At 43.4% G+C, this 50,768-nt stretch overlaps 1 protein-coding gene across 1 annotated transcript; it reads left to right on the top strand.

Annotated features, from left to right (window-relative positions):
• Positions 1 to 3,952: 3,952 nt before the first annotated feature.
• On the top strand, positions 3,953 to 45,601 carry LOC140895933 (uncharacterized). Its single transcript, XM_073306885.1, has 3 exons — positions 3,953 to 4,614; positions 5,202 to 5,289; positions 45,412 to 45,601. Exons 1-3 carry the CDS (start codon positions 4,032 to 4,034, stop codon positions 45,599 to 45,601), a joined length of 861 nt encoding a protein of 286 aa, XP_073162986.1. The 5' UTR covers positions 3,953 to 4,031.
• The last annotated feature ends 5,167 nt before the right edge of the window (positions 45,602 to 50,768 follow it).

Raw genomic sequence — 50,768 nt, 5'->3', positions numbered from 1 at the left:
ACATCAAAATAGTTAAACTAAATTTGTCAAGTTGTCGGTGAGGAGCTGGAGATTTTTGGAATCATCATCACAGTGTGACAACTCAAAAGAGTGGGCAAGCAGCAAACTGTTACAGGCTCAAATCCACCAACTACTTGTTCGTTCTTCTGTCTCTCTGGCACATTTATTGCAACGAGCTGAAAAACTGTAAGCTTAGCTGAAATATTCACACTTCCTTCCTGAGACCCAAGCCGCCTTAACTCCAAAACTAGAGAAAAAGATTGATGAGTAAAAGGGAAAATGGAATTTAAAATACTTAAAGCCCTTAGGATACTGGATAGTTTAGAAATATCTTATACGATTAAGACTGGCCATTTTCCTGAGCTGTATGTGTGCTTGAGTATTCGCTGTGCTAGGAGAAGAGGGAAAATTTATGACCAATTTGAGGAGGGTCCAGGTTAGGACCCCTGAAAGGAGAAAAAGCCCTGCCCCATTTCGCCCTATTTGTACATTTTTCTTCCTATCTGACCTGCTCTTGCTCTCTGGCCTGCTTCCCCCTGCTGCAAAATCCAGCCAGAGTCTCAGAAATAAAAGAATCACAGCAGGATGTGGGGGCTTACTGCCATGCAGCCTAAAGGTGGAGATTAGACAAGGAGATAATGTGGGTTTTCCACATGCCTGGAGGGGGGTGGATTTCAAATACATCTTGGAGGGCAGGCTAGAGAGAGGGAGGAGGTTTCATTCTACAAAGGGAGGGAGAGGCACAGAGCAAAACCTGAGTGGGAGATAGTGCTAAGGCAGGGAATAGAGGGAAAGAGAGAGGAGAAAAGTTAACTCATCCTGATATTCGAATCCCTCACCATAATGATGATCCTGAGGATGAATAAGTCTCTCTCTCTCTCTCTTCTTCTGCATTTTTACTGTGCGCAGCACCTTCAGGTAGAGTCCTCAGGGTTCTGAGCTTAATACAAATCACGACAAGACCTTTGCTAGGTGTCACAGACCTAAACCTGGGTGAAGCTCAGGCTGACACTTCCTGCCATGGTTAATGCTTTCGTTTCAGGTAAAATCATTTTATCGCAGCAAACTGGAAAACTGAATGTTGACTCATCCTTTGTTCTGCCTCTCCTGGGCTTTCCCAGTCACATACATGCCCCAACATGCAATACAAAGAAGATGGCACTTATTAGGGAGAAAGATAAACAAATTCCATTTTGATCAGAGCAATATTAGCGGATCTGCTGGTTAGCAACTCCATTATTATACAGACAACTTTATTATAGGATTTTCACATAAGCAAACATGTCTAATGCAAGTGCCTCATCTCTACTATGCAGTATAGAAAAACACTCAGTCCAATACTCAGTAACACTGATTAATTAGATCCCAGAGCCACTCTTCTTCATGTCCAGCTTCCAAGTGAAGACAATCACTCTTAAATATTAAAAAAATTCCTCTCACTCTTCCATCCTTCCCTATGTTCTCTCTTAATTGCCACCTTCCTTGTATATTTTAACCATTATTGGTATCATACCTTCTTCCATTCTTCTCCAACACCCAGCTCTGCCTCCAACTTCTCACGATCTGAACAATCTTCCTTTTCCACTTAAAATCCCATCATAAAACTCTTTTCCAGAGAGCTTTTCAGCTGCTCAGTTTGCACTATTCAGTGTTTCAACTGCCTTCTGGTGTAGCCTAGTATCTGAGCTAGACTGTGAGCTCCTCCGGCAACAGACCATGCCTTCTACATATTTTTAACAGTATTAGCCATCATTGGGGCTTCATAAATTTATGAAGAATGAGAAATATGACATCAAATACTATGGACAGTTCCAAAGGTTCTGTCTGGTTTGGTCTGAACGTTCCTACAGGTAAAGATACATTTTTGTTAAAAATGCTAAAACAAAAACATTCTGAACGTATAGACAGGTGTTTTAAAAGTCATTGGGGTTGCACGTGCTTTGCCAAGACTTAATTTGGTCCAGAGAAAGAGGTCTCCTGACTGGCAACCATCTAGAGCTAATCAAGTTTATTGCTTGCAAGCTACTACTCTCCCTACTATTCTTCCTGCCTTACCTGCCAGAAGTTTGTGGTATCAGTACAACAGATCACAGGGCTATAAGGTAATATGAGCTATGCACTACACATCTCAGGAGTGTGCTATAGTTTAATTGATTTTTGTTTACACATCCTTTTATGCACAAAATCTATCTTGTGGCCATTTGGTGCTGTCATGGTGAAGTGACTTGCATATGACTGATAAGCCAAAAAGGTGTGAGCAGCAGAACATTAGGTATGGCTAATGAACAAATTAGCTAAACTATATGATACCCATTGAAAATTCCAGATCAGAGAGAGAATGATAGCATCCAAATAATGGGTGTTCATAGCAAGCAATAATTTGTCATATTTCTCTGCACTAGTGTGAAATACCAACATTCACTTGTCACTGCTTTGATAGTACAATCTTTTCATTGAAAAAATCAACACAATACACAGAAAAGCACATGTGTAGGGGTACAGTGTGCAGAAGTACATTGACCCGCTATCTTGTCTGCTTTGATTTTAAGCATGGTCTGATATTACATTAATTGAGATATGCTACCAGCATGAAGTCTTAACAGTCTATAATAAATCTGATTCACATTCACACTGGGGATTATGAACATCAGACAAGCTAACCTGCACAAACATACATGTGAGCATGTGGCCAGTATAAATTGCATTAGCCATTTCTGGCTTGGCATTGCTTTGAGCATATGTTTATACAATATTTGAGACACTCCTTTGACATCTGCAATTAATAAGATGCAACATAAAATATGTATTGGAGTCATATGTGAGAGATGACTGTTTCATATGTACTTATAGAGATTCTTTCCATGTGGCAGGCATTATAGGAGTGGGAACACAATGCAGTGGTAATGCTGTGTTTCTCTGACAGCTGTGCATGGCAGGAGTTGGAAATGGCTAGCTTTTGTGAGACGGGACAGAATGAATACTTTGGAATTCTGTGTGTTTTCCGGCTGAGTATCTGAGCTACACTTAGCACTGATGTAAATACATTTTTTCTCACTTATGAAGCCACAGCTACACAGAGATCCACATATGCACTTTCATATATTTGCAAAGGCATTGATTGAAGTTACACTTTACCATTTTGGTGCAACATTTTGCTCAGCATTGTAATTCGATTTTTTCAGCACAAGGGCAGGCTATTGAACTTAGTCTTTCAGCGAAGGAGGAGATGATATTGTGCTACTATTCAAGAGATATTTTGTCATCTGAAGAATTCCAAAATGAACTTTCATACTGAAAGACTCAACAAAATCCTGCCTCATAAACAAAGTTTAGATCAGAGAATGCAGAGCTTTCGGGGCACAAGACTCAGGACAAAGTCTGTGGCCATTAACCTTAACCAGATTATTTTGTCCATATGCAGTCCCCGCTTCAAAGTTTGGTGGTTATGATGAAAAGGAACCTGGATATTACTACCTCTTTTAATTTTGACAAACCAAAATGGAAACATGACCTCTTAGGCCAAGCTCTAATGATTGTACCATCTTTATTCTTCTGCTTCAGACTTACCTGAGCGCTCTCTCAGACTGGGAGTTTTTGAAAGAAGGTTCAGAAAATAGGAGGAGTAGAATCAAGTGATACACAAGTTTCAAAGACAGACAGTGAGAGTAAGACTGAGCCCTGGTCTACACTAGGACTTTAGGTTGAATTTAGCAACGTTAAATCGATTTAAACCTGCACCCGTCCACACAGTGAAGCCCTTTATTTCGACTTAAAGGGCTCTTAAAATCGATTTCCTTACTCCACCCCTGACAAGTGGATTAGCGCTTAAATCGACGTTCCCGGCTCGAATTTGGGGTACTGTGGACACAATTCGATGGTATTGGCCTCCGGGAGCTATCCCAGAGTGCTTCATTCTGACCGCTCTGGACAGCACTCTCAACTCAGATGCACTGGCCAGGTAGACAGGAAAAGAACCGCAAACTTTTGAATCTCATTTCCTGTTTGGCCAGCGTGGCAAGCTGCAGGTGACCATGCAGAGCTCATCAGCACAGGTGACCATGATGGAGTCCCAGAATCGCAAAAGAGCTCCAGCATGGACCGAACGGGAGGTACGGGATCTGATCGCTGTTTGGGGAGAGGAATCCGTGCTGTCAGAACTCCGTTCCAGTTTTCGAAATGCCAAAACCTTTGTCAAAATCTCCCAGGGCATGAAGGACAGAGGCCATAACAGGGACCCGAAGCAGTGCCGCGTGAAACTGAAGGAGCTGAGGCAAGCCTACCAGAAAACCAGAGAGGCGAACAGCCGCTCTGGGTCAGAGCCCCAAACATGCCGCTTCTATGATGAGCTGCATGCCATTTTAGGGGGTTCAGCCACCACTACCCCAGCCGTGTTGTTTGACTCCTTCAATGGAGATGGAGGCAATACGGAAGCAGGTTTTGGGGACGAAGAAGATGATGATGAGGAGGAGGTTGTAGATAGCTCACAGCAAGCAAGCGGAGAAACCGGTTTTCCCGACAGCCAGGAACTGTTTCTCACCCTAGACCTGGAGCCAGTACCCCCCGAACCCACCCAAGGCTGCCTCCTGGACCCAGCAGGCAGAGAAGGGACCTCTGGTGAGTGTACCTTTTAAAATTCTATACATGGTTTAAAAGCAAGCATGTGAAAGGATTACTTTGCCCTGGCATTTGCGGTTCTCCTAGATGTAGTCCTAAAGCCTTTGCAAAAGGTTTCTGGGGAGGGCAGCCTTATTTCGTCCTTCATGGTAGGACACTTTACCACTCCAGGCCAGTAACACGTACTCGGGAATCACTGTAGAACAAAGCATTGCAGTGTATGTTTGCTGGCATTCAACCAAAATCTGTTCTTTATCTCTCTGTGTTATCCTCAGGAGAGTGAGATATAATTCATGGTCACCTGGTTGAAATAGAGTGCTTTTCTTCAGGGACACTCAGAGGTGCCCGTTCCTGCTGGGCTGTTTGCCTGTGGCTGAACAGAAATGTTCCCCGCTGTTAGCCACAGGGAGGGGGGAAGGTTGAGGGGGTAGTCACGCGGTGGGAGGAGGCAAAATGCGACCTTGTAACGAAAGCACATGTGCTATGTATGTAATGTTAACAGCAAGGTTTACCCTGAAAGAGTGTAGTGACTGTTTTATAAAATGTGTCTTTTTAAATACCGCTGTCCCTTTTTTTTTCTCCACCAGCTGCATGTGTTTCAATGATCACAGGATCTTCTCCTTCCCAGACGCTAGTGAAGCTTAGAAAGAAAAAAAAACGCACTTGCGATGAAATGTTCTCCGAGCTCATGCTGTCCTCCCACACTGACAGAGCACAGACGAATGCGTGGAGGCAAATAATGTCAGAGTGCAGGAAAGCACAAAATGACCGGGAGGAGAGGTGGAGGGCTGAAGAGAGTAAGTGGCGGGCTGAAGAGAGTAAGTGGCGGGCTGAAGACAGGGCTGAAGCTCAAATGTGGCGGCAGCGTGATGAGAGGAGGCAGGATTCAATGCTGAGGCTGCTGCAGGACCAAACCAGAATGCTCCAGTGTATGGTTGAGCTGCAGCAAAGGCAGCTGGAGCACAGACTGCCACTGCTGCCCCTCTGTAACCAACCGCCCTCCTCCCCAAGTTCCATAGCCTCCACACCCAGACGCCCAAGAACGCGGTGGGGGGGCCTCCGGCCAACCAGCCACTCCACCACAGAGGATTGCCCTAAAAAAAGAAGGCTGCCATTCAATAAATTTTAAAGTTGTAAACTTTTAAAGTGCTGTGCTTAAAGTGCTGTGTGGCATTTTCCTTCCCTCCTCCACCACCCCTCCTGGGATACCTTGGTAGTCATCTCCCTATTTGTGTGATGAATGAATAACGAATGCATGACTGTGAAGCAGCAATGACTTTATTGCCTCTGCAAGTGGTGATTAAAGGGAGGAGGGGAGGGTGGTTAGCTTACAGGGAAGTAGAGTGAACCAAGGGGTGGGGGGTTTCATCAAGGAGAAACAAACAGAACTTTCACACCGTAGCCTGGCCAGTCATGAAACTGGTTTTCAAAGCTTCTCTGATGCGTACCGCACCCTCCTGTGCTCTTCTAACCGCCCTGGTGTCTGGCTGCGCGTAACCAGCAGCTAGGCGATTTGCCTCAGCCTCCCACCCCGCCATAAACGTCTCCCCCTTACTCTCACAGATATTGTGGAGCACACAGCAAGCAGTAATAACAGTGGGAATATTGGTTTCGCTGAGGTCTAAGCGAGTCAGTAAACTGCGCCAGCGCGCCTTTAAACGTCCAAATGCACATTCTACCACCATTCTGCACTTGCTCAGCCTGTAGTTGAACAGCTCCTGACTACTGTCCAGGCTGCCTGTGTACGGCTTCATGAGCCATGGCATTAAGGGGTAGGCTGGGTCCCCAAGGATACATATAGGCATTTCAACATCCCCAACAGTTATTTTCTGGTCTGGGAATAAAGTCCCTTCCTGCAGCTTTTGAAACAGACCAGAGTTCCTGAAGATGCGAGCGTCATGCACCTTTCCCGGCCATCCCACGTTGATGTTGGTGAAACGTCCCTTGTGATCCACCAGAGCTTGCAGCACTATCGAAAAGTACCCCTTGCGGTTTATGTACTCGGCGGCTTGGTGCTCCGGTGCCAAGATAGGGATATGGGTTCCGTCTATAGCTCCACCACAGTTAGGGAATCCCATTGCAGCAAAGCCATCCACTATGACCTGCACATTTCCCAGGGTCACTACCCTTGATATCAGCAGATCTTTGATTGCGTGAGCTACTTGCATCACAGCAGCCCCCACAGTAGATTTGCCCACTCCAAATTGATTCCCAACTGACCGGTAGCTGTCTGGCGTTGCAAGCTTCCACAGGGCTATTGCCACTCGCTTCTCAACTGTGAGGGCTGCTCTCATCCTGGTATTCATGCGCTTCAGGGCAGGAGAAAGCAAGTCACAAAGTTCCATGAAAGTGCCCTTACGCATGCGAAAGTTTCGCAGCCACTGGGAATCGTCCCAGACCTGCAACACTATGCGGTCCCACCAGTCTGTGCTTGTTTCCCGAGCCCAGAATCGGCGTTCCACAGCATGAACCTGCCCCATTAGCACCATGATGCATGCATTGTCAGGGGCCATGCTTTCAGAGAAATCTGTGTCCATGTCCTGATCACTCACGGGACCGCGCTGACGTCGCCTCCTCGCCCGGTATCGCGTTGCCATGTTCTGGTGCTGCATATACTGCTGGATAATGCGTGTGGTGGTTGATGTGCTCCTAATTGCCAAAATGAGCTCAGCGGCCTCCATGCTTGCCTTGGTATGGCGTCCGCACAGAAAAAAGGCGCGGAACGATTGTCTGCCGTTGCTCTGACGGAGGGAGGGGCGACTGACGACACGGCTTACAGGGTTGGCTTCAGGGAGCTAAAATCAACAAAGGGTGTGCCTGTACATCAAGGAGTATTTCAGGCAGGACTGCACGGAGGGTTCCAATAAGAAATGGTGCACCTAAGTTATCGTTGTTATTGGAACAAGGAGGTTAGCCTGGCCTCTGATTGATACATGGCTAGATTTACCTCGCTGCACCTTCTCTGTGAGTGACTGCAGTGTGATCTAGACAGGGGAGGAGGAAAATGAGTACAAAACAAATCTGGTCTATTTCTTGTTCTGACCCACTCCATCTATCTTTTACATCTTTGGCTGGCAGCAGACGGTGCAGAAGGACTGCATGCCATCCACATCTCATGGCTGCTTGGCAGAAGATGGTACAGTACGACTGCTAGCCATCTTCATCTCTTGCCTGCTTGGCATAAGATGGTACAATACGACTGCTAGCAATCCTCATCTCTTGCCTGCCTGGCAGAAGATGGTACAGTACGACTGCTAGCAGTCCGTATCGCCTGCCCGCTCACCCTAAGACGGTTCAATAGGACTGACTGCAGGACTAAAGAGAATGACCTGCTCAAGTCACTCCAAATTTAGTCCCTGCGCCCATGTCTGCCCAGGCGCTCCTGATCGACCTCACAGAGGCGACCAGGAGCACCTCAGACATGACGATGACGGCTACCAGTCGTACTGTACCGTCTGCTGCCACAAGGCAAGGGGTTGCTGCTCCTGTGTAGCAATGCCGTACCGCGTCTGCCAGCACCCAGGAGACATAGGGTGACGGTTACCTGAGCGGGTTCCATGCTTGCCGTGGTATGGCGTCTGCACAGGTAACTCAGGAAAAAAGGCGCGAAATGATTGTCTGCCCTTGCTTTCACGGGGGGAGGGAGGGAACGGGGGCCTGACGATATGTACCCAGAACCACCCACGACAATGTTTTAGCCCCATCAGGCATTGGGATATCAACCCAGAATTCCAATGGGCAGCGGAGACTGCGGGAACTGTGGGATAGCTACCCATAGTGCAACGCTCCGGAAGTCGACGCTTGCCTCGGTACTGTGGAAGCGCTCCGCCGAGTTAATGCACTTAATGCACTTAGAGCATTTTCTGTGGGGACACACACACTCGAATATATAAAAGCGATTTCTAAAAAACTGACTTCTATAATTTCGACCTAATTTCGTAGTGTAGACATACCCTAAGGTTAGAGGACCACTGGAAATCACTGCTTCAGGATGTGAGATCTAGTATGAACTATAATGAATATACTGTGATCTGAGAGGTGCCAGATACTGAATAATATTCCAAAATACATTTCCAGATGAAACAAATGAACTTAAAAGTAATGTTTTATCCTGCACTTCCTCCCCTACAAAATGTTCCCCCTTGCCTGCCTGGCAACAGATAAATATTAACTAGCAGTTAATTTTACCCTTTCTGCTTCCCCTTCTCTATTCTACTTCCCCTTTTCCATTCTTCACTTGTGACACTAATGTCTTGAATCATCCACTAAAAAAGAATAAGAATTTAAAAATAATCTTCTCTAGAGTTTGTTGAAATTTTCACTGTAAATACATTATCAGATTACGTCAACCCTTTATTCTATTTGGGATTAATACACAAACTGATCTAGATTACTGTAAAAGTCTTTGTTATTCAAGTAATAATTTGGGGTGTGCAGAAACTGTTCAGCTCAACTATTTGCTCTTTGTGGTGTGTGATTGGTCACCTAATTTACATGGTATTTTCTGCCCCCTGATTGGATAACTAAACATTTTTTAAGGTATAACAAATAACATATATAAAATATTATTCTAAATGCTGGTGAATTGCTCTTTGGAAGTCTAGTAAAAACATGTTCTTATAGTATATGATGCCCCAAGAAAGACTAGTTTGTAGGCCCTATTGGGTCCAAGATAGGAGTGTTTCTATCTGTGAGTTGCCCTAAGCATCCTGTGAGGCTTTTTGTTTCAGGTACGCCTATATCTTATCTTGTTCTTTTGTTACAGGTTAATGCAGAATTTATTAATATTTTTGTATAAAAAGTAGAGCTGAGTGAATAAATCAGGCATAATTTTTATTTGATTAATTTAAGCTTTTTCTCTTGACAAATTTCTGTGAATGGATTTTTCTGAATTTACTTATTTGAAATCATTTGCCAGATAATTTGTGTGCACAATTCTCAGTCTGTAGCTTGTTCATGACCATCCCTCTGTGAGTCTTTATGTGAAATTTGAGCCAGTTTAGTTGGCCACATGGGTCTCATGATATGTTTCTGATTTCTGATTGGATGAGCATAACCTTTAGAATCAGGTTTTGGATGCAAATTCAGTAATCATGAACTTTGAATTTTCTTATAATAAATATTATGGAATGTTCACTTAAAATTTGATGTTTGAGCCAACATTCTTGCCGGTAAACCCATTTTGCTAGAATGCTAGTGGAAAGTAAGTATAAAGGAGTACAAACAGAGCCAAAGTGAATTAATTAAAAATTCAAATAGTTTTGGAAATATTTTTAGCAGTATTTGTCTCACTCTAGAGGCAAGCAAATGTCTGTAAACTATGACAGGTTTCAGAGTAACAGCCGTGTTAGTCTGTATTTGCAAAAAGAAAAGGAGTACTTGTGGCACCTTAGAGACAAACCAATTTATTTCAGCATAAGCTTTCATGAGCTACAGCTCACTTCATCGGATGCATACTGTGGAAACTGCAGAAGACATTATATACACAGAGACCATGAAACAATACCTCCTCCCACCCCACTCTCCTGCTGGTAATAGCTTATCTAAAGTGATCACTCTCCTTACAATGTGTATGATAATGTGTAGTCCTTGCCTACAGACAGCCCCCCAACCTGAAGCAAATACTCACCAACAACCACATACCACACAACAGAACCACTAACCCAGGAACCTATCCTTGCAACAAAGCCCGTTGCCAACTGTGCCCACATATCTATTCAGGAGACACCATCACAGGGCCTAATAACATCAGCCACACTATCAGAGGCTCGTTCACCTGCACATCCACCAATGTGATATATGCCATCATGTGCCAGCAATGCCTCTCTACCATGTACATTGGTCAAACTGGACAGTCTCTACGTAAAAGAATAAATGGACACAAATCAGATGTCAAGAATTATAACATTCATAAACCAGTCGGAGAACACTTCAATCTCTCTGGTCACGCAATTAAAGACATGAAGGTCGCTATCTTAAAACAAAAAAACTTCAAATCCAGACTCCAGCGAGAAACTACTGAATTGGAATTCATTTGCAAATTGGATACTATTAATTTAGGCTTAAATAGAGACTGGGAGTGGCTAAGTCATTATGCAAGGTAGCCTATTTCCCCTTGTTTTTTCCCCCCCCCCGACGTTCTGGTTAAACTTGGATTTATGCTGGAAATGGCCCACCTTGATTATCATGCACATTGTAGGGAGAGTGGTCACTTTGGATGAACTATTACTAGCAGGAGAGTAAGTTTGTGTGTGTATGGGGGTGGGGGGTGAGAAAACCTGGATTTGTGCTGGAAATGGCCCACCTTGATTTTCATACACATTATAAGGAGAGTGGTCACTTTGTATAAGCTATTATCAGCAGGAGAGTGAGTTTGTGTGTGTGGTTTTTGGAAAAAAAGGGTGTGTGTGTGAGAAAACCTGGATTTGTGCTGGAAATGGCCCACCTTGATTATCATACACATTGTAAGGAGAGTGATCACTTTAGATAAGCTATTACCAACAGGAGAGTGGGGTGGGAGGAGGTATTGTTTCATGGTCTCTGTGTATATAATGTCTTCTGCAGTTTCCACAGTATGCATCCGATGAAGTGAGCTGTAGCTCATGAAAGCTTATGCTGAAATAAATTGGTTAGTCTCTAAGGTGCCACAAGTACTCCTTTTCTTTTTGCGAATACAAACTAACACGGCTGTTACTCTGAAACCTATGATAATCAAGTTGGGCCATTTCCAGCACAAATCCAGGTTTTCTCACCCTCCCCCCCCCCACAAACTCACTCTCCTGCTGGTAATAGCCCATCCAAAGTGACCACTCTCTTTACAATGTGTATGATAATCAAGGTGGGCCATTTCCAGCACAAATACAGGTTTTCTCACCCCCCCCCTTTTTTCCAAAAACCTCACACACAAACTCACTCTCCTGCTGGTAATAGTCCATCCAAAGCGACCACTCTCCCCACAATGTGCATGATAATGAAGGTGGGCCATTTCCAGCACAAATCCAGGTTTTCTCACCCCCCCCACACACACAGGAGAGTGAGTTTGTGTGTGTGTGGGGGGGTGAGAAAACCTGGATTTGTGCTGAAAATGGCCCAACTTGATTATCATACACATTGTAAGGAGAGTAATCACTTTAGATAAACTATTACCAGCAGGAGAGTGGGGTGGGAGGAGGTATTGTTTCATGGTCTCTGTGTATATAATGTCTTCTGCAGTTTCCACAGTATGCATCCAATGAAGTGAGCTGTAGCTCACGAAAGCTTATACTCAAATAAATTGGTTAGTTTCTAAGGTGCCACAAGTACTCCTTTTCTTTCTGTAAACTGTCTGTCATTTACTGCATTTATTTGTGACCTATTGTATATCATTATCATTTGAAGTTATTAATACAATGTAGACCTTTCAGGGTATGTCTACACTGCATTGTAAACTTGGATCTCTGGGACTTGGGTTTATGGACTCAGTGCTTCCAAGCGCATGCTTGAGCCTTTACAGTGCATTGCAAACCTTGACCTGGCTCTCTCAGGATATGTCTATACAGCACATGACCCTCCCCACACCCCTCATAGCAGCAAGTTTCAGAATCTGGATCCACAGACTTGGTCTCATGCTCTAGCACTAAAAAATAGTTGTGTAGAGGTTCAGGCCTGGGCTGGAACTTAGGTTCTTAAGCCTGGAGAGGTGGCTTTCAAAGCCTGAGCTCCAGCCCAAGCCTGAATGGCTACACAGCTATATTTAGTGTTATAGTTGGAGTCCCATAGACCTAGGCACTGAGAGTCTCTGCCATGGCCTTTTTTTTGGGGGTGGGTGCACCATGTAGACATTCCCACACTGTGCTAATGCTTCCATACTGCACTTCACAGACCGATTTAGGTCAGCATCTTACGCTACATCAATGCTGCAAAATGACAGGGCTGGGACCCACATCACAGCAGGACTCAAGCTCCGACCTACCTCCCAGCAGAGTCCTAGGACTCGGGACCCAATTGCTTGCTGACCCGAGTCAGACTAATTTGCATGTGGACGGAAGAGGGGCTCAAACTTGACTCAGAGTCTGGACTTAGGCAACTCTCTGTTGCCTTTTCCTCTTTGAAGCAAGGCGGAAAATGTTTTACTGAGAAAATTCGACTGGAACAGTGAAGCTCTGGAGCCTAATTCTAATCTCGCTTACACGGGTACAACTCTGGAGTCATGACATTGACTTCAGTTGAGTTACTCTTGAATTCCATCTCAGTATGAAGGCGCAGAATCTGGTCCTAGTTTAATAGATCACAAACCTCATGATTGTTAAAGTAACTGACAATAACAATGAGATACCTATAATTTGAATTCTTTAACATAAATGATTACATAAATAGATGAATTTTCAAAAATCTAATCCTGAATTACCAGGATTCGACTTCACAATCCTGTCCTGAGAATGAGTGATGATGTGTTGGTAGTTTTGATAACTATGAAGCAATATGTCATGGTATGGCAGTCAGGCCTTAGGAGTGTATGTCACAGCCTTGCAGTGCAATTCACATGCATCATGCATATGAAAGTAAAAACAATCTTTAATCTGTTACAACCAGGAGAAAGTAATTAGTAATATGAATCTGACTGGCATGTCCAAAGGCAATCAGAATGTTCTTCAAAATAATTTAAATAGCCCAGGGCATGGTGTTTACATAAAGAAACCCAAACCTGCCCACACCTATAGGTGGCGAGTTATATGGGCCCATGGTGCCTGCGCACCAGGAATATTCCTGGCCTGGGGCCCGGCTCCAGCAGTGTTTGAGGCCGGGTCTCTCCCTCAGCCCCACCTTCCGCCCCCAGGCGCTCCCCGCCCGTGTGTCCCCTGGGCAATTTAAAACAGCCCAGGGCCCCCACCCACCACCGGCAGCACAACAGAGCGGAGCGGCTTCCTGCCTACTCGCTCCACGAGGCTACCAGCCCCTCTCTGTGGCCCCTGGGCAGGGTGGGTCTGTGTCTACGCGCCCTGCTCCCACCCCAAGCACCCCTACGGCCAACAGGAAGCTACGGGGGCAGTGCCTGGAGTTAGCAGTGCATGGAGTCCCTCCGGCCTGCCTTGCCTAGGAGCCCCAGGTAAGGGCTGCACCTCCCATCCCCTCCCAGAGCCTGTACCCCCACCCCCTTCCCACATACCCCCAGCCCCCAAACTCACCCCAGCCCCCAAACTCACTCGCAGAGCCTGCACCCCCACCCCAGAGCCTGCACCCAAACTCAATCCCAGAGCCTGCACCCCCACCCCCTGCCTGGAGCCTGCACCCCCACCCGCTGCCCCAGCCCAGAGCCTGCACCCAAACTTCGTCCCAGAGCCTGCTCCCCAGCCCTCTGCACCCCTCCCACCCCCAAACTCCCTCCCAGAGCCTGCATCCCTCACCCACTCCTGGACCCCCACCTCTTGCCCCAGCCCAGAGCCTGCACCCAAACTCCGTCCCAGAGCCTGCACCCCACACCCCTTCCCCCACCCAAACTCCTTCCCAGAGACCAATCTCTCACCCCAACTCCCTCCCAGAGCCTGCACCCCAACCCCCTGTCCCAGCCCAGGGCTTGCACCCCAGACCTTCTCCCTCAACCCAAACTCCCTCCCAGAGCCTTAGGCAAGTGTGGCACGGAGTTTGGGGGAGTGGGCTCTGGGCTTTCTGGGCACCACCAACATTTCTACAAACCTGCCCACCCCCAAAACAAAAGGAGGTATAAATAGAAAGCAGAAGTCACATTCAAGACTTAAATGTATGATCCTGTTTCTTAGGAACAAATAAATAAATATCCATATTCCATTGATTTTCATGAATTTTTATCACAACGGTGTTAATAACCCGAGAAAGAGAAAATGAACAATAGACAAATGAGCTGATCCTTCCTATTAGAGGTGATCAGATACAGATGAGGTATTATAAACTATGACTAAAGGGAAAATCTTCCAGAAATGTGTGTGGATTTTCTGCTTTAAAACTTGCCTTGTTTGCTATGAAAACATTTCATGTAAATTTACAGGCTTATTTGTATTTGGAAAGTGGAAGGGGTAGGCCTGTTTTCCCTCTTTGTTATGCTGGGGTAAATCAGGAGTAACTCCAATGCCATCTATGGGATTATACTAGTGTACAGCTAGTACACGTGAGAGGAGAACCAGGCCTTGTCTTGTTAATCTGAGGATGTGAGACCAATGATATTTTCCCTTTAAGAAATATAAGTGCAGTTATGGGATGCTGAAACAAGGCTGGCATGAAGAATTTGTTTTAGCAATAAGAATTCAACAATCCACAGGGATTTCCCTTGTACTCCTTTTACAAATTGTTGGCAGAACCCTTAGATCTTGATCCTGCTAAGACTTACACATGTGCTTAACTTGAAGCCCATGAGCAGTCTCAATTAAATCAATGGAACTACAGTAAAGTCACTTATGTAGGCATGTATGTAGGTCATTGCAGGATCGGGACCTTTCTTGTAAGAAATTATCCACAAAGATGGTTTTATTAATGTTACAGGTAAGTATCAGAATCCCAATCTGAGTTTAAAGTTAAAATGGCATTTTGTTTTATGATATGATTATGAAATTTTTCTTTCACATGGTTTTGGCCTCTAATTTCATAATCTTAGAGAAAACAAATTAAATCTGGAATTCGGTTATATTGATTTAAATCTGGAATTCAATTATGTTCATTTACTGTAGCTGACAATTCTTTTGGGAAAAAAAGTCATAATGTGCTTTTTGAAAAGAAGAATGAAAAATATTTCAGAAAACAATTGCATACTATAATGCTGAATTGCTTGTCTAGAAATATGTTTGTCCTTTAGCCACAAGGTGGTGCTTTTGCCCTCTTTATCTCTTGGCAGAACTGTAAAAATAGCTCAGAAACAGTTGACGAAAGTCTTTAATTTTAGAAGAATCATTAGGGTTCAAAGCACTTCTTCCATACCATTTCCAAAAACACTCCCCACTACACCTTGCGGTAATCAATGTTAATGTAGAGGTGAAAGTGAAATGCTTCTTTTTCTGCACAGGGACTCCTCACGTTATTCCCCTCCCTCTCTGGATGGCAGCTATCAGAGTAGATTAATTCTGGCCAGAACAGCAGCCGGTAACTTTCTGTGACTATCATCTGGATGTCGCTATATGGCTCTCCCAACATGGCAGAGGACCTTGTATCACAGGTCCCTACCTGAGGCATCTGAAATGCTGGTCACGCTCCTGGCATCAAGCTTCTGCTGGGTGGGTAGCTTAGGAGGAATGACATGGCAGCATTCTCTCCCATACATCGCTGTGAAAACTAGATTTAAAGAATGAATGCTTTGCTACTTTACAATTAAGGCGACTTATTTTCTTTTTCCTTTTTAAAAAGTGTATTCATGAATATACAGGCAATGCAGTATATTCATACATAGATAGGAGATACATAGCTATACACATGTATTAATTTATCTATAAAAATGAATCTCACATCCTGTCTCTTTTGGGAAAGTCCTATAAAATGTAATGGTGATAAAACCAATGGGAGTTTAGAGATATTACTCTAAAACACATAAAACGTGATAATTTTTCCATATGCTTTTGAACCATCTTAGAGAATTCTATAGCAGGGATATAATCCCCTATTCATTTTCTATGGGATGGTTTAAAAAAAATCTTTAGAAATGTTGTCATTTTCTAGTAAATTTTATTGGACTTGTTCAGAAGGGTGCTACATTGTATTTGTTTCAAGGCATAAACAAAGCAATTCTGTTTTGCTCTTTTGCAGAAACTGTTACTATGAGGTGATGGAGCAAAACTGGTTCTTATCCTTTTTGGATTTGGTTGGCTTGGGTAGGGTATTGTAAGGGTCAGCATTTAGTCTTGCCATAGAAATGTTCATCACTTTGGAGCTGTGTTGCATTAATAAAAGGCCTGGCTTCCTCGTGATGTCACAGACGAGTCTGGTTTGCATACTCATCCTTTAGTGTTGACCTGGGAACTACGCTTTGTTTCCTGAGCCTTTTGTCTCTAATTGACTTCAATAGGAATTTTGTCAAGGTAAGATCTGAAGGACTGGGCCTTTAAGGGGCTGTATCACCATTTTAACAGTCCAGACTGCATTACTTTTATTTTTATTTTTTTTATAAGACTGTGCTTATCAATGAAGGTAAATTGTTTGACAATGTGCAGAGCATACCATTCTGCTTTGCCTGAACCTGTGGATCAGTGCAATGAAAATTATATTAATGCCTTCTTTAATAAACCCCATATTGATCACCTTAAAGTGTGCCCAAGGTGTCCAGTACATTGTGGTTTGATTTTACAGAAAACCCAACTTTACCAGGAAACAGATTTTGTGGCTCTCTTCGGTGGTCACTAATGGCAAGTTTCACTTTATCATATATTGGAATTGGATCAAACCAGTTTAGTGAAGGTTGCCTACTTCTGCTGAACAAAGATGTTTGGGATCCAAAGGTAGGTGCTGTATTTCCTGTGTGGAATTATACTTCTTTATTCCTATTTATTTGTTATGTCAAAATCTACCATCCAATTAATGGGTACTACCATGCTAAATATCCTCATTCCATGAAATCCTGACTGCACAAAATGCTACTTCCTGGGAGGACATTATACTGAATTCATGCAGAATTGTTACTGTCATTGATGGAAGTATCAATTTGTAGAAATGGTGCTTTTGGAAGTGATGTTAAAACATCTTGCGTAGGTGAGCTGGATGATGCAGGGGATTGGTAATGACCTAAAATAATTCACACTTTTGTCACTCATTCAAATCTTGCTGAGGTTCATGGTGAGAAAAGTCATTACTTTCTTACAAATGATTGGTGATCTTTGCTATAAAAGGAGTTAGTGGCCTTGAGGAGACATGTTCAAAATGCCTAAGAGATTTAGGAGAGTAAGTCCTACTGAAAATCAATGAGACGTGCTCCTAAGTCACTTGTGCTTTTGAAAATCCCTGCCTCAGTCCTAAGCCGGTTGACAACTGGATTACCAGATTACCCTCACAATTGCTATCCACGCTAGGTGTCTCAGCAGAGACTATGGGAGTATCTAAGTGACCTAGATGCTCAAGTCCTATGGAAAGTCAGTGGGATTTGTGCCACTAAGTCACATAGGTGTTTCTGAAACTCTCATCCTACGTGGGCAGATAGGGGTAGATTTTTCAAAGGCACAGATGGCATTTAGGTGCCTAACAGCCATTTATGCCTTAAAAAATCTACCCCATAGACTTCACTGCCATTTCTCACAGGGAAGTGATCTCTGTCCAACAGAACTGCAGCACATTGGCAGAGCAGGGTAAGGAAGTTCGTACTACTGCTGTCTGAGTTGCACTTGTCCTGTGGATAAATATTGGACTTCAGGTTCCAGGGTTATCAAATTGTATCTTTCATAAGTACAAAATTTACTTCAGTATTCAAACATACCCTGTTTCTTTCCTTCTCAACCTGTGCTCCTCTGTTTCCCAGATGTTCACAGTTCCATACCTATGCATAAGTAGGTTATTTGACCGGTCCCCTAAATGGGAAATCAAGCAGGTTAGCTAGTTGAGTTCTGAACCTTTTCTATCTCTCCATGTATTTTAGCTTTAGTTTTTTTACAGGAGAATAAGAGCATATGGTTTAATGATCTATTTGAGATGGTCATTTGTTCTATTTTCCACCTGAACAAATTTAAAGACACAGCTGAAATTAAAATGTAAAATCTCCATTTAAAATGTAATCTGTTGTCAAATGTATGCTGTCATATATGTTAATAATCTGAAGTGTGCATCTCCGTTTAAGTGCAACCACTAAATTCAAACCCACCACATTTATTTATTCACAGCAATACTAGAATCAAAGGCACTGCTATAGTGATACCAGATTTTTTTTTTCAATTTTTATTTATTTATTTTAGCAGGAATACTATCCTTTTTCTCAGTGTTAACTATGGGGAGGTTTTCAAAGTCAAAAGGGCAATTAGTGTCTGCTCCTTGTGTCTCTGAAAATCTCTCCTTATAAATATAGTGGTAACTATATAGCAAGCATTACTTATGCAGAAGTTGGTTTAGCAGAATTAAAGGTGAACTGAAATACCTGGAACACTCTAAGGGATAAGAACGTAAGAACAGCTATACTGAGTCAGACCAATGGTCCATCTGGCTCAGTATCCTGTCCTCTGACAGTGGCCAATGCCAGATGCCTCAAAGGGAAGGAACAGAACAGGACTCTTGTCAAATGATCCCCTGTCTTCCAGTCCCAACATCTGGTAGTCAGAGGCTTAGGGACACCCAGAATGTGGCATTGCATCCCTGACTTTCTTGGCTTATAGCCATTGATGGACCTATCCTCCAGGAACTTGTCTAATTATTTTTTGAACCCAGTAATAGTTTTGGCCTTCACAACCTCCCCTGGCAATGAGTTCCACAGGTTGACTGTGAGTTGTGTGAAGAAGTACTTCCCTATGTTTGTTTTAAACCTGTTGCCTATTAATTTCACTGGATGATCCCTGGTTCTTGTGTTTTGTGAAGCTATCTATCTATCTATCCATCCTTATGGTGGCCAGAGGCCCAGACCCGCTGCCATTAAATCACTGTGAAAACTCTTACTGTCTTCTGGGGTTCAGGATCGAGATGTAGGGGTCAACAAAAGTTCCTTGCAGTGCCTTAGCTGTTGGTGAAGTTTTCAGCCCCTTCTGGAGAAACACAGAAGTAGCAGTAGTAAATAGTGCAAACAATTATTTACAAAGAAATTATTCAATGACTGACTGAAAAGTAAATGTGAATGATTTATTTGATTATTATCTGACCAGCTATAGATATGGGAGAATAGCAGGAAAATGAATTTGTGAATAATTATTCAATGAAAAACTGCCCAGTTCACAATGACTATAATTCACAATGAATCATTTGACCAGCTCTACACAGAACTCTGAGCCCAGGCTTTGACAGTGGAAAAAAAAAACGTTTTAAAATTCCGTGTAAAATGTATACCATAGGTAAATGAGGAGTATATGTATTTAAGTAATGGAAGGACTTGCAGCTTTATTAGCCAGTGGAGGAGAATCATCTTATGGTGGCCAAAAAGATTACAATAAAACATTCCAAACCAATCTCCAACTGTATTACAGTTACATGAGAGAAGAAACATGTTAAGACCATACTTTAAACTCATATTTTTTTTGTAGCTGAATAGCAATTCTTGTAATGAATATTACATTTTATAACAAGCAGCAAAAAAATTCTACCACTTATGGTCTTATTGGCTACCCATACGTCATACTGGCAGATGCCTGTCAGCGTAGTTTCCACTCTTCCTATGCCAGAGGTACCATACATGGAGCTGAAAGCTTGTAAAGCACTTTGGAATGGAGGGTCCTTTATAACTGTAAATTATCATTAATTTATTAGTTGTCCCACTGATGAGTTCAGGTGAATAAGCCCATTAAAGATGACAATCTTTCTGCTGTTCACCCAGTAGGCTTAACCTTCAGCAGGAGATTTGAATGCACCTCTAGGCTACTCTAACTAGAAAAGATAAAAGCCACTGATTCACTGTCAGTAATTTCTATTTTTGATACTTCAAGAGACAAAGGTGCCACGCTATTCTCTGTTTCGATCAGGAAACTGGAATGAGGGCTTCTACACTGGCTTGCTATACAATCTTTGCTGGGTAGGCCCTACTTCTGCAAAGCCCTTATGTACACATGTAGCTTTAAGCATGGGAATACTCTCACTGACTGCAGTGGGAATATTTGTATGCTTAAAATTATGCACATGCACAAGTGTTTTGCTGGATCAGAGATTTAAACTCTGTGCTTCAGTTTCCTCAGCTATAAAAGGGATATTTATCTTTTTTTACAAGACTATCATGAGGTTTCATCAATTAATGTTTACAAAGTCTGTTGTCTTTTGCTACTTCGCTGTAACCTTGTCATTTGACCTCCAACCTTGGAGTAACTTTCCCATGCAATTTCTTGATAATGTTGTTGATTTGGTCTTTACTATGAATTGTTCTTTTTTTCTGACCACTATTTCAAAATGATTTCAGAGGGCAGGGCATGTGATTAGGAGGACAACGAAAGACAGAACAGCTAAGCATGTCCTGGAAGGATCTCCTTGGGGTGTCTGACCTCATGGCTAACCAAGGAGAAGACGGAGGGATAATATTGAGCAAGACCTCAAAGTTCTTACTGTGAATTATCATCAATGGCAAAAATATGGCCTTGACAGAAAGAATTGGGGCAAACTGTGACAGTGTCCAGGACCTCCATGGCCTAAAGAGTCAGGGAGTGATTAAGTAATTTCTGAATTCCTTCTTTCCCATCACACTGTCTTTAAATATATCTCCCTCTCCCTCTTTTCTCAACTTCCCTTTTCACAACTTCTCTCCAACTTGTTTGCTACTCTCAGGTCCTTCCTTCCCTTCTTAGCTTCCTCCTGATTTCCCTCCTTTCTCACCTCCATGTTCTCTATTTTCATCTCTACTCGCTCTTCTACATTCAACTCAATTAGCTCACTCTATTGCTGCTCCCTCCACCACTGTAGTCCCTAGTATTGCTTCTGTCTTCACTACCTCTGATCCAGAAACAACACTCTTGAGAGCCTTTGGAGAAAATCTCAGTGCAGTACTGAATTCCTCTAATGTATGTTTGTTCTTTCTGCCTTTTTAGACTATTTTATTTCTCCTCCCTGAATAACTGTTGTTCATCCAACTCTGCTGAATGCTGAGTATGTGCTCTACATCTGCTGCCTAGACTCACCTATACAGGGAATTTGAGAAAAAGAGAGTGTCTCTATCATCTGAATTGGATCAAAAAACATAACTTTCTATATTCTGGTTGTAGTCAGATGAACAGCAAAATCCTATAAGAATAGTTTAAGAGATTGTAGCACAATAAAGGATGAATTTGAACCTTAGCCCTGATTTTGACCAAAGAACCGCTCACTGAAATGTGTCCTGCATGTAATCTAGATCCAGATCTAAACACAGTTTTTCCTGCATCTTTAAGTATAGTCATAACCATATTTAATAATGAATGCTTTGAGGTGATGCATGCATGAAAGGTGCTATAGAAGTACAAAATGATAATTACAAAAGGAAAGTCCTTTTCAGAAAAGGATAGCTGCATTCTACCACATTTTACTTTTGAAAACGTTTTGGGTGATTGGGAACGGAGATATTTTTGTGGATTTGCAAATCAAAAGCCATATTGGAGATGGCCTCATAGAGAGGAAGATGAGCAGAAGGAGGGAGGGAAATATGAAGTGAGCACAAAACATTAAAAAAATATTTAAAAGCTTAATTTCTCTCAAAGCATCAGAAGGACTGTGGGAGGAGGAGAGTGGGAACGTGTGGACTGAATCACTGAACAGAACTTCATGTGTTTGGATTTTTTTTTAATTATCTAAGGTTTGTCTCTACACTGACAATTTTCAAGAAATTTCCCACCACCGTGCTATTTCTGGTGCAGTTCCATTGGTAATATCAATACCAGGAGCCCCAGCCTGGTCTTGCACAAGTGTTTTTACATAGAGACTGCCCAGTGGGCAGCCCACAGTCTTACTTAAATCAAGAGCCCTCAAGTTTGAATGTTTCTGTTGATTGCAGTTGTGGTAGCATGGTCAAAGGGAAGAGGCAGTCTCTCAGGTAACTAGTAACTTACTGAGTACCAGACAAATTACAGAGCAAAGGTATCATGTATTGTAACCCTTCTGCCCGTCAGAGTTGGCAGCAACAAGGGCCAGGTTCAGTATCTTGGGGTTCCATTTCAATAACACAATGCAAAACCAGCTCGAGCCCCCACCCAGTGACCTGGGACAATTACATATCACCCCCTGGGTGCCTCTAAGAAGCAATACTTCCCCTCTCGGAAGCAGAGTCTGAGCATAGCAAAAACCTTTTAATAAAGGAGGGAAACAATGCGGCATTATGTTGGGGAAACACCACAAACAGGATTCATAACACCAACCCACCCCCAAGTAAGTTTGGCAGTGTCCTTTTCCCTTCAGGGTCTTAAGTCCAGCAACCCAATAGTCACCCCCCTCCCCCAGTTTCTGTCCTTGGTCAGTGTAGCCCCCCAACGTTCTGAAGTTAATCTGCAGAGTTTACCTCCCAGCCTCGGTGGAAGTGGAGTGAGATATGGTGGGGGCATCCTTACATGTTCCGCTGCTCGGGTCAATGGCCAACTGCTATGCCTCTCCATGGGGTTCTGCTGCAGTCTTCACCACCAGCCGCGCCTCTCAGTCAGCTGCCCTGCTATCCACTCCACACCTCTCCGCCAGCCATTCGCTCCTCTCCACCAGCCACCCAGCTTTCCACTCCACTCTAGCCATCTTACTGTCCACTCACCAACTTGTCTTCAGCTCTTTAGTGATTTCAGCTCTGCAGCATGTAACAAGACTCCTAATGGAGCCAAAATTAGCTGTGTTATTACACGATGGAGAGAGAAGGGGTCCAAGTAGTGTTTGGGGCTCTCAGAAGGGGCCCACACTACCAGGTACACATTGCCTGCCTGCCTGAATTCACTGGGTTGTGGAACCCATGTCCCTTGCCTAGCTAGTGCTACTTAGTTGAGGGCGAGTCCCTCCGTCATAAAATGCTAAGTACAGTTCTACTGTTCTTGATTCACATAACCAGGATAACAACCCTTTATTACTCCTGCCCCAATAAAAGAGAGACTGGGGATCCCACAGCAGCCAAAGTGACCATTTGGGCAAGCAGTCCATCATGCTAGGCAGCGTGGGTGTGCCCATCCAAACGAGATCAGTCCCTGAAGTCCTTTTCCACAGCTCACCACCAGATGTCAGGATAGAGCTCATTCTGACTCTGCTTACAGCAGGGGTCCCCAACACGGTGCCTGCGGGCACAATGGTGCCCGCTGGGGCAGTTGTGTGCGCCCGCAGGACACTGTGCTGCCGAAATGCCGCTGCCGAGTGCGACTGCCAGAAAACCGCCCGCAGAAATGCCGCAAGAAGCATTGCCATTTCTCGGCGGCATTTCGGCAGCGACGCTTCTTTCCACTGCCGCTTCTCGGCAGTATTTCGGTGGTGGGGTGTCTGGCGCCCGCCACAGTCTTCTGGGAATAGGAATGTGCTATTCCCACATACAGGCTGGGGACCGCTGGCTTACAGTATTAATCATGAAACACCTTTTAACAAGAAGGTGGCTGCATTTAACACTAGTTTCAGTTTGCAGATGGTCTCAGATTGTAATAGTACATAAGCGGACTGAAGAAATTGGGACTTAAGGTGAAAAAACATGGATGATAGTAGCAAAGTCTGTATCTGGAAGAAATGGTTGCACACTTCTTGCCAGGTGCAAATGGAATAAAACAGTTTTGGCTACAGCTACTATGCAAGTATCCAGCTGCAGGCAGGATCTACTAAAACCCCTTCATTGCAAACCTGTCTGACAATTGGCAGATCCATTCCTTCAGTCAGAGTGCTGACATAATTATGGACAACCCTTCCACTTGCTTCACCCAGTGTACCAATCTTGCCTCCATCTTGGCTGTCATCCAGAGAGCCCTCATCCAAGCTCCAGTGTTATTCTGACACTGAGGAATTCATTCCACTGTGACTGACAAGCTGTATGAAAGGAAAACAGAAAAGTGGGTATATCAGCATGCTGAAGACAGCACAGCCCATGCATGTCTCCTATAGTTTCTCTTGTTCCCTGAATTCTTCTCCTTCACCACTTTTAAGTTTTCCATTGGTTTACTAAGGCAAATCTAAACCCAAAAGCTATGGAACATCTTTTTTCACGACCTGAATTCTCCCAGCCAAGGAAACACTCAAGATAATGTATCCACGGCTGCAAGATCTTGCAATATTTTCCAGCAAAAAGCCTTTATTCATATTGGTCTTGAGCTCTTTGTGGGCGTATTGTATGCACATGAGGGGTCAACTATTCCTACAATTCCTTGAGGGTCCTTCCACTGGAGCTCAATGACAAAGAGGTGCCATTGGGGTGTGGCAGGAGGAGGGGACGAAGCATGGGACTGTCCATGTTCTATAGCTTCATCCAAAAAAGTCCTTTCCAAATTTTGGTGCAGAAATCGGGAATGAGGTTAACACAAATTTTTCTAGGTTCCCTTCTGCTGGATGCTACTAAACTGTTATGGAGGGGACACAGCCAATGATACCAGTGACCCCATCAAAGGAGAATGAAAGCCAACAGAGCATACCAACCTCAACAGTGTTAAGGCAAAAGAAATTTTAACTTCAGATGTGCTGATCAGTTGCTTATAACTGATATTTCAGCCAAAAGCCTGCATTAAGGTTGCAAAGTCAAGCATTCAAAAGTTAGGAATTGTCAGAATTCAGGTTGCACAGGCAACATTAGCTTCTCCCCTTGTGCATACTTTATGATGCAATCTTTAATTACATGATCACATGCTATTTTTTCCCACAAAACTCTTCCCAGTCTCCTTGCCCTGATACCCCAGTCTCTTACCCCCACCTCTAACTCCAGGTTCCCCATCTGAGTCCCACTCTTCTCCTGGTTTCTTGTCCCAAGCTCCTTGCCCAACCAGTCTCAGTTTATCCCATGGCCCCTGCATCTGATCTCAGTCTTCCTGCCCTGCATCTTTGGCTTCCAATCCAGCCCTTATACACCCCTGTCCTTGCTACTAATCCTAGTCTTCTTGCCCAACCAGTCTGTCTCTCCCACATGCTCCTTGTCCCAATTTGTATGTGTATCTTATCTCCTCTGTATTTGACTCAGATGGCTACCTCTCCCACCCTGCCTGGGCACCAGCCGGGAGCACTGAGAACACAGGAGAGAGCACCTGGTGCTGGCAACTTCTGCAATTTAACCCAGTTGCAGAGCTGGATCCACTCACCAAGATGACAGGTGCTGCTGCCCTTTCACAAACTTCAGCCGTGCCTCACTGGCTGGGTCCCAAAAGGCAGGCAAGAATAGCCAGTTGGTGCTGCTGCAGGAAGCAGGCAGAGCTCTCCCCTCAAGGGCCAAGAGGACATTCTAGGTAGGGGACACAGAGTGGCTGGTACCAGTCTCACCAGGACAGTGGGGTGGAAGGAGGTATTGTTTCATATTCTCTGTGTGTATATAAAGTCTGCTGCAGTTTCCACGGTATGCATCCGATGAAGTGAGCTGTAGCTCACGAAAGCTCATGCTCAAATAAATTGGTTAGTCTCTAAGGTGCCACAAGTACTCCTTTTCTTTTTGCGAATACAGACTAACACGGCTGTTACTCTGAAACCTCTCCTTACAATGTGTATGATAATCAAGTTGGGCCATTTCCAGCACAAATCCAGGTTTTCTCACACCCCCCCACACCCCACACACACAAACCCATTCTCCTGCTGGTAACAGCTTATCTAAAGTGACCACTCTCCTTACAATGTGTATGATAATCAAGTTGGGCCATTTCCAGCACAAATCCAGGGTTTAACAAGAACGTCTGGTGGGGGGTAGGAAAAAACAAGGGGAAATAGGTTACCTTGCATAATGACTTAGCCACTCCCAGTCTCTATTCAAGCCTAAGTTAATTGTATCCAATTTGCAAATGAATTCCAATTCAACAGTTTCTCGCTGGAGTCTGGATTTGAAGTTTTTTTTTTGTAATATAGCAACTTTTATGTCTGTAATCGCGTGACCTGAGAGATTGAAGTGTTCTCCGACTGGTTTATGAATGTTATAATTCTTGACATCTGATTTGTGTCCATTTATTCTTTTACATAGAGACTGTCCAGTTTGGCCAATGTACATGGCAGAGGGGCATTGCTGGCACATGATGGCATATATCACATTGGTAGATGTGCAGGTGAACGAGCCTGTGATAGTGTGGCTGATGTTATTAGGCCCTGTGATGGTATCCCCTGAATAGATATGTGGGCACAGTTGGCAACGGGCTTTGTTGCAAGGATAGGTTTCTGGGTTAGTGGTTCTGTTGTGTGGTATGTGGTTGCTGGTGAGTATTTGCTTCAGGTTGGGGGGCTGTCTGTAGGCAAGGACTGGCCTGTCTCCCAAGATTTGTGAGAGTGTTGGGTCATCCTTCAGGATAGGTTGTAGATCCTTAATAATGCGTTGGAGGAGTTTTAGTTGGGGGCTGAAGGTGACGGCTAGTGGCGTTCTGTTATTTTCTTTGTTAGGCCTGTCCTGTAGTAGGTGACTTGTGGGAACTCTTCTGACTCTATCAAACTGTTTCTTCACTTCTGCAGGTGGGTATTGTAGTTGCTTGATAGAGATCTTGTAGGTGTTTGCCTCTGTCTGAGGGGTTGGAGCAAATGCGGTTGTATCGTAGAGTTTGGCTGTAGACAATGGACCGTGTGGTGTGGTCTGGATGAAAGCTGGAGGCATGTAGGTAGGAATAGCGGTCAGTAGATTTCCGGTATAGGGTGGTGTCAATGTGACCATTGCTTATTAGCACCGTAGTGTCCAGGAAGTGGATCTCTTGTGTGGACTGGTCCAGGCGGAGGTTGATTGTGGGATGGAAATTGTTGAAATCATGGTGGAATTCCTCAAGGGCTTCTTTTCCATGGGTCCAGATGATGAAGATGTCATCAATATAGCGCAAGTAGAGTAGGGCATTAGGGGACGAGAGCTGAGGAAGCATTGTTCTAAGTCCGCCATAAAAATGTTGGCATACTGTGGGGCCATGCGGGTACCCATAGCAGTGCCGCTGATCTGAAGGTATACATTGTCCCCAAATGTAATTTTTCAATGTAGGGTTGGCTGTACTGGGCTTATAACTTGGCCAAATTTGGGTGTTTGTTTTCAGACAGCAAAAGGCACATGACCCAAAGGCAGAGGTGAAAGTAAGCCGGTACAACCTGGTACGGCATACCGGCAAGAGCCGGTGCACCGTACTGAGGCAGCCTGGCTTCCCCAGGGGGCAATTTAAAGGGCCTGGGGCTCCCAGCAGTGGCTGGAGCCCCAAGCCCTTTAAATTGCCGCCATAGCCCCGTTGCTAGGGCTCTGGGGGCTATTTAAAGGGCCTGAGGCTCCCCTGCTTCTACTGCCCGGTCATTTAAATAGCCCCCAGAGCCCTGGGGTAGCGGCAGAGGGGCTCTGGGGGCTATTTAAAGGGCCAAGGCTCCAGCTGCCTCTGCCACCCCGGTCCTTTAAATAGCCACTGGAGCCCCACCGCTTCCCCAGGGCTCCGACGGCTAAAGGCCAGGTGCTGTGGGGGGGCCCCATGCTTTAGGGGGATGCAGGGTCCAGGGCGGCCTAGAGGTTAGCCATGGGCCAGGCACCAGCAGCAGGAAGCGACCCGGCCTCCGCCTGCTCTGCCCCACTGGTTCCCGGCGTTGCTCAGGGAAGGGGGCAGAAGCTGGAAAAAGGCAGGGCAGGAGCTTAGGGAAAGGGGTGTAATGCGGGTGGGGAGGGGGCAGAGCAGGGACGGGCTGGGTCTGGGTTGCTTGCTGCCCCAGCTAACCCTCAGGCTGCCCTGGACCCAGAGCCATCCCATCCATAGGATGGACTGGGGCAATCGGCCTGAACCCCGCGTTTCAGGGGGATGCAGGCTCCAGGGTGGTCTGGGGGGCTAGCAGGGGGCCTGGCATCAGCAGCAACCCAGCCCTGCTCCACCCCCTCTTCACCCCCATTCCACCCCTTCCCTCAAGTCCCCGCCCCTTTCTGGCTTATCCTCTCCCACCCCGAGTGACACCAGGAGCTGGCAGGGTGGGGCCGGGTTGCTCATTGCTGCCGGTCCCAAGCCCCCCACTAAACTCCCAGGATGCCCTGGACCCCGCGTCCCCCGAAGTGGGGGCCCCCCAAAGCATTGTTGATAGCATTGGTAAACTAGATCTGCATGAAAACACCATCCTAGCCACTATGGATGTAGAAACCCTCTACACCAACATTCCACACAAAGATGGACTACAAGCCGTCAGGAACAGTATCCCCGATAATGTCACAGCAAACCTAGTGGCTGAACTTTGTGACTTTGTCCTCACCCATAACTATTTTACATTTGGGGACAATGTATACCTTCAAATCTGCGGCACTGCTATGGGTACCCGCATGGCCCCACCCCACGTTGTTCTATGCCAACATTTTTATGGTGGACTTAGAACAACGCTTCCTCAGCTCTTGTCCCTTAATGCCCCTACTCTACTTGCACTACATTGATGACATCTTCATCATCTGGACCCATAGAAAAGAAGTCCTTGAGGAATTCCACCATGATTTCAACAATTTCCATCCCACCATCAACCTCAGCCTGGACCAGTCCACACAAGAGATCCACTTCCTGGACACTACGATGCTAATAAGTGATGGTCACATAAACACCACCCTATACCGAAAACCTACTGACCGCTATGCCTACCTACATGCCTCCAGCTTTCATCCAGACCACACCACACGATCCATTGTCTACAGCCAAGCTCTACAATACAACCACATTTGCTCCAACCCCTCAGACAGAGACAAACACCTACAAGATCTCTATCAAGCGTTCTTACAACTACAGTACTCACCTGCTGAAGTGAAGAAACAGATTGACAGAGCCAGAAGAGTTCCCAGAAGTTACCTACCACAGGACAGGCCCAACAAAAAAAATAACAGAACGCCACTAGCCATCACCTTCAGCCCCCAACTAAAATCTCTCCAACACATCATCAAGGATCTACAACCTATCCTGAAGGATGACCCATCACTCTCACAGATCTTGGGAGACAGGCCAGTCCTTGCCTACAAACAGCCCCCCAACCTGAAGCAAATACTCACCAGCAACCACATACCACACAACAGAACCACTAACCCAGGAACCTATCCTTGCAACAAAGCCCGTTGCCAACTGTGTCCACATATCTATTCAGGGGACACCATCATAGGGCCTAATAACATCAGCCACACTATCACAGGCTCGTTCACCTGCACATCTACCAATGTGATATATGCCATCATGTGCCAGCAATGCCCCTCTGCCATGTACATTGGTCAAACTGGACAGTCTCTACGTAAAAGAATAAATGGACACAAATCAGATGTCAAGAATTATAACATTCAAAAACCAGTTGGAGAACACTTCAATCTCTTTGGTCACTAAAAGGGCTTGGGGCTCCAGCCCTAAAAGGGGCAATTCTTCAACAAAAAGACTTCAAAAACAGACTCCAATGAGAGACTGCTGAATTGGAATGAATTTGCAAACTGGACACCATTCAATTAGGCTTGAATAAAGACTGGGAGTGGATGTGTCATTACACAAAGTAAAACTATTTCCCCATGTTTATTTCCCCCCCCCCACACACACACTGTTCCTCACACATTCTTGTCAACTGCTGGAAATGGCCCACCTTGATTATCACTACAAAAGGTTTTTTTTCTCTCCTGGTGGTAATAGCTCACCTTACCTGATCACTCTCGTTACAGTGTGTATGGTAACATCCATTGTTTCATGTTCTCTGTGTATATAAAATCTCCCCACTGTATTTTCCATTGCATGCATCCGATGAAGTGAGCTGTAGCTCACGAAAGCTTAGGCTCAAATAAATTTGTTAGTCTCTAAAGTGCCACAAGTACTCCTTTTCTTTTTGTAGATCTGCATGTGTTGTCCATGACCTGATACTTAGCAATACAACATGTGTCCTATCCATCTGAATGTGTTATACCATGTTTATCAGCCAGCTATCTGGACACCTTTTCATATGCTCCCAAGTCCCATATCCCTTTTTCTCCATTAATCAGGTAATCTTTTCTGGATCATGGGCCTATAATGGGCAAAAGGGAGTGTGGCTCCCGTGTGGTGGTGCTGCCAGAAGGAAGGGCAGAAGACAAACTTGTAGAGTTGTTTAGGCTGCCCATGTGATCCCTTGGTCCTAGTGAAACTACATATGGTATAGTGAGAAGGTATGATGCTATTTGAATAGGCACAGGGGATGGCAAAAAGGGACCATGTATGAACATCACATGTATTTGCTGAGGGAAGAATTCCAGGCCAGGAATATCAAAATAACTGACTGTCCTGAACTTGTGCGCATATGGTGAAGGAAATATGCCATGATGAGTCACATTAGCAATGCAATAAAAATAGCTTCTGCAGCTATGTAAAGAAAATAACGGGTACTAATTAATCAGGTTTTTTTCTCCCAAAGGAGAGGTATGGAAAAAGATGCAGTGGGACAATGGACTGCTTTTCAGCAGTCTACACAGAGGCAAAATTGAGTAAAACAAGGTTCCACCAAGAACCACATTTCTCCTGAATTGAGTGAAAGGTTGAAGAATACTGTTTGATTTTTGCTGAAAAGAGCCTTTAGATATTTTCTAATACTACTTGCAATAGAGTAGGCATACCTTTATATCTGTTCCAAAGGAATTAAATTAATTTTAGAAATGATACTATAACAATTTTCCTGCCCCAGGGACCATTTGTTTTAAAATCATTAAAGATTTTTATATGACACTGCACTGACATTTTGTGTGAATAAATTAGGGGAATTAGTACAGAACTGCTTTCTTTCTTCACAGCTTTCCCAGTGTGTATAGTATAGTTGCATGCATGTATATTTTGCATACACTGTGCAAATTTGAAGATGTATGCAATGACTGTGGTGTGTATGGATAAAATAAAGACAGTGTTAAAGAAGCTCAGCGCTGAAAACAAAGGTTCAGGAATTTATCTGATTAGCTATTCTCAGTATCTCTTTGCACATCCTTAGGGGCTTCAGAACCAGTCAGGTTCACTTAGTCACATAATGTAGCAAAATGCATACACATTTGGAGGACTAATTAAACTTGCATGGGCTACCTTTATTCTGGCATTTCCTGACTTCCAAGTGCTTGATTTTTTGCAAACTTAATAATGTTTTTATCTTATTTGTATGTATAATTTTTGTGTGTAATTTGTGTGTGTAAGTTTTAAAAACAGCAAACTGAAAATCAGAAAGTTCTATCATGTAGCATCATATTAACACCCACATGGGTCATCACTTGGGTTGGAACCTTTAGTTCCACCACATGGACTTCTGCCAAGTAAGCTAATAGAGCAATTGATAACAGCAGTTCATTGTCATCCTCTGTGTGGACCAGCACTAGAGGGGGATGGGACATTTTGCCAATTTTGCTACAGATATTTGCTGACAACAGAGGAATTGTGAGAGTCAGGAATGTCAGGCTTCATTCCAGGCTCTGGAGGAGAGTATGTCTACTGGGCACAGACTCTTTTGTCCTATCCCTCCAACTTGTCTCTGTTCCAGTCCTTCTCTTTTCCCCACCCCCAGTTCCTTGTCCAAGTCCCATTCTCCTTACTTAGCTGGTCCCAGACTCTACTCCTAAAACTTCTCATACGAGTCCCAGCCTCCTTGCTCAACAAGTCCAAGTCCAACCCCTCAAGACTCCCCATATGCCACCCTCCAATTCCAGTCTCCTTATACAGCAGTCCCAGTTCCCCACTCTGGGCTCATTGGATTTCGTCTCTCTCTCTCACATTCACTCTGGCCTCCAGTCTTAGTGAGGGAGCTAATCACTGGCCAGCTAAAGCATGCATCCTTTCAGATAGGGAAGATTGAGGGCTGGAACTAGCATCTGCTACTGCTAATCGTAAGAGCACTAACAGCATGAGGCCTGGCCCTCCTCTAAAGAGTGGGTTGGACTAGATCTTTGATTTGCCTCTTAAATCAGCATTAGGAAGAAGTGTGCTCCTTTCTTCTCCCTTGGTGCTGAGCTGCATATGAGAATGAGAGGAAGATAGGAAAGTGAAATCTGGGAGCAGGTCAAAGGCTTAACTCAACTCTCTGTGTAGTAGAAGCCTGGACTTTCTGTATACAGTGCCCTAGTCATTAGCATCAGCTGCTGCCTCTTCTAACCCGCACTTGGACTGAGAAAAGAAAGCTAGGGTTGTGCCAATAGTACAAAAGGGTAAACAGGCTGACTCAGGTAATTATAGGCCTGTCAATCTGACATCAGTCCTTAGCAAGAAAATGGAGGGGCTAATATGGGACTTGATTAATCAAGAATTAAAGAAGGATAATATAATTAATGCCAGTCAACGTGGATTTATGGAAAATAGATCCTGTCAAACTAACTTGATAGCTCTTTTTTGATGGGGCTAAAAGTTTGCTTGATTAAGGTAATAATGTTGATGTGATATATTTAGCCGCCTTTAAGGCATTTTGATCAAAAAGCAAAAGTGAAATAAAATTGATATGATGCATATTAAATGGATTAAAAGCTGGCTAAATGATAGATCTCAAAATGTAATTGTGAACTAGGAATCATTGAGTAGGTGTTTGGTTTTTGGCCCTATGCTAGTTAACGTTTTAACCAATGACCCAAAAGAGAACATGAAATCATCACTGATGAAGTTTGCAGATGACATACACATTGGGAGAATGGTAAATAATGAAGAGGACAGGTGACTAATGGAGTGATCTGGATTGCTTGGTAAGATGAGCACAAGCAAACAATGCATTTTAATCTAAATAGATTCATTTAAGAACAAAGGATGTGGGCCATACTTACAGGATGGGACTTTATCCTGTGGACATGGCCGGCGCATAATGGAGGCTAGGGGAAGCTCAGGTTATGTTTCCCATGTTCAGGGGTCCTCTGGCCAGCCGGGGCTCGGGTGGGCAGCTCGGGTGAGTGGGGCAGCTTGTGGCCTCATGTGGGCCAGGGCTCAGGGTGGCTCCGGGGGGGATCCTTTGACCATGGTGCAGGGCTTGGGGCTCCTCTGGCCCTGCATGTGGGGGGGATGGAGTGGGGGCGGGGCCTCAGGCAGAAGGGGTGGAGAGGGGGTAGGGCCTCTGGCAGAAGGGGCAGGGCAGAGGGCTAGCCTCCCCAGATGAGGGGTTTCATGTGCTGCCTCCCTGGGGAGCACTGATTCTGAAAAAGGTTTGGGAGTCAGAGTGGATAATCATTTGAACATGAGCTCCCAGTATGATGCTGTGGCCAAAAGGGCTAATGTGATCCTTGGATGGATAAACAGGGGATTCTCGAGTAGGAGAGGTTATTTCACCTCTGTAATGGGTATGACCGCTGTGCTTGGTTCTGGTATCTACAATTCAAGGAGGATCTTGATAAATTGGAGAGGGTTCAGAGAAGAGCCATGAGAAGGATTAGAAAACATGGTTTATAGTGATAGACTCATGGAGCTGAATCTACTTAGCTTAACAAAGAAGAGGTTAAAGGGTGATTTGATTACAGTGTAAAGGTACCTACATGGCGAACACATTTAATAATGGGCTCTTCAGTCTAGCAGAGAAAGATATAACACAATTCAATGGCTGGTAATGATGCTAGACAAAGTAAGACTGGAAATAAGGCATATGTTTTCAACAGTGAGGGAATTAACCATTGGAACAATTTACCAAAGGTCAGTGATTCTCCATCACTGGCAATTTTTAGATCAAGATTGGATGCTTTTCTAAAAGACATGCTCTAGGAATTATTTTGGGGAACTTTTCTGGACTGTGTTACACAGGAGGTCAAACGAGATGATCAAAGGGTAGCTTCTGGCCTTGGAATCTATAGGGAAGAAAAACAAAACATCTGATTTCTCCAATAGTAGGCCATGATTACCAACATTTAAAAAAATATTTGCTGGACCACTTCTGAAGGAGGGAGTTGTCCGGGAGAAATAACTAATCTTAATATGTCAAGGCCTCAGATAATTGAGGGGTTCATTTTAGCAGCCCTGTTTCTCTTCTTTCTTTATAGGTGTCCCATCCACACTACCTGTTGTCTCCTTTGGGAATACCCAGTAGTCTGCAGCTTCCCACCCCACCCAGGAGTAGCAGGCCTGTTCTCCTCTTTGGCATCTTCAGGGGTATGTCCCATGCTTTCTTTATCAGGTTTCTATTTGCTGCTCTACTGGGAGCTGAGGAAGTTTCAACAGTACTTCTAACCCCAAGTGTTTGACAATCATGGATCAGACTTAGGCCCCCCAAAATAATGAGATTGGTTTAAAAAATTAAGAAAAATGATACGTTTGGATCTTTTTATCTGCCTTCTGATTTCCACACATTTAGTGTGTGCTCAGGTTATGTTTTCAAGTTTTTCTGTGCAACCATAGGCTAGAAACTTACTTTAAAAAATGAAGCCAGAGATTCTCCCATAATCAGCTGATTTCAGGAGCTGGAGCTTTAAGGAAAACACCAACTATCATGAGACTTGTCAACACTGTATCCCCAGTAGGTCCCTCTGTCCACCAGGCCCAATTCCCAGTGTAAGACCTGGAGTTAAATGGTCTAGAGCCATGGAACTTCTCCCAACTGGAGAAAGAGGGAAAGCTAGCTCTATCAGGCTTAATTTACATAATTATAATTTCACCTCAGTGCAGTTCTGTACAGCATTTTATGTGGTCTTATTTGGACTTGGTGATCTGCTTTTGGAAATTATATTATATTGTGCATGTAGATGTAACTCAAGAAATGAGGGAGGATGGAAGGACTTTGTGAGACCAGGGGCTCTGTCCACATGTGATTATATGACTGGGGATTCTTTTCGTAGAGATGAGGAACTCTGTGCTGAGCAGATTTTGCAGGACCAGAATAGCTGTGGTGGTATAGATTCTAAAATGAGGTTAACATGGATTTGACTCTAATGTAGAGTTGCTTTGACTCTGGGAATCCATACAGCTGGCAGTGTAACAGAATCTAGTGCTGCTGGCTTCACTGGACTGAAGTAGACAAGCAAGGAGAGCTGTTTAGAAGAACTCACTTGATGAGCAATGAATCTAAGGTTTGTGCATGAGGTTTAAGTGGGTAGGAATTGAGTTCCGGACCCTGCACCAGAAGGGCAAATTACCTATGACTGGAGTTGGCCATAACCCTTATATACTCTTTGGGTTTTGCTAATTTTATTTTGTTTTCCTGAATAAAGTGGTGGGGCTTTTTTTGTTTTGTTTTTTGGGGTTTTTTTTTGGTAATTTCATATTGCAGAGGACTCTGATGTGCTTCTGAGTAGGGAAAGGACACCTGGAAAAGCGATCAGGAAGCTTTAAATTTAGTTTCCTGGAGCCAGTAATGGGAATGTAGCTCTGGGGTAGGGGCTTGAGCCAAACATTTATTTTAGAAAGGGTCCCCTAGACTTATTGATATCAGCCCTTGTTGCTGTCATCAACACTTAGCAGAAGGGTTATACCAACGTCCACCCGTGTTCTCCATCCTTGAGAACCTCACACCAAATCAGTTCCCCCTGTATGGACATCATTTAGTGCAATTACTAGCCTGTTATGGACAAGAATGCTGAGAAACAGTAGCAGTGTTGACAGCTCTTAGGATTTAAAAAAAAATCACAAGTCTCATCATATTTAGTGTTTATCCTAAGGCCTCAGCTCCTGGAGTCATGCAGGTAGTTGAGAATCTCAGCTTTCATTTATTTAAAAAATAAATTAGCCCTCATGGTTGCAGAGAGAAGCTTGAAAATGGCCTGAAAGCACTGCAAAGGCTCAAATACCAGAACACAAAATAAAGAACAAAAAAGTGTTGGTGGGATATTTTTTAACTTCAAGATTGTTAAGCCAGTCTCATGTGTCTGTACAGTGCTTAGCACAACAGGGCTCCAGTTTTGCATGGGCCTTCCTGCATCAAAGTCCAAATCACTTTATTTACAAATTTTTGAGAGTTGACAACACTGCAAGTGTCTCACCCAAACAGTGGGGGTGAGGAGTGGGAATTAAAAACATCAGTCTACAGACCAAAACCATGATTTAATCTTTTATTGTAAAAAAAACCTTCATAACGTTCGGTGCCCTGACTTATGATTTCAGGTCACTAGCATTGTTTTTAAACCCAGGACTGTTGTTCCTAAACTGGGACTATTGACCTCTGCACAAAGCTGTTGAGATTTGGTGGGAATAAGACCAAATTACCCAGGACTTGGAGTGAACATAATGGATGCCAGAGAGCCATTGACTCCGGAGCATACATACAATGGTAGATGTAATTTGGCCATAGGTTGTGGGGTGAGGCATAAGGCAAGGGCCAGCCAGCAGTATTAATGGCCTCGAGGAAGTGCATCTGGGTGAGGAAAGGATGATGGAAGAAGCAGGGGTTTCTGTCATGGAAGGAGCACTCTTTACATCTTTTAAAACAGTTCTTGGGACACCTCTTGCCATCCTCACCCCAGCCGCCCAGCCCAACCCCACTCTACCTTGCACAACAACTCCAGGCCCAGCTGCCTTGGAGCCGCTTGTTCTCACTCTAACATGACTCTGACTACTAAGAAGCACAAACAAACCCCCAATAGTTTATAAAAGAACAAGCAGTTTGGCTTGCAAATGATCCAGGGGGTGGGGAGGAGGAAGAGAAGTTAACAAATGTAAGGGATGGACAGTATGGTACTAAGATAGGGATCAGACAGTTTGTCAGAACTGAAGCAATGGTTACTCAAATTTCAGTAGTGTCACCTGGTAGATTATTCTTACAATTATTTTCATAGTCATTACTGATTTCACTGCTTAGTGTTCAAGTAGGCCCAGCTACAGATAGGCAGACACCTGGGATTTGTATGTTTTGAATCATGGAAATAAACTAACTACCCCTTTATTTTCAGATATAATAGCTGCAGCAAAATCAACACACTGCATTTGGAGGGAATCCAATCTTGTTCCCACTGCAATCAATGGCAAATTTCCCAATCCCATGAAATGCTCCTGCTTCAGCTGACAATCTATAAAGGAAAGGCACTTCAACGAAACACCTGAGGATGTAATACCATTACAAATAGATTACTGTAGTGTAATGAATTCTACATGGGGCTACACCTTAAAACCCTTTGGAAAATGCAGTTAGTACACAATGTGGCTGCCTTTTTATTAAGTGGAGGGAGTATTGAGTTCTGTGATCTGCACTGGCTGGCAAAAGGTTTTCAGGTTGGATTCGAACTGTTGGGTTTTAACATATGAAATTCTACAAGTCACCTGTGACACTGTCTCTCAGTGCCATACTGCTGCAGTTGATATCAGTGGGGGCATTTGTGCTGGAGCCCCAGTGGTTTAAAAGAGGAGCTTAGCAAGGAGTTCTCAGTTAATGGCTCTTGGCTTGGAGCTCCCTGCTTTCTTTGATCTATCAGAGTCTAGGGCATTCCAGAAAACCCACCTTTTCTCTCAGGTATTTGGGGAAGTTGTAACTGGGGATATACTGGATTTGATCGAGAGCAATTGTCATGATCACTTATTTGGAGGGCTTGTTTATGACATAGGCTTTCTTTAAATATGTGAATGATTTTAAGTGTGATATGAAATTGCTATGTGACTTAGCTCTGTGAAGTGGCAAGAGTTCAAAGTAGACCTACAATGTAAGAAATATCTATCAGCCCTCTATAGGTAAAATGTCCACTGATCCCGTTTTTTATATTTCAGGAATGAGGAGAGAATGAATTTACTAGAAAAGCCCTCAGGGTTAGGAGTCAAAGTCCTGAGTTCTAATTCTGTCTCAGCTACTACTTCCTGTGTGACTTCAGGCAAGTCATAGCACATACGTGCCTCAATTCCTCCAACTGCAAAGTGGGATAATACTACTTCTCTGCCTCACAGGGATATTATATCTGATTAGTTAATATTTGTACAGTGATTTGAACATGTAAAGTGTTACCTGAATAGGAAGTGTTCTTAATTGTAATTTCAGTTGATTCATAATGCAGCAGTCTGCTTCTTTGCTGGAGCCAGTCTTTCCAAACTCACCCCCGTCTTTAAATTTCTACACTGATTCTCAATAACACACCATACTGATTTTAAAATTCACTTGCTTATCTGCACTATGCTCTTAATGATTTTATGGGCCCAGCTTAATTTTTTTTTTACCTCATATGACTTTCTATTCCTAGCTGTTTGCTCTAGATTTGCTTCAGAGTGTTAATTGTTGACCAGTAGCAGTTTGGTCTCAGGCTAGGTTTTTGTAGCATCAACATAATACAGTACTAATTCGGATGCACAATTAAATGCTTGCATAAGGCTCCAGTTTTAGTTTAGCCAAAGATATAAACTGTATACTGGCCTGAGTACACAGAGAAAGAAATGATACCAAATGTAGGGAAAGTCAGTTATGCATTGGCATCGATACGAGAGTATTTAATCAATTACCCAACTACCTTTTAAAATGAGATGTAAAATTTAAGAGTCAATGACACAATTTCCAAAGGCCCATTGACTTTAGTGGGAGCAGAATTAGATCAACACTGATTGTTTTTTTGAAACTTTCACTGTAAATGTGCCAGAAAAGGGATTTATTGGCACATAGATACCATGGTCAAAGGAGCCTTAAACTGGGATTGATGTAGCTAGTTAAGCTGGGAATACATTGACCTTATGCATTACCTTTCTAAAAAAAGTCCAAGCAAGGGAAACTTTACCCAAATACAATGTTTGAGAAACTTATTAGCATGTGAAAACAAGATTATACAACTATTTTGCAACCTTAATTGTAGTACTTGCTGCCAGCATGACTGCTGTACTATATTTATCCCTATTCATGTTTGGAGCCAGTATACTACTGTAAAACTCAAGCAGCAAATGGTCTTCTCCCACAGTATGGGACCTGATCAAAAATTGTTTCATGGCTGAGATACAGCCTAACCTAGTCATATCTGACAGTCCCTGTCCTGACAAGTAAGAACTACCCTCCACCCATCTTAGGAAATCAGGCTTAACACAACATATGGAGTCAGTGAACTAGAAAAGGAATGGGAGAGGTCACTCGCTAAAAAGAGTAACAGCCATTTTCTGAGGTGAAAAATGTCTCCTCCCATAATACCTGCTAACTCTTCATTTGCAGCCATCCACTGCACTGGGGAGAACATTCTCTTCTGACCTCCCAGCAGATGGCAGAGGAATAGAGAAGTGAGCCCAGCACTCCTCTTCTAGGGAGCTAAGGAAGATGGCCTACCTGAACACCTAAGATGTAGGCAGAGGTGTTGTCCCATCTCTGTGACCCTGCAGGAGAAATGAGTGTAAGGGACAAATATGTTGCTCCTAAATAATCATTTGCTAGAACTCACTCCAGATACAAGCACTCCATAACCAGATCTCATCAGAATAGCTCAAAAGGTCTGTGTCTTGGAGGGGATATTAGGATTGTATGGGTGGGTGGCCAAAACCTGAAAATCTAAATTACAGAAGCATTTATGCTTGGGCCACTCATATGCACCAGTAGTATTTGCTAGATATAACCCTTTTCCTTTGTTTCATCTGCAAGCAGATTTAACATCCAGTGGGTTTGAGAATGGAAGGGTTATACACGTATCATGTGCTGTGTTTCCATTTCTCTGTCGGAGTTTGAGAGAACCTCCACAATAGTTAAAATATTTAAAACAAGAAATAAAATCTGAGGTATGACTGCAGCTTGGGTACACATACCTGTGCTAGCATGGCTTAAAAAAAATAGCCATGAAAACACAGAAGCATTGGCATGGGCCTGAGCATGGGTTGTAGAAACATGCTGTGGCCTTTAAGAGCATACTCACATCACTAGCTACACTGAAGCCCATGCTGCCATGTTTACACTCCTATTTTTAGCCATGTTACCCATGGCTAAAGCTAGCACAGATGGAAAAAGCACTCTTTGCTACAGTTGCTAATTGAGCATTTAGGAGCAGCTTCAGATTGAATGAGACTCCTGCCTTGTGAACAAAGTAGATGCATTCTCCCGGTCCAGGGTTCCAGTACCCTTCCAGTTGCTTCCTCAAGCTACCATAATTCTTTCAGCCTCAGCAAGCTAGTCTTCATTTACATTTAAATTTCATTTAGGCACCAAGGCATTCTCGTCTATGCACCAGCTGGGTCAGAAAAGGTGGAAATCTAAAGCAAGGTATTGTCAGTAGAGTGAAGACACCACAGCCCAAGTTCTCCTTACTAACCCCCATAGGGACTTTGGTACACAACAAACAGGAAGCAAGATAAGATAGACCACTGCCTGTATGAGAGAACTATGATGAGATAACTGGCTCTGTGGATGAGGGGAAAGCAGTGGACGTGTTGTTCCTTGACTTTAGCAAAGCTTTTGACATGGTCTCCCACAGTATTCTTGCCAGCAAGTTAAAGAAGTATGGGCTGGATGAATGGACTATAAGGTGGATAGAAAGTTGGCTAGATTGTTGGGCTCAACGGGTAGTGATCAATGGCTCCATGTCTAGTTGGCAGCCGGTATCAAGTGGAGTGCCCCAAGGGTTGGTCCTCGAGCCGGTTTTGTTCAATATCTTCATAAATGATCTGGATTATGGTGTGGATTATACCCTCAGCAAGTTTGCAGATGACACTAAACTGGGAGGAGAGGTAGATACGGTGGAGGGTAGGGATAGGATACAGAGGACCCTAGACAAATTAGAGGATTGGGCCAAAACAAATCTGAAGAGGTTCAACGAGGACAAGTGCAGAGTCCTGTACTTAGGACGGAAGAATCTAATGCACCGCTACAGACTAGGGACCGAATGGCTTGGCAGCAGTTCTGCAGAAAAGGACCTAGGAGTTACAGTGGACAAGAAGCTGGATATGAGTCAACAGTGTGCCCTTGTTGCCAAGAAGGCCAATGGCATTTTGGGATGTATATGTAGGGGCATTGCTAGCAGATCGAAGGACGTGATTGTTCCCCTCTATTCGACATTGGTGAGGCCTCATCTGGAGTACTGTGTCCAGTTTGGGGCCCCACACTAAAAGAAGGATGTGGAAAAATTGGAAAGAGTCCAGCGGAGGGCAACAAAAATGATTAGGGGACTGGAACACATGACTTATGAGGAGAGGCTGAGGGAACTGGGATTGTTTGGTCTGCAGAAGAGAAAAATGAGGGGGGATTTGATAGCTGCTTTCAACTAACTGAAGGGGGGGTTCCAAAGAGGATGGATCTAGACTGTTCTCAGTGGTAGCAGATGACAGAACAAGGAGTAATGGTCTCAAGTTGCAGTGGGGGAGGTTTAAGTTGGATATTAGGAAAAACTTTTTCAGTAGGAGGGTGGTGAAACACTGGAATGTGTTACCTAGGGAGGTGGTGGAATCTCCTTCCTTAGAATTTTTTAAGGTCAGGCTTGACAAAGCCCTGGCTGGGATGATTTAGTTGGGTATTGGTCCTGCTTTGAGCGGGGGTTGGACTAGATGACCTCCTGAGGTCCCTTCCAACCCTGATATTCTATGATTCTATGATTAACTATGGGGTCAGATGAGAAATTGTCCAAAAGCCAGTCTGAGAGCTCTCAAAGGAAAGATTGGAGTTACTCGAAAGCAATTCAATCCAACCATGATAGGGTCTGTAGACATCTGAACAATATCTCATGATGAGTGGTGTCAAAGGCAGATAACATCTAAGGGAATCAGCACAGATGCTTTCTCCTCTTTCATCAGTAGCAGGAGAAAAAATAAACCTACTCTGTTTTTTTGTGCCATATGCGGTCCTACAACTCAATTGACAAGGCACAAGGAAATCTGAAGACTTCACATTCTGCTACAACATAATCAACCATCTTTCCCAAATAAAGAGAGATTGAACAAAGTTAATAGTTAGCAAGACTATCAACATCAAGCGAAGGTTTCTTGAACTGGGTCTCTATAATAGCTTCCTTAAGAACAACCAACAAACTAATTCCCACCTTCTTTCACTAGCCTAGGAGCATGAGAGTCCAACTAATATTTCACAGTCCAGAGTGTAAAATTCAACTGAAGCATCAGCAGAGCCCTAGACATGGTTCCCTTAAAACACAGCTCTGTCACCATGGAGGCAGACAGCTCACTCTAGAGCAGATTAATTTTATGTGCAAAGGCATGTGAAAATTCGTTATTCAAACTCTGTTTTATCACAGAATGAAAGCAGTCCAGATTAACCAGGCTATCTACCACCCAGAGCAAAATTCCCTGAAGTTCTTGGATTTGTGGATGATTTATATTTCCTCCTATTAATTACCTGTGCTGGAAATTTTAGGAAAAGAAAGGAGGGGGGAAAATAGGAGTGAAAAAAGAATGACCCATGAACAAACTTCTGAGCTATGGATGTTTGCTGACAGGATTGTGCCTGCTGTTCTTATTTCCTTGTTCATTATCTTTCATTTTTAAGGCCATCATTTTGTCAGTTACAGGGACTCTTCAGCAATTTGTCTGAAAGTAAAGGCCAGTTTTATGATGCTAACATTGAAATTAGGTCTTTGTTGTTGTTTGCCAAATTCCATTTTCAGATTACAATCCTGACACTATTGAGTATTGAAAATGTTTTACCTGTGACAGTGCAGTATGGCAAACTATTCAGAGGCAGTGTACTTCAATGACCTACATGTCAGAGGGTGAACTGCTGCGCTGTTTGTGATCAGCCTTTGAGCTAAGCTGCAATACATTGCATGATTGACTGTCTGCTTGTGAGATACCCTATAGGGTTGTTGAGCTGTGTACCCCCTTCCACCCCAATCTTTGTGGAGATGGAATGTATTTTGGGCTGTTTTCTTTCACTGACAATTGCAGTTTGCAACTCACTGGTGGTTCTGGGCTGGTCCTACACTTTGCGGGTGTGATCATCTGTTAGTGAGGTTCCCTGTAAGGGACCATCCCAGATTGACAGCCTCTATGTTTGTCCATATCTATTCTTCATTGTCCAACATCTGAAATGTCATTTTTCTGTCAAAGGATACTACTATCACTAGTACCATGGAGTCGTAGTGCAAATGCAGCCCCTACTTCTGGGGCACTATAAAGGGAGGGTGCTGGATGCAGGTGGATCACACAGGGAACAGACACCACCTGGCCTGAAAAAGAATATAAACTGCTAATCTTGTCCTTGTTTTGGTATTGAGCTGTGCTGCTAGAGTTAAGGTGTAAATGGTCTTAGAGCCATGGCCTGTCCAATGCTGGATTAAGAGGGCTTCAGCCCCGGGCCTCTGCTTTCCTGGGGCCCCTTCAATCCTTGAAATATGTACAAGGGGGATTTTGACTGTATTCATGCTAGCACTGAAAAGAAAAGAACAAAAAAATAATTTAATCCCCCTGCTGACACTGATTTTTGTTTGTTTTCAGTTTCTTCAGATTTCACAGTTACAGTTTAATTTCAGTGGCTGGTGATGGGAGTGCAAATTGGCAGCACTAAGGACTGGTTGCTAATTACAAAACTGCATAGTAATTCATTAGTATTGTTTTAAACTCACTTCAAATTGTCCAGCAGACTATTTTCAAGTGGAGCAGTGAAAAGGAAAGCAAGTTAAAGAGAAAATTGTAAACCATTTCTCTGCCTGTACGGCTTCAGAATCATCTGCCAGAGATGCTGGACCATCTTTCTCAGAAAATGATAAAGTGATGATATGGATATAAACTTGTTCCCTCAGGAGCGGGCAGAAGAAAAAGGCAAACATTTTAGAAATCCAGGATGAAAGGGACGATCCACTACTTTGTACAGAAGGCAAACAGAATAGTAGTGATCAAGAGGATAATGTTGCCATTAGTATCAACAGGGCCATCCTTACTCGCACGCAACTGCGTAGGGCACCAGGAAATTTGGGGCACCTGGTGTCCTGCGCAGCTGCGTGCTGCTCCAGTCCCTGCTCCGGTTCTTCCCCAGGCCCGCCCCTGCCCCCCCCACTCCCCTGAAGACTACAGCCCGGCTGGACCCTGCACCCACTGCGTGGTAAGTGGAGCCACCGGGCCCCAGCCTGCTCCGCTCTTCTGGCTCCCAGCCGCGCCGGTGCTGGGGGGCAGTCCCCACCCCCCAAGCCGGGGAGCAGAGCAGGCTGGGGCCCCAGGCTTCCGCGGGTGGGAGCAGGGGCGGGCCCAGGCCTCCGTGGAGGCAGGGGGGCTGGCCACTTTCTGCAGGAAGTGGAGTGACCTGGCCCCAGCCTGCTCTGCTCCCCTGGCTCCCAGGTTTGGGGGGAACCGGCCCCCAGCACTCCCCAGTGGCGCGGCTGGGAGCCAGGGGAGTGGAGCAAGCTGGGGCCAGGTCACTCCACTTCCCACAGGAATTGACCAGCTCCCGTCTCCCACGGAGGCCTGGGGCCAGCCCCCTACCCCCATTCCTGCCCATGGAGGCCTGGGGCCCCACACAGCCCCCTTTGGGGGGGGGGGACTGCATAGGGAACCAAAATAGCTAGGGAGGGCCCTGAGTGTCAAACAACATCTGGCTAAATGGCCTTCTTTGATAACAGGAATTTTGTGCCCAATTTATTGAGAAAGGTCCACTCTATTGTCAGAATCGCAATGATAAATTTATAGCTTCTGAGCGGGACTCAAACAGTATCTCTCATTCTTCCTTTAGATTATCTACCAAGTGGAGAATGTTATCAGCAGCATTGGCTGATGTACTCTAAATCCACAAGAGTAGTATTGTGGTTCGTGTGCAAACTCTTTCTCGATAAACTGGGCATAACAGAAGAATTTTATCTCCTAACAATCTTAGCACCTTCATAATCTCAGGCTTTTCAACTAGGAAAAAAGCAAAGGAGAAGACTTGTTCCCATGAAAACAGTGTGGGACATCAAAATGTCAGTTGCATGGCTAGCACATTTGCAAGAAAAGCATCTCATTGACAGGGAGATGGTACATCTGCTTCTAATGCAAACTGCTTACTGAAAGGACGTTTTAACACATATTGTGACAGTTGTTAATTTCCTCCCTTCTTCTAAATGCTACACCATGTTCAGCAAGAAACTCATCTACTCTCAATAGAATGGAAATTATCTCGGTATTCTTGAAGCCATCACTGAATTTGACCTGTTTCTAGTGAGCATATTAAATACTATGGAAACAAAGGGAAAGGTCATCCATCCCACCTGTCAAAAACGATCTGTGATGGGTTCATTGAGCTAAGAGGACATAACGTTTTGGAATTCATTGTAATTGAAGTCAAACAGGAGAAATACAACTTTTTGATAGTAGATTCAACTCTTGAAATAGCTCATGTTGATCGGTTATCTGTCATTTTACTATACTGTTTACATGGTGCTGTATGAGTGTTTCATTGGCTTTGTCTGATTGAAAGCCATACGGGCAAGTCGCTCCTTCAGACTCAAAAGTCTTTATTGGATAGAAATGGCATTGCTATTGAAAACTGCAGAGATCAGTCATATGATAATGCAAGTAACGTGGCTGAAAAGTATGAAGGTCTTCAAGCTCCGATCAAAAGACTAAACCCACTAGCTGAGTACTTGCAAGCACAGCAACTTCTCTGAATTTAGTTGGAACTCGCAGCATTGATTCTTGCACGGAATCTATATACTTTTTTCAGGTTTGTTCAGGAAGATATATTTCTGAAAGTGATATGGCAGGCAATGTCTGCTTCTGTGCAACAATCTTACCAAGAGTGAACAAGGAACTCTCCTTGACCTAAAATCCATGTAGATATGAGATGATCCTGTCATGCTGAATCTTGTAAAATGATTGTAGTGAACTATGAGGGCATTCAACATTGTTTGAAAGAAACAATGGATGATGCTGAGGAAAATGGTGACACTCAAAGGGAAGCATGATTGTTGTACAAGAAAGTGCCAATTGGAAACTGCAATGAGTATCTTATGGAATGTAATACTAGAAAGGTGTGACAAAACTAGTGTAAAGCTTCAAAAGCAAGGTCTGCATCTTGTTGCTATTAATTTGCTGACTTCCTTGCAAGGATCTGTCACAAACTTATGATTTCAGTTTGACAATTTTGAGCAGCAAGCAAAAAATAATATATTGGGAAGTGATGTTGAGGAGTCTCACCATGAAACATCCAGACGTATTGTAAAGCAAACATTTCCAGATGGCAAAAGTGACACTGTACTTCAAGGAAGAAGGAGATGTAAGGTGTAGTGCTTTTATGTTATCCTCGACAAGCTAAGTTTGGAACTAAAAAGAAATGAATGTTATGCTGAACTATCCCCAAATTTGACTTTCTTACATCTCTTGATCAAGTATGAATCGAAGACAAGATGAGAACATGCACTCAGGAACTGCTTGATGCTCACCAAAATGTATCAATTTTCAACATTTTAAGATATTGTCATTATGCATCATAAGAGCACTACTGGAATCATCAAATTTTTCCATGACAAACATCTGAGTAATGTCTTAAACATTTTCCTTGCATTGAGACTATATTTGACTGTACCCATTGCCAGTTGTGAAACACTGGGGAATTCCAAAAGACTGGAAGAAAGCTAATGTTGTGCCAATTTTTTGATCTCGGGCAAGATAATGGAGCAGCTGATATGGGAGTCCATTAATAATGAACTAAAGGAGGGTAATGTAATTAATACAAATCAACATGGATTTATGGAACTTGATGTCTTTACTTGATGAGATTATAAGTTTCATAAAATTTTGTCAACCCTATTACTTTTGACTTTTGTAAGGCATATGAAATTAGAACAATATAAAATTAACACTGCACCCATTAAATGGATTAAAAATGGACTAACTGTAAATGTGGAACTGAGTGGGTATGTTTCTCGTGGGGTCCTGTAGGGATTCGTTCTTGGCTCTAGGCTATTTAACACCTTTATCAATGACTTAGGAAGATGGAAAAAATAATAAATTTTAAATTATTTATTTAATTTATTATTTAAATAAATATTAAATTTAAAAAATAATAAATAAATCACTAATAAATTTTACAGGTGACACCCAAATTGGGGGAGTGGTAAATAATGAAGAGTACAGGTCACTGAGTCATAGTGATCTAGATCATTCGGTAAACTGAGCACAAGCAAACAATGTTTTAATTCAGCTAAATGTAAACATATACAACTAGGGAAAAAAGAACATACACCATAGTTAACAGGATGGGGACTCTATCCTGGGAAGCAATGATTGAAAAAGATTTGGGGGTTGTAGTGGATAATCACCTGAACATAAGCTCGCAGTGTGATGCTATGACCAAAAGAGCTAAAATGATCCTTGAATGCATAAACAGGGGGATCTCAGTTAGGAGTAGAGAGAGAGAGAGATTATGTACCTCTGTATTTGGCACTGGTGCAACTGCTGTTGGAATACTGTGTCCAGTTTTGGTGGCCACAACTCAAGAAGAATGTTAATAAATTGGAGAGGGTTCAGAGAAGATCCATGAAACTGAGTAAAATATTAGAAAACATGGTTTATAGTGATGAACAGATAGACTCAAGGAGCTCAATCTTAACAAAGAGAAGGTTAAGGAAGACTTAGAGTATACAAGTACCTACATAGGGAATAAAGATTTAAATATTAGCTCTTCAATCTAGCAAAGAAAGATGTAACACAACCCAATGGCTGGAAGTTAAAGCTAGACAAATTCAGACTGGGCGTGAGGCATACATTTTGCGGTGAGAGTAATTAATCATTGGAGCAATTTACCAAGGGCTGTGGTGGATTCTCCACCACTGACAATTTTTAAGATGTGCTCTAGAAATTATACTGGGTAAGTTCTATGGCCTGTGCAATACAGGAAGTCAGACTGGATGATCACAGTGGTCCCTTCTGGCCTTAAAAATCTATGAAGCTAAAGTGATCACTCTCTGAGCTTGCCTTAATCAAAAATTGTCTTCAGTCAACTATGGTAGAAACAAACCTTAATGCTCCTGCTATCATATCAACTGAATGGGGTTTACTTCACACACTGTTGTTTGATTTCAGAGTAACAGCCGTGTTAGTCTGTATTCGCAAAAAGAAAAGGAGTACTTGTGGCACCTTAGAGACTAACCAATTTATTACAGCATAAGCTTTCGTGAGCTACAGTTTTCGTGAGCTGTTGTTTGAGGATACAATAACTGAATCTGCAGCGCTTAAACCTCATAAGATGCCAGTTTAAACACAGCATTTCATTGGACTCTTAATGTTTATATTTATCCAGACAATATATAACCTGTTCATTGTCTATGAGTTTCCTTTCATGTTTATTCAATAACATACATGAGTTGTTTGTCATAAGCTGGGTGGTTTTTTTGCTTTCATTAATACCATGGTCATGAAAAAGGGGCCTCTGAAAGACATTAGCCCTGGTCATCCAGTCTCATTAATCTAGCCCTGGTCCTGTCCCAGATAAGAGCAGGGAACAATTACCCATTGAAATTAAAAGGTTACAACAGCGTATAACCCTAAAATCCTATTTTCAGGTAGCTTTAACTTTCCCTAAATACTACTCTTGGAGCTGAAATTTCTGAGACTTGACCCCCCCCCCCCCCCCCCCCCCCCCCCCGCACACACAGTTCCTCTCTGATCTGAAAGCAACTTAGGTAACCTGTTTGGCTGAATATCTGCAATATCTAATGAGACCAAAAGGTGTTTTTATAGTTTGTGAATTTGAATATCAGACAGACATTTGAGAGAGAGAATTTCTAATGGAAGAGTTGTTTTGTGTCCCTGGCCTGTTTTAGAACCCTGCTGTTTCCTTTTGTTTTAAGAGTTAACTTGTGACTAAATCACAGTATAAAAATGTTGCCTTTTATATTTTGGGTGGAGTCATCACATCCCTCCAAAACCAAAGTGTTAGCTGTAAACAGAAAGAAAACCAAATTGTGGCATTTAAGCAATGCATGAAGAGTGATCTCTGTTAGAATATTTCTCTCTGTGAGTGGGGAGAGGAGAGGTCTTTCTCAGTTGTTGCAGACACAAGTGAGTTATTCAACCTGTCCTCACAAATGACAGTAAATCTCATAAGAGATCAGCCAGCATGTATCATATTTATACAATGTATGTTTTGTTCTCTCCCATTGTTCTGCAGCACTGGAGCTGCTTTTTAATAACATATCTGATGCTCAGAGCAGAGGACTGGAAGACAGGAAATCAGGGTTTTATTTCCAGCCCTGCTACTGATTCACTGTTTGACATTTAGAAAGTCACTTAACTTCTCTACACATGGGTGAACTAATGCGCAGTGAGCCTGATTCTCATTTACACCAATGCCCCTTGGCATTGCTCTAGCAGCGTAAAGTGATCTTAATGTGGATGAGAATTGGGCCCAATGAGTATAACAATTACTAATACATTTTAAAGCATACTGAGACCTTCAAATGAAGAATGCTGTATAAGTAAATTCAAATTATATTTTGAAGAAAATAGATATTTGGAGGCTAGAACTATAAAAGATAGTAAAGTTTTAGCAACCTGTGATCATTGTCTCATCAAGTATCAGAGGGATAGCCATGTTAGCCTGTATCCACAAAAACAGTGAGGAATCCGGTGGCACCTTAAAGACTAACAGATTTATTTGGGCATAAGCTTTTGTGGGTAAAAACCCCACTTCAGATGCATGGAGTGAAAATTACAGATATATGTATTGGCACATGAAGAGAAAGGAGTTACCTTACCTTCAGGTTGCAAATACTCCTGTAGTTGCTTCAGGTTTGCAAATATTCACCTGTGATTCCACACCACACCACAAAAACACTAACCCAGGAACCAATCCCTGTAATAAACCCTGTTGCCTTTTCTGTCCCCATATCTACTCTAGCGACACCATCATAGGACACAACCACACCAGTCACACCATCAGGGCTCATTCACCTGCACATCTACTAATGTGATATATGCCATCATGTGCCAGCAATGCCCCTTTGTCATGTACATTGGCCAAACCAGACAGTCTCTGCGTAAGAGGATAAATGGACATAAATCAGACATCAGGAATGGTAACATACAAAAGCCAGTAGGAGAACACTTCAGTCTCCGTGGACATTCAATAACAGATTTAAAAATAGCCATCCTTCAGCAAAAAACTTCAAAAACAGACTTCAAAGAGAAATTGCAGAGCTACAATTGATTTGCAAACTTAACACCATCAATTTGGGTTTGAATAGGACTGGGAATGGCTGGCTCACTACAAAAGCAATTTTCCCTCTCTTGGTATTGATACCTCCTCATCAGTTATTGGTAGTGGACCACATCCACCCTGATTGAATTGGCCTTGTCATCAGTGGTTCTCCACTTGTAAGGTAACTCCCTTCTCTTCATGTGCCAATATATATTTATGCCTGGATCTGTAATTTTCACTCCATGCATCTGAAAAAGTGGGGGTTTTACCCATGAAAGCTTATGCCCAAATAAATCTTAGTCTTTAAGGTGCCACCGGACTCCTCGTTGTTTTTATTGTCTCATCAGTTATAATACAGTAGCTGAGATGTCTTAAGCTACCAAAAAAAAAAAAAAAGTCGGCATATAACCCTAATGTAAAGTTCCATGTAAGCTTTTTAAACAAATCAGATAAAGCAGGAATAAATGTATTTTTAAAAATAATTGAAAGAGCCTCTTTTATACTTATTAAGCATAAGTGTTTAAACTGATTATTTTTTTTACCAGTGAGACGACGTGGCTTAGATGACTAATTCTGTAGTACAGAACTTTTCATCTTCAGGTTGCAGAGTCCAATCTGGCCAGATTGCTAGCTAA

Source organism: Lepidochelys kempii, chromosome 11 (assembly GCF_965140265.1).
Source record: "Lepidochelys kempii isolate rLepKem1 chromosome 11, rLepKem1.hap2, whole genome shotgun sequence".
Classification (NCBI taxonomy): domain Eukaryota; kingdom Metazoa; phylum Chordata; order Testudines; family Cheloniidae; genus Lepidochelys; species Lepidochelys kempii.
Note: the sequence above shows the minus strand (reverse complement) of the source record. Positions and strands in the feature narration are given on the sequence as shown.

What these genes read in the sequence shown, in the direction of transcription:
- LOC140895933 (XM_073306885.1), top strand. Translation starts at nt 4,032, where the DNA reads ATGCAGAGCTCATCAGCACAGGTGACCATGATGGAGTCCCAGAATCGC. An exon ending in AGGCAGAGAAGGGACCTCTG is followed by an intron (nt 4,615 to 5,201) that starts GTGAGTGTACCT and finishes TTTCTCCACCAG; the next exon opens with CTGCATGTGTTTCAATGATC. An exon ending in AAACGCACTTGCGATGAAAT is followed by an intron (nt 5,290 to 45,411) that starts GTTCTCCGAGCT and finishes TCTGATTGAAAG; the next exon opens with CCATACGGGCAAGTCGCTCC.